The sequence below is a fragment of the Pseudonaja textilis genome, chromosome 11 (assembly GCF_049901715.1).
Source record: "Pseudonaja textilis isolate UNSWEBS1 chromosome 11, rPseTex1.2, whole genome shotgun sequence".
Lineage (NCBI taxonomy): Eukaryota > Metazoa > Chordata > Lepidosauria > Squamata > Elapidae > Pseudonaja > Pseudonaja textilis.
Window position 1 is genome coordinate 5,000,364 of NC_142000.1, and position 72,089 is coordinate 5,072,452.

General features: G+C 41.4%; 1 protein-coding gene across 4 annotated transcripts; it reads right to left on the reverse strand.

Annotated features, from left to right (window-relative positions):
* Positions 1–1,968: 1,968 nt before the first annotated feature.
* CBFB (core-binding factor subunit beta) lies at positions 1,969–37,762 on the reverse strand. 4 transcript variants are annotated; one of them, XM_026714357.2, is made up of 6 exons: positions 37,401–37,762; positions 33,082–33,168; positions 28,636–28,752; positions 14,939–15,055; positions 12,491–12,617; positions 1,969–4,979 (listed from the first exon to the last, which is right to left on the reverse strand). In XM_026714357.2, the coding sequence occupies exons 1-6, from the start codon at positions 37,476–37,478 to the stop codon at positions 4,957–4,959; spliced, it is 549 nt and encodes a 182-aa protein (XP_026570142.1). In that variant the 5' UTR covers positions 37,479–37,762; the 3' UTR covers positions 1,969–4,956. The 4 variants fall into 4 exon arrangements, with proteins under 4 accessions (XP_026570142.1, XP_026570140.1, XP_026570141.1 ...); XM_026714355.2 differs by having other exon boundaries at positions 12,522–12,617; positions 37,401–37,748; XM_026714356.2 differs by having other exon boundaries at positions 4,765–4,979; positions 12,522–12,614; positions 37,401–37,674.
* Positions 37,763–72,089: the final 34,327 nt, after the last annotated feature.

The window sequence follows — 72,089 nt, forward strand, 5'->3', positions numbered from 1 at the left end:
ATATACCATACTTACATCAGACTGAAGATGGCGTAGTTCTTGGTTTTCTAGGTCTAGAATTTCGAGTCTGGTGGCATAAGGTATTCTGCAACGAGTAGAGTGGAGAACTCTTCTTGTGAAATATTTCTGGACTTTCTCAACTGTGTTAATATCAGATACGTAATGTGGGTTCCAGACTGGTGAGCTGTATTCGAGTATTGGTCTAGCAAATGTTTTGTATGCTCTAGTTAGTAGCGTGTTATTACCAGAGAAAAAGCTACGTAGGATTAGGTTAACAACTCTTTTTTTGGCTATGTAGTTACAGTGGTCTCTAGCACTTAGATCATTAGAGATGAGTATTCCAAGGTCCTTTACAGAGCTTAGATCATCAACAAGATCTTGACTATTCAGCTTGTATTTTATTTCCTGATTTTTTTTGCCAATATGTAAGACAGAGCATTTATTTGTTGAGATTTGAAGTTGCCATTTGTTTGACCATTCTGATACATAGTCAAGTTCTTTTTGAAGGGAGAACTGTGGTATTGAACAGCTTTACATCATCAGCGAAGAGAACGCAGTTGCTCTTAATGTGATCACAGAGGTCATTTATGTAGAGTATGAAAAGAGTTGGTCCTAGAACACTGCCTTGGGGGACACCACTGTTGACAGGTACAGAATTTGATAGGACACTCCCAATTTTGACCATTTGTTGTCTGTTTGACAGGAATGCTTCTATCCAGTTATGCAATTTTCCAGAGATACCATAAGATTTTATTTTTAGTAGTTTGTCATGCACCACTGAATCAAAGGCTTTACAGAAGTCTATGTAGATTGCATCTATTGCTTTGCCCTGATCGAGTTGTGTAGTCCGTATGTTTTTGCAGTGTAAGAGTTGCACATTACAGGATAGTTTTTTTCTGAAACCAAATTGTTTATTAGAGAGTAGGTTTTTTTGTCTCTAAGTGGAGAATAATGGATTGGTTAAAAATTGATTCCATGACTTTACAGGTCTGTAATTTTCAACTAGGCTGGGGTCTCCCTTTTTGAAGATGGGGGTGATCGTGGCTTGTGACCATAGTTTTGGCAAGGAGCTGGTCCTGAAAGATTTTTCAAATATTATGCTTAGAGGTTCTGCTATGGCAGTGGATAGCTTTTTTAAGAAGTAGGCACATATTCTGTCCGGTCCAATAGATAGGGATGGTTTTAGATTGCACAGTGCTTTTTCAACATTGTCTTCTGTAAAATCGATATGTATTAGATCATTGTAGTTGTCTGTGGTTTGACTAGGAAGTACTGGGCTTGATCCATTGCTGTTTACAAATACTGAGCCAAAGAATGTGTTAAAGATGTTGGTTTTAATGGTGTCATCATTGCAGTCTTGTCCTTTCAGGGGAGGGATGGACCTTGAGTCTTTTGTTGTTTACAAAATTGTAAAAAGCATGGGTGGAATTGGTGCGTAGAAGGTTTTCCTCTTGTTTAATGTGATAATTGGTTGTCTAACAGCTCTGGAAAACACTCAAGTGTTTGTATTCTCTGGTCTGTTTTAACAATAGCTTTCTATTGAGCTTGCAAGAGAAGTATTTTAATTAAACCTTAAGAGACCATATAGTTTAAATTATATTACATTTTAAAAATTTAAACAGTAGGTATTGCAAACTTTTCTGGGAAAACATGCATTGGAAAAGTTTCATTGAACTGATGTTTAGTTTTGGAAATGAATTTCAGAACTAATTTCTCTATGTTCCAGAAACCAATGGGGGAAAAAAATAGTATGAGGTATTACGGATGACTTAAGCAAAAACTGACATTTCTAATTTTTCAACTTTATACTAAGAAATCTATCCAAAAAGAAACAAAATAACGATCACACTTCGGATATTGCTTAGAAATATTTCTTTTTTAAGAAGTCAGCCAGTCCTCTGTTGCCAGATCTTATGACTGCCTGCATTGCTTCAGAATATGGTTACAAAGAAATAAACAGCCACTTGGTTTCACTACACAGAAGTTTATTATGAACATGACAGAGAAAAAGACAGCAAAAGCAATGTTGATGCTTTAAGGCAACTCTTAAAAGATGTTCTATGAAGATGATGCAACTTCTGTTTAAATAGAAATTATGAAAATATCAAATTGCATCAATAACTTAATGTTTAAGTTCAATAGGCTTGCACAAAATAGCGAAGGAAAATACTTGTTGATCTTAATGCCAGCATTAAGATATAGAGGCCTCTTCTGACAATCATACCTTGGTTTAATAAACCTTTGCATCACAAGGCATTAAATCAGAAAATTCCTAATTAACCATAGCTTCATGTGTAATCCGAATTAAAAAATGAACTTCAGGTCAAGGAGAAATTAGACTGCAAAATTCTGATGTTTTTCATAATTTACTTTATTCTCTAAACAATTGGAAATTGAAAACTATGATCAATTTTAGGTGTCTTGATTTAATTGATTCTATCATGAACTGCCTGAAAGTATGGCAAATCCCCTTTATATATCCCACCTTATTAAACCAATGTGATCAATGGAACTGACCATAAGTAGCATGGTTCTAAGGAACAGGATAAAAATATTTACATACAAAGGTTAATATGCAATAATATAGTTTGCATACCTAAGGTTTTTTTTTCCTCCCTCAAACCATATTGGAAACAACCAGGTAACATCATGCTATTTGCAAATAAAAGGGAACAGAACATTATGGATGATAACAGCAGCTAGAAACTCTTTGAAGCCTTATTTCTTAAGGAAAATATAAAAAACACTGAAAAAAAGTATCAAAATTAATAAAAAGAAGTGTGACAATGATCTGCTTAGAGATCTATGTGGGAACAGTACCAACAATCAACCGTTAGAGTAAAGATAAAATCCAGGGTTGACACATATGGGGAATTTCACCAGCTATTAACATAAATTTGCAGTTGTTTCTAATTCAGCTCCCATTATTAAAAAAAAATAATGCATCTTATTCATTCTTCTGGGATCAGTAGAATATTTTGGAGAAGAGGATTATATACAAAACAGTAGAAATATAAATGCAAACAAAAAAAAAAATAACTGATAAGAAATAATTAGATGAGATGATTGCAGTTATATCATTATTAAAGTCAGTAAGTAGAACTTTAAAATCCTGAGGTTCAAATGATGTGTAGCCTTAACAGCCAGCTTGGAGAAATCTGTCAGGGGGTGGTTGTAGCTGCAAAGGCCATTTCTTTTGGGTCGATTCCTTTCCTTGCTGCAAAGGCCCCCAGCCTTTCTGACTTGGATCCTGCTGCCTCCCATCCTGTGGGTTTATTTGGGCTCTACCTCCCTAGCCACCAGCTCACCCTCCGAACCCTGTAAGAGATCTTAGAACGAGCACCAAGTTGTTGGGTTGTTGTTGTTTTTTTGACATAACTCTCCTTGACTTTCCCCAGGAAGAGTACCATTTGTATGCTGAGTTACTGATTGGACCCATAGCTGGTCACAGCATTCATCTGCCCAACCAACATACACAACTTGGAATGGTGCCATGTCAATTTTTAAAAAGCAGGAAGCCCTGAAGTCGGAAGACCTCAAATTCCCAGTTTGTGGCCAGTGGACATCTTGGCTAGCTTACCTTCTTGCCCGCTCATTCATGCTCTAAAGTCCTTGGAGGGTGTTTGATGGGCTTTCTGAGGAGTGGGACAGGGTTCCAAAATTAATGAGAAACACCAACTGCTGCATTACCCAATGATGAACAAAATAGGCCCTTTATTTGTTGGCTAAAAATGTCGAAAGACCAAGGAGGCACGTTAATGTTGCAAAACGTAAGCAGGCAAAATCCCGCCCTTGCATTTTGCCTTGGCTTTTATGTGGACGGCAGACTGGAAAAACTGAAAACCAGACAACCGTGATTCAACCTAGAAGGAGTATCCACTCTTCTGCCAATGACCACTATCTACTCCCTCTAAAAGTCTAAATGAATATTGCAAGCAGGTAGTTCAAGTGGATTGCTTAGATAAACAGAGCAAAACTACTAGATACAACATAAAGCAGAGAATACTTCTTGAGTAATAAATGGAAGAAGGGCAAAGTGAATATTGATTAATGTTACCCAAAAGCTTAATCCCATTGGAAAATATTGAATCAATGGAAAATAAACACACGCGTACACACACACACACACACACACACACACACACACACACACAAAGGAACCTTGAAACCAGCATGAGATTTTGTACACACTGAACCATTGCTTAAATGTCTTGATTTCAGAAGTACAATCTCAGAATTCAATTTACAGCAGATGGTGCTGACAGGTTAAGATTCCTTTAAACATTTTGCCACTGGAAATGTAAACTAAAATAATAGGATGCTAACGTACTTTTAAAAATAAAACCATGTAATTCAGTAAATCAACCAACACTTGTCTTACTTGGTTCAGGCTGCATCATGTAAAAGGGTAAAGTCTTTTGCAAGTTGATAAAAAAAGTGCAAAAAGAGACAACGACAAAGAGTGTGTGTCAAAAGCAAGAACACTATGACAAATTTCCAACATCTCATATAAAATTAGTTTAGAAAGTTTTGGTTTTTAAAGAACTCACAAAAATTTATTTGGACCCATCCTGAAATGAACAAGTGTCAGCTGAGGAACGTTTTTATGGCTGCGTAAAGTTCTCTCTTTGCTAAAATAGTGCCAAGAAATCATAAGCTTGCATAGAAAAAACAAGAATCTCAAATTCCCACTGGCGACATGCATAAAGAACAGGAACACAAGTAATGCAACACAAACATAGTGCAAACCATGGCAGGACATGATACTTTGGCTGCCGCAGATCAGGGAAAAGGTTAGATATCCATATATATATATATATATATATATATATATATATATATGCAATCATCACAGTTTCTGGTCTTTTTATTCCATAATTTGCCAAGTTTAAAAAGCGCAGCACTGCCTCTCAACGCAGTTTGAGATCATCACCACTTCCCAGGTTTGATCCAGGACTAGGGTCTTGTTGTCTTCTTGCCTAGATGAGACCAAGGGGACAAAAAGAAGGGATGGAACAGAAATTAGGGATAATAGAATGTTGAAAATCAATTCAAAATGTTTAAGATGACATTTGAAACCACCACCAGGACAACTAACAAACCAAAAACAGAATGATGGATGGTCTTGGGCTCACAATGCTGAGTCAGTGCCCAAAACGGAAGGTTTTAAAATACCCAATTCTAGATTTACATGTTTATCTAGGCATCTCTTCTCTTCTTTTGCAGAGACGGTTCCTATATTTTACAGAGTTAGATAGCCCGGGCAAGAAAACTTTTGTGCCAGAGATCTGCTTTTTCACTTTCACCCTGATTTAGTCTCCACTAACTCCAGACTTTCCTAACGTTGGAATTTTCCACTTCAAAGCTTCCATCTTTTTCTGTTACCATCATGAGACGCTATAATCATCTTGTTTTATTGCCACCTTTGAAAAGAGAATATTTAATGACAGCCTTACAGCCATTCATTGAGTGACCATTCGAAGTTACAATGGCACAGAAAAAAATCACTTATGACCATTTTTCAGACTTACGACTGGTGCAGCCATTCCTGTGGTCATGTGATCAAAATTTGGATGCTTGGCAACCGGATCATATTTATGACAGTTGCTGCATCCTGGGACCATGTGATCCTCTTTTGAGATTCTTCTGACAAGCAAATTTAATGGGGAAGCCAGATTCACTTAATAACCCTGTTACTGCAGTGATTCATTTAACGACTATCTATCTATCTATCTATCTATCTATCTATCTATCTATCTATCTATCTATCTTGAACCTAGGCAATCTAGGTATTACTATATCAGTTTTTATGGCAAAGAGAATTACAAGCCTGTATCTTAAAGCTTACTTTAAAAGTTACTGTATCATTATTATCATCATTGTTGTTATTAAACATCAACCTATATACAGCTCCTTGCTTACTCAAGAACACCCTGAAAAGTGCCAATAGTTCACCATTTTCAATTAACCAAGTTGATGGCTAAGGAGTCATCCCACAATAATCTTTCCAGACAATGATTCTCTTATGGTCTGGCTGGTTGAAATTCAGCTTAGAACTGAAAAGACCAGGAAATCCTTAAGGGGTTCTCTGGGTTCTAATCTTTTCTTGTACAAATTGCATTCTAAAGGGGGTTCTAAAATTTACTGCCACAACCCAGGAAAGGCAGAAATATTTTCTCAGTTTGCATATGAATATCTTTGATAGTATGTTAAAAATGGCCAAGCCTGTACTACAACATTAATAAATGGAAGATTGGTTGTCCCTTTCACATCTGGTGCGTATAATGCAAGCCAACAAGCAAATAATAGATATGATGTTAAATGTTAACATAATTTTTCCCCCCTTTTTAAAGAAAGACAAGGTGACCTAAATTAGATATACCCTCTGCACATCTATGCATACACAATATTGACTGTCGAAAGTGCCTTCTCCCTTATACTTCAGAATTAGGTTCTGATTTGTGAGTTTCAAAGAGAGAGAAAAAAACACAACAATCGGAAGAGTTATTTCAATGTCCACAGAAGTATTTATGGCCATTTTATTGAAGAAGACATTGGACTGCGATGTGAAAACACCAGCGAAACAAAACCAGTAGCAAGGCAGCTACAAGATTTAACTGCTAAGAAAACCGCTTTCTTTTTGCTTAGAATCTGTGTTGTATGTAGCAGAGAGCAAATAATATTTGCAAGTCAAGCAATCCTGTTATACAGTATATTGTTTTGTTCAGTCAATGCAGGTTAAAAGGGGCTGATCAACAGTGAATCCCTGACTGACAGGGATCAATAGTGATTATATATTTATAGCATCACTATTAACATGAACTGTCTTTTTCAAATAAAAGCATTTTTTTTCCTAATAGAAAAAAAATCCTGAAGAAGCTAAGACCTGCAATAGACTTTCAAAAGGCATATAAAGATTTGTCCAGCTGAGAAAAATGAATTAATGTGCCAAGGATTCAGTTTTCAGTTGAGAAATTGCCCATAGTTTGGAGTTTCATGTTACTTTTTCAAGGAAAAGCTTTTGGTTTTTACTGTAATTGTATTTTCTTATAATCTTACAAGCTTCTTTGGTAAGACTTGGTGTCCTGAAAAACAGGCTAAACGTCTCTTAAATAAACAAATGCTATCAGAGCCTCAATTAAATGTTGAGTTCAGTATTTCAAAACATGCAAAGCAATTTTTTCCATGACCATATAGCTTGATATTAAATGTCACTTCCCCTTCCCTGTTTTCTATAGAAACCCATCAACCAAAGAGTAAGACATAATATTTTTCTTATATTTATAGTCAAGGCAACATTTTTCTTGCCTCTAGACTACACAATTTAAAAGCTTACCACACAGAGGAGTCTTGCTTCAATACAGAACTGCTTGAACTAAGCAGAATTCTAATTTCTAGAGTGCTGTAAAAGGTTGATACATGCATTTTTTGGAAGCTTAATCCAAGTATATTTGTCTTCCCACAAGGCAAAACAGCATCTTTTGTAAAATCCCCATTATGTGGTAGGACTTGTGGTGAGACAAAGCTACTACAAGAATAGCAACAACAACAGCACAATAGCAATCTCTTGTTGGGGGTATTAAAATGTATCCAGCAAACAAAATCCTTGTGATGTTCTTATTTCAACTGATTTATATGTCTCGCTGGGTTGTACAAATGGGATAAGCGAAGCAGGCAGCTTTATCTATCTTAGCTTCTGCAGCTCACTGCCCAGGGGGAGATAAGAACAAATAGTACAAGGACCGGCATTAAGACGATATATGCTCAGATGCTGACGTTGGGAATGCTTGCTTTGCTTCTCTGGTCAATAAGGAAGAGTAATAAGCTAGGGAAAGTGTACTTTAAATTCTAATAAAAGCATTAGGTTCCCAGTTGCATGAAAATTAAGGTGATAATAACCCCTGTAAAAAGGCACTCATTAAATGTTACATTGCATGCATTTCTTTACTCTGAAACATCATTAAGACTTTAAAATAGTCAGACAGGAAAACACACTTTACTTTCCATACATAAAAAGACATTTTGTAGGTAATATTTTCCAGATGTTTCCACATGGTATGCCGCATCAATCCACATGAATCTTTTGTCTCCTGGCTGTGACTACAACTCTAGCTCCTGTCTTCCAACTGCCGCTGTTCCTTTTCATTTCAAAGCCTGCTACTGCGTGTGTAGTAAGCTTTTAGAACTTTCTCTTACTTGCTTTAAAGATCACTGCAATTCTGATTTATTAAGAGTTATTTCCAGAAGATGGCTTCTCTTAAAATCCAGTGGTATATTTAATGGCAGCGTCTTGTGCTAAAAATAGCATCCCCCCCCAAAATGTTATTGAGGTTTCCATAAGGTATAGATCATTTAACTGTCCAATAAAACTGTTTTAATTGCTGAGCCAAAATTAGAAAAGGTTTTCTTTTTCAAATTATGTTTAAATTGGCTAAATATTCTCTTTCTCTGTTTTATATCTTATTCTCAAACTTGACTTTGCTAAAACGACGCATTTGATGTGCATATAAATGTTGCTTATGGGAATATTAATGAAGTCTTTCATTTAAGCAAGTGTCACTCTGGGGTAGCTACGATGTGTCTAAGAACGAGATTCATTCCTAGCCTTCAAAACTGAAGACAGTTTTGGAGGCTAAAATAAGGACCCTGCGGATGTTTTAGGAAAGAAGAGTTCTTAAGTTTTTGCACATGCAGAAGAAGACTAAAGCAAATAAAAATCTTTTACAGGGAAGAAATTGTATAAATAAAGAATACAATCTGTGATCATTTTCATATGCTGCTAAGAGTTGGATGAAGACTTCCGAAGCGCTGGCGCCTCTTTTGAGGAGTGGCGGACCAAAGAGAGCAGGGATTTCCCTTTTTATTGAGCTCAAATGTGGTATCTATTAAAGTAATTTAAACTACACATGGGCTTTTTTTTTTTTAATATAAAAGAAACTTTTGTGCAGACTGTGCAGCAATCCTATATGTACATTTGTAACAATGAGACTTTTAATCTTTAAGTATTCTAATTGTACGTGCTCCAGTAACCTCGCAATCTGAAAAACAGACAGCTCAAACTTCAGTTTTAGACAACAGCCCTTATCTTCTGCATGATCCTTGAGAACAGAGCTAAAATTCAAGGCAGCCTTTTGAATCTTTTCAAATATTCTGTGATTATGGAATTTGAAATGCATAAACTGAGGAAAATGAAAATGGTAAAACTGCTTAACTGGTCTCTTACTTCTAAATGATGGCTTTTTATCCTGGAACTAACAAACGGCGTTTAGTGCAGGGCTTCCACTTGTGGTGTACAGATGGATTTTGGCAAGATGCCCCCTCTTTAAATTAGCATACCCCACCCCCCAAATCAAAAAGACAAGCAAAGCTTTCGCAGAAAAATAACTCAAGATATGTGGGCAATCCCTAAGACGGTGTCGTGGGCAGAGGGAATAATCTGGAGGGACAGGAGGAAGAGCTGCAACCAAAGATAACAGATAAAAGAAGTCTGAGTTCAGGACAAAAACGTAATTTGAGAAAGCATCTCAAGCGTGACTGTCTCTAGTAGATAAAGAGAGGGAGAGGGGGAAATACATTCAGATTTGCAAGATGACGTTATTGCTCTGGTAGTCCTTAGGTTATGACAGCAGTCACAACCAGAATTTCCATCGCTAAGTAATGCGGTCATAAAGAATGGCAGCAAGGGCTGCACGGGTTATTAATCAAGGATTGCACCCGACTGTGATTTGGGAAGAAGCAGGAATTCAGCAAGGGAGAGTTATGGGGTGCAGGTGGGAGGTAAAACAGGAGGGCACTACGGAAAACGCGGTGGGGCTGGGAGTGACTTGGGACTTCCTGCCAGCTTCCCCATTGACTTTGCTGGTGGGAGGCTGGCATGACCCTGGGATGCCGCAACTTTCGCAACTGCGCGCCAGTTGCCCAGCACCTGAATCAGGGTCATGTGACCACGGGGAAAAGGTCTTGGTCATATGACAGCTGCAACTCCAAGGCCTGGACATAAGACCCCCTCTTCAGTGTGATCGTAACTTTGAATGATCGCTGGCCAACCAGTCGTAACCTGATGACTATCTGTATCTTTAGGATGAAAGTAGTACAGCTAGACTTTGAGTTACAACCAGTTACTTAGCGACCCTTCAAAGTTACGATGGACCTCCCTGCATGTACTTAGCACATGACTACACTCTGTTGCTCAGCAATTAGGCCACTTATGACCATTTGCAGCGTCCCCGTCATACAACTGTCTGTCGATGTTTTTGTGGAAAACTGGCATTTAATTTCAGTTTTGGGCAAAAGTCTTAGCAAACTACTGGTTTGCTTGATGATAGCAGCGTTTGCTTAACAACCGTGGTGATTCACTTAGCGACAGCCACAAAAGAGGCTGTAAAATTAGTTCCCTTACGTGGGTGACCCAATTTCGCTGACAGGACAAGGTGGTGAGGCATATATGCATGTATATAAAAAATTAGTGAACTGAACTACTACTCGGAGGGATTTTTAAACGGTTTAGCAAAGACGATGGGGATGGTGAATTACGCACAGATCTTCCATACATTCTGCAAACATTTTCACCACTGCACTGACTCACTAAGCCCCTCATCAAAGCCAAGTGGGATTATTCCACTGTGTGTCTCCATCCTGTTCCCATCTTTCATTGCAGCAGGAAAGGAATGGTGTCTTATGGTTTCTGAAACCAAATTCTATATATAAACTTCAAGATTTAAGCTTTTTTGTTCTCAGTGGGAGAGAACAATCAGTTCTCTTTTACTTTTGGGGAGGGCATTTTTTTTTTTTTTTTGGAGAATGATCAGATCTACTTTTTGGAGAATGGTTACATCTTTTTTTCTTAAATATATTTGCAAGAACAAAATATCCTGGCGTTTATATTAACTATGAAAAAACTGCTGGGGTTCAGGAATCAAAACACCTGAGTTGGTTTTAGGAAAATGTTTCTCAACCTTAGAAACTCTACAACATGTGGACGTCAACTCCTAGAATTCCTCAGCCAACGTGCTGGCTGGGGAATTCTGGGAGCTGTTGTCCACATACCTTAAAATTGCCAGGGTTGAAAATGCTGCTTGAAAGTTACTTCTGTGCACGAATTGCTTTTAGCTCTTTTTGCAAGAGCTAGTTTCAGATAGTTTCATGCTCAAACGGAAACATGTACCCTTCAGATATCCTGATGTGTACGTGCAATGAAATGGGACTATTTGTGAGGAGGGGAAGAGGAGGAATAGTTGAGGACAGGGGAAGGCAGGCCTGCAGTGAGGGGAGTTGAAGGCGCGGGGAGTAATAGTCCTGAGAAAACGGGGTGGGCACACGGATGGAAGGAATCATGCTGGGAGCAAGAAGTGAGAACATAATATGCAGGAGTCTCTCTCTCTCTCTCTACTTCCCCATTTGGAAACCCAGAGGAACCAAAGCATTTGGGGCCTTAGTTCTGTCCTAAGTCCAGAGCAGGGGTCTCCAACCGGGGCAACTTTAAGCCTGGAGAACTTCAACTCCCAGAATTTGTGGAAGTTAAAGTCCTCCAGGCTTAAAGCTGCCACGGTTTGGACACCTCTGATCTAGAGCACAACAGTTTTATTCTGGGGTTGAAACAAAATTTCCCCCATTTTATACACATACCCCTATCTTATAGGATTCTCTTACACACATCCCATCTGCCCTTTTAAGTTGCTTGTGCCAGCAGAAAAACCAAGGAATTGTAAATACAGGTAGACCTTGACTTACAGTTTGTATAGTGACCGTTCAAAGTTACAGTGGCACTGAAAAAAAGTGAGATAGGACTGTTTTTCACCCTTACGACCACTGTAGCATCTCCAAGGGCTTGGCAACGGGTTCACATTTATGACTGCTGCACTGTCCTAGGGTCATGGGATCAACTTTTGAGAACTTCTTGCAAGCAAAGTCAATAGGGAAGTTGGATTCACTTAATAACCGTGTTACTAACTTAACAAATGCCGCGATTCACTTAACAATGGTGGTAAAAAAGACAGTAAAGTAGAGCAAAATTCACTTAAGAAATCTTTCAGTTAGTAACAGAAATTTTAGGTTCAACTGTGGTCATTATTCAAGGACTACCTGTACATCGTAATATTTGTTATTTGTTCAAATGTCACCAAAGATAGTTTTGTCATTAAATATGACAAAATTTAATGTCATAATTAAATTATGACATATAATTCAATGGAGAATTCTATAATTCAATGGAGAATTCTACAGTATGCTGTCCCTTGTGCGTCACAGAATATTATAGCAGACATCAGGAATTAACCATGCCACAAATAATTCAAAACAGAATTCAAACAATTAACTAACCTTGGGACTATGAGATCAGCAATATTCCATGTTAAAAACTTGTTTTAATAGATAAGCATTTTAAAATAAATTTATGCGCTAATCTTCACTTGAACAGTTCTCAAAATCACAACCCTGAAATATCAAACATTGTAAAAAAAAAAAAAATCGAGATGTTTGGTAGAGTACTAACCAGTAACTGACAGCAGCTGTGAGACTCTCACCTCCATTTCCTCCCGATGAGACCTATCTCTGTCTTCAAATTCTCGAGTTCTTCTCCGAGCTTCTTCAAAAGCCTGCTGTGCTAATGCATCTTCCTGCTACCAACCAGAAACCAGAGTCAGGAAGAAAAAAAGCAGTCTTACTCACATTGGAATCAAACACTTGTTTGACTGGAGCTGTCACCTGGCCGGATTCTATATTTTGTGGGAGAACCGAATGATGCATCGTGAAACAGAGCATACAACTGATAAGTGAGATACTGTTAATGCAGCCCTGTGGCTGTTTATATATCTCTTGTTTCAGACTCAGTGTTGCCTTGATAAACAAATGAAGCATTTTAAAATGGCACACCTGCCCCCTCGTTAAACACTTTATTTCTTCAAAATGGGTGTTTGTAAAACGGTATGGGTGTAGCTCAATTCAATCTGAGTTGGTCACTGGGACCAGAGGTTTGTTCTTCCGAGCTTCCAGACTTGTGCTGGAGCCCATTCTTAGAACTTCTCAACATAGAACCACAGGCCGGTGCACCCATCCTGCAGATTGAGACGTTCCCTGAGGATGGGCTCCAGCATTAGTCTGGGAGAACAAACCTCTGGTCCCAGTGACTGACTCACATTGGTTCCCGCAACATTATCCTGGGACATATACATTGGCTTTCATTCACGACAGCTTAATTCCTCTACTGTTATAATGGCCACGTGTAGATTCTTAAAGGGTGCCTGTCTAGTCATGCAGGCAATGAAACATAGGAAATAATTTACAGCCTGTATATGTGTGAGGAAATCACTCCTGATTTGCATCTTAGCAAAATTAAGAAATATGCCTGCTCTGAGTGTTGTTATGACATTTTAAAAAGGTGTTATCTTGGCATCATCTCTTTATAACCCTTGTGTATCGCACCAGATAATACCTGGCTGTTATCAGAAGAAAAATGTACTACAGCTGGGTAAAATTCTTGATATTATTCAATTGCCAGAGGCTTTATTGAATATCAGTGTCTATAATTTCAGCCTGACATTTTTAAATCAAACATGAGAATCTTCCTCCAAAAGTTTTATAATCTGGAAAGCTTTTTGTTGCATAAGTCTAGTATATTTTTTAAAAAATATTATGAGGTTTCTGCTAACATTTCTCAATTAACTATTCTGTGCTGAGGAACTACATGTCCAACCGCACACGGCAACATGTAATTCTGTTGCACTATTTCTAAAAAATATATTTATCTTTTCTTTTTAGCATGTTTTACCCTGCTAATAATCAAAAGCTGCATGTATAATTGTTAACATAAACACATAACATTTTCTCATATTCCATTAAGCAATCAGATTTTCCAACTGTTTACAGCTGATCATTGCTTTGGCTCCAGAGAATCCAGCTATATTTTAATATGCTCTGAGTACGTTAAAAATTAAATCTAAAAATCAAATGACGATACCAAAAAACATTAAATTGCCTTTTATGCCTAAGGCATTTTCTGAGCCCTTAAGCTATTTTGAGAAATGATGTAAAAGAACATCAGTGAGCCTTTGCCTAATTTAATACCAACTTCTATTAATCAATAAACATCAGTGAAGGCCTCAGCTAGCTGCACTGAAAAGCAACACCCATTGGATACTGGATTCTGCTTTCTTGTTGCAGACTGGGCCCTTTGGGTCAATTTTTATCTGGGTACAAAACAATTCCTTTTCAATGTGCCCAGATGGAATATAACACCAACCGCCATCTGGGAATCTTGTTCCTGGCCATTGTCTTAGCAGCTGCCATTTCATGATGTAAAAAGGATAGAGAGAGGACAATGTCAGTGCAGAGGCCGGAAAGCTCTCTGTAGCCATCCAAACCCTAGTATTCAGTTTTACAAATAAGGATTTTTTAGTTTTTTCTCCAAAGCATCACCTACCATAAGAAAAATATTTAACACCCAGTAAAGCATACACTGTCATAATCAAGCAATATTTACCAGCCTAAACCCAGATAAACTCAGTATCATCCAAAGAGATATGGGTAAATTTTTACTTTCCTTCTCTTGTAAATAGATGAATGACATTTGAGTCAGATCCTTTGGACATTTAAATTATGAGCAATGAATACGAAAGTAAAAAGTAAAAAGAATCAGGCAGATCCAAAGGTGCTGAACCTTTATTATGACTCTGCTGATGTTTTCAGTGTATTGTATCAGGGATCTCCCAACTTTGCCACTTTTAAAGACTTGTGGACTTCAGCTCTCACAATTCCCCAGCCAGCATGACTGGCTGAGGAATTCTGGAGCTGAAGTCCACAAGTCTTAAAGTGAGCAAGTTGGGAGACCCTCTTATATGATTCCTTCAACCTCAATTTATAAACGTATTATACAAATGCATGAAGTTTTGAAATCACGGAATGTGAAATCACAGAATGAGAAGCCTGTGGCCCTCTTCTTTACCTGTGCTCGCTCCTCATCAAATTCTAGGCAGCCCATGCCGTCCAGTCTTTGGAGATCTATCCAGCCTTTCCAAATAACACAAACCCCATTAAGGATCATGGGTGCTTTTAAGTAGACCTGGAAAGTGAGAAAACAAATACACCTAGTGAGGATGATGTCTAGGAACATGAATCCAGGCAGACATTTTACACATGTCACACTATTATCTCTCTCTGTATCTTTATTTTTAATGTGACCTACAATGGCCTTACAACATCATTTTTTAAAAATAAAAGGCAAGATTCCAACTTTTAATACCAAAATGTCATCGTGGTAAATCCTACAAAAATGGACCAAATAAAATATAAAACCACAGAGACACTTTCCCTACACAAGGGCTCTCCAATCTTGACAATTTTAAGACCCGTGGACTTCAACTCTCAGAATTCCTCAGCCAGCCATACTCGCTGGAGAATACTGAGAGTTGCAGTCCACAAGTCTTAAAGATGCCAAATTTGGAGAGCCCTCTCTACACAACCCACAAACATGAGGCTAGGATCACACACCATATAAGAAATTAAGAATGTGCAAAGCAGTATGATTTTTAAAAAAAAAACACAGTCCAGACTTGAAGGCAGCATTGTTCTAAGTGCTCAGATCATAGGACAACAAGAAACAAATCACCAGTATTCTGAATTTTGTTTTAAAGTTGGAACAAGGTGTTTTTGAACTGTTTTGAGCTGCCTCTCATTTTGTGCAGACCACCACAGCAATCAGACTGATAACACAGACAAAACTTCAGCTACTATGTTAATTAAGATTCTGTCAGGATTATAGCAGGACACTGGCAAAACAACAACCAACTTTTAAAATAAAGATTCAAGCTACAAGTTTACTATCGAATATCTACAATATGGTAACAAAAAAACCTGCAGATATTCAAATACGAAGAGTTTCATTTTGTGATTTGTATTTTTCTCAAATCTTAGGTTCTATGTAAAAAACAAAACATCCATATTATTTTGCCTAATATAGTACATTTAATAAAGCTCACCAAGAATGAAAAAAACCCCATGAAATAAGCATGGACTGCTTAGAGTTTTTAACAGTAACAGCTTTTACTTTTAAGTTATTACAAAGTGTTTAGATTATAACAATTGTGTTGAAAAAATGTATCCTTTTAAAAGTGCTGGCACAATAAACACTGACCCTGGAAACATCTGTGTAAAAAATGTGTTAGGGCTCTTCACAGACTAGAGGAGAGTCGAGACCACGCTGGAACGGAATTAAGTTATTCCAGGTTTCATTTGAGAAGAAAATTCTCAGTCATTGAATACAGGCGGTCCTTGTTTAATGATCACCAACCACTTCAATCGTGCTGTATGACTGGAAGTTACAACTGGTTGTCATGTGATCTGTGATGATTCTTGCCAGCTTCCCATGAGCAAAGTCAATGGGGAAGCCAGAAGGAAATCACAATCATGTGGGCTCCTCGCTTAAAGACAGTAGTTGGGGATTACTGGAACTGCTGTCACTAAGCAATATGGTCATGTGACGTTGCGCTTTAAAATTGCATTGCTTAGAGGCATAAATTCTGGTGCTATTTATACCAAGCAAAGTTACCCGTAAAATCTATCAGAATCATGAAAGGTTTTCTGGTCTTCAGTTTAGAGAATTCTAAAATATGAGGTTTTTTTTATTTTATAATTTATCGGATGTGGATACACGTCCTCAGGGCTTGGAGATGCCAGATTCCTTTTTACAAGTTGTATTTCATTTGGCTGATTCAGAATGAAAATAACCAGTATTATCTCTCTCTCCCCACCACCCAACTCATTTTATGGGGGTGGGTCAGCATTGAGGGAGAAACTTAGCAAAGAAGCTAGGCATCTGTTCAATTTTACCTAACCTCATTTAAGACACTTGTTTTTTCCCCTCAAAAACAGTCTAGGTGGCTTCTTTCTTTCTTTCTTTCTTTCTTTCTTTCTTCTTTTTTCTTTCTTTCTTTCTTTTTTTTTCTTTCTTTCTTTCTTTCCTTCCTTTCTTTTTCTTTCTTTCTTTCTTCTTTCTTTCTTTCTTTCTTTCTTTCTTTCTTTCTTTCTTTTTCTTCCTTTCTTCAGCAAAAAAAAAAAAATTCAAAAGTATCTTGTCTAGAGCGTAAGTGTGTGTCACATCAGATCTATCCGTGTGATAGCAAGGGCACTACCGGTAACTAGAATTTCATCACGGAAAAACATGATGAAAATCTAGAGGTCAAAAAGAGGTTATCTTAGGCACCAGGATGCAAGCCTCGAAACTCTGGTGCTCTATCAAAGACGCCTATCAAAATCAGGTCATGACGTGACATCCACAAATCTAAGTATAGCTGGTTTCTGAAGTCCTCCTTTAACTCATTAATGACTTTGAAACAGCGCAAGAATTATTGTACCAGTTTGAAATAAGAGCGGTATGGTGTTGCACTGATTACAGTTTATTTATTGTGGGTGGAAATAAAATCCCTGTTTCCTATTAAATTGTTTCCCAACAGTTGTGAACAACAATTTGCAAAAGGAGCTGTGCTTGTTTTTTTCTTTCTTTCAAGTTGAACCTACCAGTAGGAGCTTCTGTCTTCAATAGTGAGATTTCAATACAGATAATCTTCAATTTATGACCACAGCTGAGCACAAATTTCTGTTGCTAAGTGAAACATTTGTTAAGTGAATTTTGCCCCATTTTACAACCTTTTTTTGCTATCGCTGTTAAGTGAATCACTGCAGCTCTTTAGTTAGTAACACGGTTGTTAAATAAATCTGGATTCTCCAGCTTCTCTTTGCTTGTCGAAAGGTTGCAAAGGACCCCAGGACACAGCAACAGTTGTAAAAACGTATCAAGCTGCCAAGTGTCCAAATTTTGATCACGTGACCATGGGGATGTTGCAATGATTGTGTGGAAAAAAAAAGTCATAAGTCACTTTTTTCAGTGCTGTTGTAACCTTGTTCACTAAATGAACTGTTATAGTCTAGAACTACATGCACGGTTTTCCATTTCAAAAATGCCTCTCTCCAGATGGAGGTTTAATAACAAGAAAATTGAAGATGATGCTATGACTAACAAACTTTTACTAAATAAGACTTTTTTAAGGGGCTGGGGTGAAGGAAGGAAAAAAACAACAACAGGCCAGTAGCAAAATGATAATGCTTCCAGGGCCACAGTGTCTTTTTCAAGTAGGAGTATCAAAAACATCAATGTTTGGGCTCTGAAATGACTGCTTTAAGTGTCCGGAGCTTAGAACGAAACACTTGGTGTTCTGGAGTTTTGTCCCCGATACGAAATAAAATAAGGCCTTCGTCTTTTTCTTTTCTTTTCAAAATCTTTCAAGATGAAAAATCTTAAAGAGTGTATTAGCCTATAAAGTACCCTGTAGACACAGCTTTCACCCACTTCTTACTGTCAGAAACTGTTTGAGGAGAATTGGAGGTGAAGGAGAACAGTTAATAGTTTTAAGAGTTAGAACCATTTGAGATTTGGGGGGGGCGGGGAGAGACCACAGCTAACTTGGCAGGTAAGTTTATCCCGCTGGTTTAAATTGTTTACAATAGGAAAGTTATTCATGAGTAAGCAGTGCAGTGATGTCTCATGAATTGGGTTTTTTTTTTAAAGGGAGACTGCCAAACTCACTTATATTCTGAGTGTTTTGTTTCGACATCGGAGCAAAACATTGAATCTGTTAAAAGGGCTGCTCTAAGCTCAAACATGTCTTTCCTATTTCATACACACACCGTCAGAGAAGTCTATTTCTGCCATTATGTTTTTACAGGCTGTAGAATCTATCACATTTTTTTCCTTACTCAATTCAATGGATATTTGTACAATAAAGCTCTAAAAACCATGTTTTATCACTTTATGACTGCTTGACTCTTCTGCTATAAGACTTTTAAAAGCGTTTCTCTTGCTGTTTTTTCTAATGTTGGAGATGTACATTTACAGGGGGTTCTCACTTAAAAACAGGTTGATGAATGATTGTTGGAAGTTCCAACAGACAACCCCCCTCTAAAAGTTACTTTTGACTACTATAGCTTGAAAGTTACAATTATTCTACCTCTTGCAGTCACACAATCGCATTTCCGGTGCTTGGCAACTGGTTTGCACTTACATTGGATTGCAGGGTCTTGCCATCACGTGACAGTAATTTGCAATGGTTTTGCCCAATTTCTGGCACTTTTTCCTGGTTTCTGGCAAAAAAAAAGGTACCCATTCGGGAGAATGGATTTGCTTAACAATCACGTGTTCCATTTAACAACTCCAGTAACCACTTTATGATTAACGTAAAAATGGTTATAACGTTGTCAGGTCACATAGTGAGCTGTTCTCGCGACTGCAAGTCCAGGCTCAATTTTGTTCATTATTAAAATGAGGGCTTACCTGTAGTTTGGACTTCCACACAATTTTTGTGATTGCATGGTGAAAAATAATGCTGCAAAAGACTTTTCAGAAGTTGCTTTTGCTCAAAACAAATTTCCCCCTATTTCATGCACATTCCACTCATGTCTATAAGCCAAGACACTCGGTACAAATAACCATTACCTGTAGTACTTTTTACACATTTTTGTGAGATTTAAACTATTAAATGAGCGTTAGCTTGCTTTTCAACATATTCCAGGCTGGCAAGCTGAATTACAATTATAAAAAGCCCACAAGTATACCTGGTACTTCAGCAGTTGGGCATTATACATTATTTATTTACCAAATTCATATGTGACCAATTTCACTGAGCTCATGAAGTGTTAAAGCAATCAAAATATCTCTAGCATGTGCAGCACTCTAAACAATAAAGCATCCCACACAAATATTCGAACAATCATACCATCATGAAACACCTACAGAATAATGTAACAAGCACAGTAACACCTTACTATCATCACACACGAATCTCTATTACACAATTTGATGACAGTTACATTACATCCTGCAGTTCAGCTTACAAGATAGCAACAACAGACAATATCCAACTTCAAAATGCCTCTAAAATAATTATGTTTCCAATATTTTCCAGAAGCTACTATAGTAAGGGACTATTTGATACCCAAATGGAAGCTGTTCCATAATGCTGGTGATATTTGGCTTCCTCCCTGCAGTAATCCTGAATTTATTTTAGACTAGGCCTCCGAATCTTGGAAGTTTGCTGTTTTCTAAAAAATTCCCTTCCAACTGAAATGTGCAAGCAAGCCCTGTAGCTCCATGTTCTGACATTTTTCTTTAAACCACATAAATGAATATTCTTCCCTGTCAGCGAAAGAAGCCTAAGTCTACAGCTTGGAAGAAACTGCTACTATCACTGAAGCCGTTTGACCACATTTCCTTTTTAAAGATAAAACTGGTTTCCTCTTCATTTCTAGCTCTATTTGAGTTTTATAGCTGTCACGTCCTCTTTGCAGTCAGTCCTGACTTTTAAAACAAACTAGTAACCAAGTGGAGGCCAGTCTTTTGAATGATTTGGACACTTTAGCCAGGAGTCTTGATCAAGGAACATGCTATTGCTGCTTTTTACTCATGCCACCTGCAAGTGGCACCACGAAACAGATAAGATGCCTCTATTTACAGAGTTGCTACTTTACGCCCAAATAATGACATTTGTTTTCTTCTCTCCTAAATTGCTTGAAACCCGGGATCCTAGTGGAAGAGATGCTAAACATCCAAGGGCAAATTGCTCGTCCGATCGCTTAGAATTCCAAAGAACTCTGATTAAGGCAATATATAAACAATGCCCGCTATTTCACAACAAAGCAAAGTAGCAGCTGGAGTTTTATCTCATGAAAATTAATCTTGGGAACATTATTAACTCTACCCTGTATACAAAAATAACAATTATATTTCAAGCTGTATCTGTGTTAAAAGCCTATTATATACAATTAAAAAAAACATTTTCTAGTAAAATACAAAGAAACTTCAGATATGAAACTGCTTAAAATGAGTTCAGTATGTATATAAACTCTGAAATCCAATGTTCAGATGCAGACTACAGTTATACTTTTATCAACATTTATAAGGAAAGTTCTACTTGCCTTCCTTTATAGATCTGTGTAATATCAAATGCATGTGTACTGAAGAGCTAGGACAGAAATCTGGGAGAAGGGCTTACAGAAGCTTCTCTCTGTGTTTCTCCCCAGGTAAAAGGAACCTAGAATGGGCTACAGCATTTTCTTTTTTCTTGGAAGCCTGGCATTCAAATATGCAGTAGCTGAATCATTTTCTAGTATTCAAATTGTTAAGAGGGCAAGCTATTTTAGTTTTGAGATGACGTTTAAAAACCCTCTATCAAGTTGTTTTCCATCATTAATGCAAATTTACATATAATAGTACAGACACTAATTTTAGACGTACAAGGTTTGATACACAGATATAGACAACTATTCAGTGGTATAGAAATGGGACTCTTTACAAAAGTATCTTGAAAGAAATGCCATTACTCAATACCTGACAGTAAGCAGTCAACAGTGATGGTTAGAAGCTTATACATAAACAAGCAGCTGCTTTGAACAGAAGTGAAATCTTGCAAGGCAAGTCAGCCATTTGAAATTGTAGTAGCTTGGATTACACATCAATTTCACTATCTGCTGGAGCCTATTTTTGGTGCTTAAGGTAACATATAAAACCTAAAATGAAAACGTTACGAATTACAGAAGCTTTAACTCCAATAAAATCCAGAAATGTGAATTATATCTTTATTGATGCTCCTGATTTATGATGAAACAAACATATTTTTACATCTCAAAAGCAACCCAATGTTTCTCAGATGGCATCTATCTTTGAGCTGTCTACCGACAATGGACTCTCAATTCCATTAAACACATATCCTGTGATACTCTGTCAACTGCATTTTATGTTATGATGTTTACACACAAATGCACATAAAAAGAACACTGACATTCTGATATCCAATTTAGTACTTGCACCCAGTATTACTAAGCTACTATTAATAATGTAAGCTTCTATAGAAAGCCAGTTCAGAGGGTCTATGTTCTAAAGTTGTCCCAAATCTTTTTTTTTCCTTCTAAAAAGCCAACTGAATCATTCCTAACACAACTGAATGCATGTAATTCACCAATCACCAGCCATCAGTTAGTGAGTCAGCATAGTCAGTGTCACCACATGGAAACCGTAAAATAGTAAGAACATACCATCGCACTGGAATTCATTTTCAGTCATATTCCCAGCAACTAGGTCTAACATATGTTCTTACAGAATAAACTCAGGTGAGTCACTGCACAAATATATTCATATACAACTTCTCCTATTCACAGAACACAGTTAACAGCCTGCCTGCTTGTTAGCTAGGGTAATGAACCCTGAATGTTGAACTCAACTGATTCTGAATCATCTCACTAGACAAATGAAATGGCATTCTAATGTTGTAGTTTTACTAAGCACTATTCACAGAATAAAATAGTGTTGCATCGATAACAAAGAATGGCTTGTTTTTATCAGCTTTATTGAGAACTTTGCTGCAGTCTGACAAACAGACTTAGAGGAAATCTTACAAAGCCCTGACAAGTACTCTTTGTGATAATAAACAGCAACATTAGGAAAATAAATAATGTTCATCATTATAATTACAACAGCAGCAGTGTTAAGAATAATACATTCAATGTCTACCTAAAAGTCACACCCTGAAATCTTTGCCAAACAAGAGCACATTGGATCACTTTGATTTGTGACAGGCCAAACAGTGTTCTCTACTATTTACATCAGAAACATTCCAAAGCAAAACTCAACATCAATTATTCACAAGGGCAACTTGCCATCACTGTTTTAAAAGGGACAGACATAACCTTCCAAACTCTACCAGGTCTCTAATTACAAACACTCCTTTCTAAAGCTGTCTAGATTTTAAAATATAAAGGCTGCAATTGAGATGATAAAATACCTAAAAAGAATAGAGTATCAATTATTGAGGTCCTGTCCGTTGACTTACAAGCAGTAAAAAGCAGCTGAAATACACTTTTTAGAATACGTTGGTCTTCAAGCAGTTTAACATACAAGTAGTCCTCGACTTACAACAGTTCATTTAGTGGCCGTTTGAACTTACAATGGCACTGAAAAAAGTGACTTATGTCCATTTTTTGCACTTACGACCTTTGCAGCAACCCCACGGTCACAAAATTTACATTTGGATGCTTGACTATTAGTTCATATTTATGAGAGTTGCAGTGCCCCGGGATTATTTGATCATCTTTTGAGACCTTCTGACAAACAAAATCAGATTGTTACTAATTTAACCACTGCAGTGATTCCCTTAACAAATGTGGCAAGAAAAGTTGTAAAACGGGGCAAAACTCACATATTACTATGTATAACTTTTTAAAATGTGTATGTAAAACTGATGGAAGAAGGCTGAAAATTGAAGGTGTAGCATTCATTATGCTGATCTTCACAGCAAATTATTACAATATGGAAACCAGCAAAGAAACATCAGTTTCTATGAACGGTTTAACACAGAAATGTAATTAAACCCTATTAAAATTACTTCCTCTATCTGTAAATTAATGGGACTCTATAGCCCAATGAGATGCGGGGGGGATAGATGAATGAATAAAAGTCTACAAATGAATTGCAGTGTTTCCCCTTAAGCACTTATTCACGGTAAGACCACCATGATTGCCAGCTGGCATTCTGCCATACATCTGGACAACAAACCTCACAGGAATAACCAACATGCGTCTCAGCTTTGGAACAATGTCACTCAAGTGACAGCAATTTACAAGAAGTAAAAGACCAACTTTTATTCTACAGCCTGAAGAGGCAGCAGATGGGAATCCTGACTTGTCATTATTTTGAGAAGGATTGTTTACGAAGCCAGCAAGGTTTAAAAAAAAAACCAAAACTTAAGATGAAGTTGTTACGACGTGAGCCGGAGACCTTTTTCCTACCAGAAGAATGGAGACCCATAATGGCAACAAATGATGAAGCCGCTGACATTTTTCTCACACCTCTTTTCCTACATACCAAAGAGATGAAACAGACTGCGCTTGCTGAACTAATGCCTCTTCTCTTCCGCTGGGATGAAATTAGGAAAGACCAAGTACAGCTATTAGACTACAATTGCCGACTCATTTTGGATTATGTTACTCAATTTCCCTCTAAGCGCACAAGAGGCTTCCAACAATAGTATTAAATCTCAACAGAGCTGTGAAAAATTCCAGTTCAATGGAGAAGGGGAAGTGCTTCAGAATGTGTCGAGAATAAAAGCAGCACCTTCACTGCAGCGGCCACATCTGTTTCCAGATTTGCACAGTTGCTGCTGGGAGGCTTCCGCAGCAGCCACCCACTCATGGAAACGGGGCAGCTGCTTTAATGAGTCACATATAGATGCTACATCTGTGCTCCTACGCAGCCTGAAGTACTTACTCCAATCCGAGGCATACAGAAGCCTAATCATAAAAGAGCTCATCACGGAGTTTGGATGCAAACTTATGTAGACGTAAACTTGCCAAACTCTTGTTTATTTATCTGGATTTCCCAAACCCCCTACGGACTGAACAGAAGCTAGATACAACTCAGACCTTTCAAAACACTGGAAGATGATGACCATTCTTTGGGAAGAACGTCAAGCCCAGAAGAACCCTGCAAAGCAGAGAGGCTCTCTCTCTCTCTCTCCACGCCTCAGTCCTGACTGGAATTGCTGGAAGGAAAACTTGACCCAGCACCCGAAGTCCCAAATTTTAGAAATAGTCCTGAATCTCATGAGCGCTGGCAGTGAGAAGTTGGTGAGTTATTAAGGAGGATCAGGACTGATCCTATTGCAGTTGTAGGACTCAGCCCAGAATCTGACTCACTGCCCAGTCTAACCGTGCTCCCATTCTCCACTTTCCAAAAAGACAGGGGATCAATTGTCCTTTGCCAGCACTTCAAGTGTGCCAGTCTGGTCGCATGAACTGCCCCCATGAGTGAGCCACAGACGCCTCCTTCCACACAAATAGTTTCTACTGTCCAGAGAGGTTTATCACAGCTTCTGAGCAATCCTGCTTTCCAAATAAAGGTAGTTCTCGACTTACGCCCATTCGTTTAGTGAGGGTTCGAAATTACAGTGACACTGAAAAAAGGGACTTATGACCATTTTTCACACTTACAAACCACTGCGGCATCTCCATGGTCATGGGATCAAAATTCAGACGCTTGGCAACTGACTCATATTTATGACAGTTGCAGTGTCCTCTGATCCCCTTTTGCAACCTTCTGACAAGCAAAGTCCATGGGGAAGCCAGATTCATTTCACAACTGTGTAACTAACTTAACTGCCGTGACTCACTTAGTGACTGTGGCAAGAAAGGTTATAAAATGGGGTCAAACTCACTTCAAACTGTCTTGCTTAGCAACAGAAATTTGGGTCTCAATTGTGGTCATATGTTGGGACTACCTGTAGCAGGCAGTACCTGTATCACCAAACATCTTATATGCAGGCTGAGGAATTCTGGGAGTTGGAAGTCCACAAATCGTAAAGTTGTCAAGTGTCTATGGAGATTCTCAGTCATCCAGGTCGAAGTTGTCCCAACGGTGCTTTTTTTCAAGAGGCAACTGGACTTTCCATTTTTTTCTTTGAAGATGTTTCATCAAGAAGCTTCTTCAGCTCTGACTGGATGGTGGGAGAAGAGCCGAAGTAGCTTCCTAGCTGAAAAGCAAAACATCCTCAAAGGAAAACCAGAAAGTCCAGTTGCCTCTTGAAAAAAGCACCTTTGGAGTAACGTTATCAAGGTTGGAGAGCCCGATATAAACAGCAGAGCCCCAGGAGGTGAACATTTCTAACGTTCTTCTTACATGTTTTTATCCAATAGAATTGCTCTCATTCTCAGAGCTGTTATTTTCCCCAAATGTAACAAGCAGCTACATAAAAGATGGTAATTTTACAGGATAAACTGTAAAAAGTAAAAGGAAGTATTGATGTTTTAATAACGTTGCTGTCCTAGTCACCTTTCTCTCATCAGCTATTTCCCTTTTTTCACAGATAGCCTGCCACAGGAAGCCGATCAGTTAGTCTTGATGTTATCTTTGGTACCTGAACACTTAGCCAAACTATGCCTGGATCATATTACACAAAGTAAAGCTTCAGGCCATGATGAGTCAGAAGGAAAATAATTATTTCATGTTCTTGATTTTTTTTTTTTTAGGTAGCTTGTGGCAGGCCCAGCAGCAATTTTCGTGTATTGTCTTTATCAACAGAACTTTTTAATGAATCTACTCTGATTCACATCATCTAGACGTTTAGTAGTTTCACCACTGAAAATATCTCATGCAATAGTTCAGCCTCTGCAACTGTTTTCACCAAAAGTGGACGAGGAATTTCTGGATCCAAGGTTTCAATACAGAGACATATTGAAGAGTTTCCTGCATTATTATTTTATGATAAAGTACTTGGAATATATCAATTGTGCATTTACAATTGCACGCTAATTTCTAATTAAGGAATTCTATTCCGAGGCAGACAGGTGAACATTGTGAAGTTGTATACATAAATTCTACATACAGGACAAGGTTAATTTATTCAAGCACAAAGTGCTTTAATGTGCCACTTCTGTTAAAATGAACAATTCCATTCATTAGGCTACGTGTCAAGTTTAGAAAACCTGCTGCACATAACTAAATGATACAATATATAGGTAGTAAGCAGTTAGCCTTTACTGTTCTTCATGCTAGAATAATGCTTGCTGCTTGAGCCATAGTTAAGGGCACAGTGCACAGAAATGGGAAAATTGTATTCACTGAATTATTTCTCTTTCACACACACCATTAGGAACACCCTTTTAAGCCCTCACATATAACATTGGGCAAGATAACTTTTGAGTATTCCATTGTCAGATAGTAAAAAATATATATTATGAGAGAAACACAAAGGAACCAGCAGGAGACATACTTAATATTCTGAGATTACAGGTGCCATAATTACTATACTGTATTTATAAAACCTGCTGACATCCACTATTAATTCAAATAAGTAATATCTTAATGTCAATTGGAAATCACATAAACCAGAGAAAAATATCAAAAGGCCAATTATACTGCAATGCATGTTTTAGCTGCTTTCTTCTTCCACAAAGCCAATAATATTGTATAAATAACAACAGCAAAACCTTAATTAACAGATAAGGCACTATGATTGTCCCAATATATTTATGAAGAATAATAAAGCTTAATATTTCATTACAGGACTTTGTCAAACCCTAGAAGAAAAGTAATAATAACCAGAGCTGCTTCATAGTTTTTTCTCTTCTGTTCAGATTAAAACAAAGTAAAAAATCCCACAACAAATTAAGTGAACACACTGAAAATGAAAAAGGGCAATTGTAAAGTAGGTTTAATTACAGTATGTTTACAAGCAATGCATCCCCAAAGTTTAACATTGCCAATTTAAAAGCTTATTTCAAAAGTGGTAGTCTTAGCAGACTAGTTTTTAAAGAAAACTTTCATTTAACAAAATGTTCTCAAAGCTATTAATTACAATCACAAAGATGAGCATAGTCACTTACAAAAGTACACAAGGATTTCTCACCAATACAATCCATAATATGCACAGTTTAGCTCCAGAATCCTAAAAATGCAATCCATCACCAAACCAAAGCTTGCTAGTTGTGCAACCAAAAAAGAATTTGGGGCTAAAATATTAAGGGGTGGTTTTCCATGTAAAAATTCATTTCAAATTGAATATACCATTGAAAAATGATTGATTGTATTTTAGAGTTCTGCTATTAGCTCACAATTTCTACTTGTCACTAGTTTTTCTTCTGATTTTTGAAGGATTGGTAAAATAGAGAATATACAGGCATTAAAGAAGCACATATGTCTAGAGAATTATAAGCAAATTTATCTTTTACATTTTACATTACTCAATACTGAAGAACAATAATTTATTTTGTTCCTAAATTAGGTTGAAAGTAGCTCACTCTAGGTATAGTTAATCAAATACATTCTGTGCAGATTTTATCTACTGTAACCATGCTAAGCATTTTGATAGGCAAAACGTAGAAATGTTAGGCAAAAGCAGACCAATGCAATTCTGTGGTTCTAAAAACACACATATATTTTCAAATTCAGGGCGGGATTATTTTCAGTGATGTCTTTTGAAAGAAAAACTAATATCATTATTTGTGTTTTCCAATATGTACTCTTTTCTACAAGATTTTCCTATGTCTGTTGAGATGAGTTGCCATGTGTTAAGCTGACTATCAACTGAAATCTTTTGAATGCTGAATTGAAATCTGACCATTCTGAATGCTGTCAGAAATACCCTAACACATACCATTGCTATTTGTTGACATCCAACCAAAATCTTTGCATGCTATGTATATTTCACTCTTCAGCAAAAGGAGTATTACCCAGAGTTATAGAGGAAACCATTGTAGTTCTTAAGGATAATATTGTGTATACGGATTTTAAACAAGGTCCGATAATGAATATACCTATCTAAAGGCCACTGGAGATAACATGCTCCTGACAAGCAGAAAAAAAATATTCTTTATAAACAGATACAAATTCATCTACAGAACTGTTAATGTGGGGCTTCAGAACATTTTGTAGACAGCACGGACAATTTGCTGAGAAACAGCAGAGTTTCAGACAACCAGTCTCCATAAACATGGATATGTGTAAGACATAGCACATACATTCCACATAATGCTTTAAAGTTTTGGGGTTTTAAAACCTCTGGAAGACAGGCCTAGAGGGCTGCCATCTACCCCTTTTGTCCTTACCTTGCCTCCTTCTCTTTCAAAGTCAACGTATTCTCGGGTTGGTGTTTGCCGCTGCTCCCCCTGCCAGCTGGCCGGAAAAAACTGGAGAGACAGATTGGTTCCTGTGGCCACAAAAGCCTTTTAGAAAAATCAATACAAACAGGATCAGGGAGCAAGACATTACATAAATTATGCAAGCACTCATTTATTTTTACATCAGTTTATGTTTTAAAGCTGAACTGCATAGAGAATACTTGAAAGTCCAAAACATGCACTCATCATTTTTCTTAAGTACAAAGTTACAAACATCTGATTTCATTTTGACAATATTTGCTATAGATTGCTGGATACTTATAGGGAATCAATACTTTCATTATAAACTGTTCTTGGAGATGTTAAAATTCAAAGTACTGTCTGAAACTCCTGCATGACTTTTTAGCACTCAAATGTTCTCCTGCTCTTGGTAAGTTTATAAAAAAGCACTTTCAGTCTGCTTTACTACTCTGAATCTTGTGGGGAGCTGGTACAGAACAGCAAGCAGAAGGTTGAGCATTTTTTTACTGAAACCTCTGTCAATTTCAAATTCTTTCCATCACTCACACAAATAGAGGAACACAAGACTGATGCATATTGCACAAGCTGACTAGAGGAACTCCAACAGCAGGAAGGAAAATGAACGCAGATATTGAAAGTAACATTTTCATTAAAACATTGGTTCCAAATATGCTGCCAGAAATATTAATTAACCCCTTTCAATCGAAGTCAGTAATTTGTATATATGTAAATACAGCTGTATGTGTTTCTTCAAAAACTGAAAGCCAGGATCAAAGCAAACTATATGCCAGAGGAAACCAAGCAAACACAAATAGTCTCAAAATGCAGATAGTGGTGCTTTAAGGAATCAACTTGAGAATAAAACAGACTTTGTAAGTGAGCAAACCATTTGCCAGAATAATTCTTCTAACAGCAAAGTCGGGTGGCTGTGTATCTATCTTAAATCAATATGATTCCAAGAAATAAATCAGTAGCCTCCCTTGAGATTCAATACTTCCTTAAGGGGTTCTTTAGGTATTAATATCACAGATGGGATGAGAAGAAAATTAGAAATCCCATTCATATTTTTTTTTCAAAATATACAGAATATTTATTGCACGTGCAAAAAACAGAAAGCTAGAGAGAACTTTACATCATTTAAATTTACCATTAAGTCTGATCTCCTCCCCTCTGCATTTTTTTTTTTAAAAAAGATTTGTTTCCAATCTGAATTATATTTTTCATTTTTTTTTTTAATTTCTGGAAATGTGGGAGCAAGGGTGAAAAGAATCAGAAATAATCCAGTTTGTGTTAACTGCAGCAAAAGAAAATAGCTGAATATAGTTAAGCCAAACACTACAGAAATATGTTTATGCTCAGAAGACTATAGAAATGGATGCTTTAGGAAAAGGCAGCACTTTGATGGCCAGGAGCTACAAGTTAACGGGCTGGGAAAACTTATGGAGATTTAGGACAAAGAAACAGTGAATGAAATGAAATGAAATGAAATGTAATAGACGTTTTCATGAATGTGGAAAGTTTTGCAAGGGACTTTTAAAAAAGTTGGTAACTCTATTTTAGGGAATACATTCCAATTTTCATACATCTCTTGCCAAATTACAGCAGGAAATGTCAGGGGATCCAGGTATTGCCAAAAAAAAAAAAAAAAAAACCCAGAGCCTGCAGAGTGTATAATGTATTCCTTAGAGCTCATAAATTACACGTAATTCTTCTATGCTTTAAATTGTATGGTAATTAAGTGATAATGTCCAAAGCTAGTTTAAAGTTCCAAGCCTGAACTTTTGGCACTATGTAATATGGTACACGAAGGTTTTCAGTGGATGATAAGAAAAAGGATCACAGACAGTACAAGCCTCAAGGTTTAGGTGATAAAGCCTGAAATGGGAAATTCTTTTTTTTTTTCTTTTTTCCTGGAACTGGAACTTCCTACTTAGGGCTGAATTTATACCACATCCTTTTGTTATAGGTGCATAGTGACAGAATCAAAATACAGATTACAGAATCACACTGTGTTCAGAAAACTACGTTTGTAAGACATGTGGAATAAAGATGAATCTCTTATGATCTCTGTTAAAAATGGAGGAAGGGCACGAGTGAAATAATGCCTCAGAAATAATACATTCAAGTTTGTCTGCATTACAGTTGCGAAGTGAGACTCCCAAGTTACTTTCTTACAACTTACAAAGGTTGTCAGAGGATTCGTTGATGTTAATTTTTTAGACCCAAGGTTTACAATAAACAAACTATCTTTATTACCAATTTTGCATTAAAAACACATGAATGAGCTGCTAAATAAATATAAGTAACCACATGTGGTCTTGAGATTTGTCCATAAAATAAATTGAAATATTCAACAACCATTCAGCCGGATGGCATTCTTCCAGATTATCTTATCAAAACAGCTGTTGTCTTAGAACTCTGTAACAACTAAGAGGCTTAAAATTCGAGTGTGTGGTTGGTGGGAAAGATAGCATTTTCACAGGAAAAAATCAGTCCTTTCTATTAGTAACAAACAAAATAAAGTAACTGTTGGGAACTTGTCTTTTTGTGCTAATAAAGTTTGAAAAATTACTTGCATTCAAACACAGTTCAATTAAAAGAATTCAAACAGTGTATCATAAAACTTCCTTGACAATGGATACTGTTCTTAGGTACTTCATATGATACAATGTGTGCAATTAAACCAATTTTATTCTGATAGAATTGGACTAATTTTTACACTCTCATCAAATTCTAGGCATATTGTTTGCTTTAACATAATCATAACCATGTTTTAACAGTAATAGTTTTTATCTGTATTCAAAATCTAAACTACAATTAGATTAACTACAGTTTGTCAGGTTCTGATGAAACAGGATGAGTTAATAAAAAAACACAGCACTTCTTTAAGCTTGGATCTTGATAATTGTGAGAGTTTAGTGTATAAACATTAGGCTCTGTCATAATATGCCATGCTTTATTGTAATAAATAAAGTGTAGACAGCATGCAACTAATTCATTCAGGACAACTATTACTGTACAGAGCAGGTAAATCCATGATCTGCAGAAGATAACCTTATTGCTATATAAGACAGACCTTATGAAGAGGCCAATCTATAATGGGAAAATACTGTTAAACTGAACAAGTCCCATGCTACTTACTGAATAACATTTCAGCAAAAGTTAGTTTAATTATGACTCTCATGAAAGATAAAAACTTCCATAGGGAATATGCTGTCAGGATGTTCAAGAGTTTCACTTACAAGTATCTATGTCAGCCTTCAACATAAAATATACGATTATCCTCTTTGCTGTTTTAAAAGTACACCTGAAGATCACAATGGATAAAAAAATCCATGTAACTAAATATTACACATCATGTTACTATATAATAGATCACAATTAAGAAGCAGAAACTAAAATCAAGCAACGCATTCCACGCAGTCCTTTCAAACAATTAACATTATGTCCAATTACATGGCTGAATAATGCACTTTTTAGCATCCAATAGTCTTTAGCCTTGAGAAATCTCCTTTTCTGAAACCAAGCTCTTTGAAGTATTCTAAACTAAAAAAAAACCGTACACACACACACACACACACACACACCAGGTACAGAAGCTATGGTAGCATTCTGTTCTCACCCACATTTAGCTACATATTTTGTTAATGTAAATAAAGATAGATTTGGATTTATCTCTGTGAAAGCCCCTTTTCAGTTCTTCCTGCCTAGCGATAGTTAGTGATGAGGGTTTTTCCTCCTAGAAAGTTATCAGTCTTTTTGATAGCATATGAACTTTTACTTAGTTTAGACTTCTTCTACAATTTTTACTCTATTGTAATTGAATCTAAATGGAGATTCAAGTTTTTTTAATTGTTAAAAAGTGCCAATTAAGCATATGCTTTTTAAAACCACCTCAAATGTCCAGAGTTAGGCCATTTAAAGTATGAATAAACAGATAAACAGTAACACCATGCCTTGCTTAAATAAATGAATGACACAGAAGGGAAAAAATGCAAATAGCCATTTTTTCCCCTAGTTTATATGAATTGGAAGGAAAATTGAAGGGTATTTTTCTAGCTGTTTTATATGTAACAACTGTTACAAAAAGCTCTAAGAAGTAACATGTTGATTAACTTGGTACTATATAGTATGGATTGTAAATTTAAATTATAAATTTGGATTTAATTAGTTTGCATTCTATATTATTTCAAATAACATTTATTTATCTAATCTGTATCTTAATTCCCTCATACTGTGCAGCAAGCAGGTAAGGAAAGGTGTAGGGAGAGAGAAAGAACAATGCTAACAGCTCAGAACTAGCATAAGAAATGGGCTAGATTCCTAAAATTTGGGCAGTTTGTTCTCAGTCACCAAGCAGTTCAAATTGAAGACACAAGTACCTTAAATAAAAATATAAATACATAAACTTACTATCTCAGATCGTCCATCCCGGCATGCATTCTGAAACCTGGCCTGTCTTTCTTCATGTGGTCTGTCCCTGAAGCCAGTATATTTAATCTGCAAAGAGCAGGAGCTAAATCAAAAACTGAATCATGCCTGTTTTACAGTACCAACAAAGAGATAAGGGCAAGCCGGCAGAGATGATGATTAGAATGTGAATATTACTTTTGTGGAAGCCAAGTAAGGACAATACTCCGAAATATGGGTATGCCACTACCCATTCCCAAGTTTAAATTAACACAATTTTTTTTAACAGAATTCCCTATTTTTTACTTTACCACTTTTGTATTCAGGTGCTGCAGCAAACTATAAAAGGCAAAGAAAAATTATTGGAGTCGGGAGGAAAAAAAAAGAACACGGTTGCCCAAGAAGCAAAGAAATACATGAAGAGAGGCCTGCCCTTCTAAAATTACAGAATTTTTCAGGATGGGATTATGGCCATAAAAAACAAAATTCCAGCCATCTTCGTAGGAAAATCATGAGGCATAAACACAATGGGCAGCAGAACATGAAGAACTTTTTTTTCCAGTTAATCCGTCTATTTAAAATAAATATCCTTTGCAGTAACCTAAGAGATGATCGATTACTGATTTCATATTTTATATATAACGTTAGTGCAGATGCACATCCACATAAAGGTTTTATTGCAATAATAATCTGTGACTTGAACTGCACGTGGGTGTCTAAGGCAAAGGGAACATTCCATGTGTCTCCCATTCAACTGGGGAACAGCAAGGAAGAAAGTGAGAAGGGCCCTCATCTCCAGTAGTAGAAGTGAAGAGCATAAAGGAAACTGAACTTCTGTTTTAATTGTGTTGGTAGGATGTGAGGCAATAAATGCCAGAGATGAGTGGGATGCTAAGAATAGAAAATGAAAAAAGGAAACAGGGGCTGTATGGGTGCATAAAATAAGGAATATGCTAGAGAAAAATGTGTCCATATGGAAGTTGGGGTATATTCACAACATGGCACCTTAAGAAATACTGTAGGAAAGTTCCCACTATAATTTGTTGTTATAAATGTTAAAATAGCATCCAGCTCTCTTGTGCTAGAAAGTGATTTTTTTTTACTAATTCTAGATAATTTAAATTTGACAACTTCAGCATTTGATATTTTACTGTCACGTTGCATATTTAAGGTACAGAAATAAAAATTTGCCCCATTATATATAGGATCATCTTCAACTGAGTTTAATAAATATTAGTTGTTTGGATGATATGTACCAACACTACAAACAGAGTTTTGTCTTACTTAATATCAATAAACACTAAAGTAAAAAAAAAAAAGTGGTTAGATGTATACCAGGACATAACCAGTGGATCCCTTTTTATCTTTCTCCAGGAATCATTATCCACCCCTTGAATGAAACAAAAGGATGGCAAAAGCACAATTTGCTGTGCTAATATCAGAAATGCAATCAAAACATGGGCACTTAACTCTTAATCCTTCATTTAACCATAGCTCTAATACATAACATCAAGGCTGATTTTGCGCCACTCTTCCATTGTGCGTTGTTACAATCATATTCATTTAAATTCCACTTAGAATAGAATAAAATTCAATGAAAACAGCAGAACTTGCTTTCGAATTAACATTTGTAGAGGTATACTGTTACCATCTTATAAAATAGTCTCATCAATTATACTCGGAGTCATAACTAAGCTGATTGTAAAGCAGATCATCTTCTTTTCAACATCATTACCCGTAAAAAGTAATCAGTACAAAAGACGAAGGTAGCCATTCCTCAACTTTCCAACTAATCAACAGCGATGCAGATTTTTTTAATGGAATGGGGGGGGGGAGAAGTAATATTTTCTTTCTGAACAGAGGCCTGCTGATCAGTTGTGTGTACAAAACAGGAAAAAGCTTCACATCCCTAAATTCAGTAAGGATCCCCTTTAATTTTTTTACCCTTGAGGCTCATGCTATCATGTAACTGTAACTTTAAGAATTTTCCTGCATGGGGGCAGGGAGGTGAGTGGGGTTACTTCCAAGTAAAAATACTTGGAAATGGGGCTGAAATCTTATACATGATGGGTTTTATTTCAGTTTATAATTTAAACCTTCCCCAACTTCAGAACCTTCCATAGGGCACCAAATACCATCTATCTGCAGGCTGCACAGGATTGACTAGACAGGTTGGGGATGATGGGAATTTAAGCAGTACAACATCTGGAGGGCATCAGTTCCCTGGAGTACAAATGACTGAGACAGGCTGTAATGACTGAGACAGGCTGTAACTTTTAAAAGGTTTTTTTCCCCTGCACAGACACAGGATGGCAACCTGTTAATTCAAAAGCACCCAAAGCTTTCCCAGCCGAAGAAAAGTCGGATAAAAATACTTTTTTAAGAAATGAAGATAGGTAGATACCTGCACACAGCTTTTACCCGTACAAAGGAAGACCAAATGCTTCCTTCCTTTAGTTCATTTCCAGCAGGGTAGCCATGATTAGCTCTTTTCCAGCAACAGAAAAAAAGCATGCTGGTGCACTTCACCGACCAACTCTTTTATTATCTGACGGAGCGGACGGCGATCCACAAGGAACCGAAACTGATGACCGTGTCAGGACGGGGGTCTGACACTCAGTTCCAGCTTTCCATTGCAGGCGAGAACACAACTTCGGTTGCACAGCAGCCTGCCTGGGGAGCCAGGCTTGGGGGAAGAGAGGGGGCTTTCCAGTCTCTGGAACTGATGCAGTCAGAGGTGGGCGCCTCCAAAGGCACGACATTGCCCTGCCATTCCCTGCACATGGCTCATGCAGCTCTGCAAATCAGGAAGGCGCCAGTTTAGGGAAATACTAAGGCAAGGCAGGTGTCCGGGAGCAGAGCTTGTTGGCCACTTGTGGATGATGGGAGTTCAGTCCCAACAGCCCAAGAGCTTAAGGCTGGCTGGGTTACAGGGCTAAACGTTAAGGCAGGTTTGGGATGAAAGGGGAGGACGGGAGGAGGACTCATTAGGATCACAAAATGAAGGCTGGGCTGGGAACGATGGGAGCAGAAGCCCAACATGTCTGGAGGAGGGAGAAGACAAGAGGAAGACTGGCTGGGGATGATGAGGATCAACTTGTCTGCAAATCGTCAAGTGGGGGAAGATGAGGTGGCTGCAAAAAAATAACTGGATAATGGAAGTCTACCAGTTTGGGGGGGCGGGGGGAGAGAAAGGAGAAGTTGGTGGCCAGGAATAGGGCCAGAAACCTGGCTGGACACGATGAGAGTATGAAACACCAAAAACCTGCCGGGAAGGGGGTACAGGTAGTCCTCGACTTACAACAATTCATTTAGTGACCGTTCACTGAAAAAAAGTGGCTTAACACAGTTTCCCACATTTTACAGCGGCTGCAGCATCCCCACGGCCACCCGATCAAGATTCGGATGCTTGGCCAGCCAGTTCATATTTGTGACCGTTGCTGTGTCCCAAGGTCCCGTGTCCCCCTCTTGCGTCCTTTCGATAAGCCAAGTCCATGGGGGAAGCCACCGATTCACTTAACAACCGGGTTACCAACAGCAGTGATTGAACTTAACATGCATGGCAAGAAAAGGTGTAGAACGGCGCAAAACCCGCCTTAAACAGAAAGTTTGGTCTCGATTGTCGTCACAAATCGAGGACTACTTGCAGTCGCTGTGTCAAAGGAAAAACTGGCGAGAGAAGTGAAAAGCCAAGCAGGGATGGGGGGGGGGGGGGGCAAAGAAGGAAAGTTGGCTGGGGATGATGGGATTCCAAACCAGCGACTGAAGTGGAGGTGGGTGGAAATGAATGGCCACGGGGAAGGTTAGTTGGGGATGATGGGATACCAAACCCGGAAACTGGGAGAAGTGGGGCTAGAGAGAGAAAGCTGGCCAGGGATGATGGGAACAGAAACCCAACGACTGGGGGTGGGAGAGGTGGAACGAAGGACCACCGGAGGCTGGCTGGGGATGATGGGGAAGTGGGATCCGGCAACCTGGGGATGACGGCAATTCCAGGCAGAGAGCTAGAAACAAGGGCCACAGAAGGAAAGCTGGCTGGGGATGATGGGAATCCCGAACCCACCAACCGAGCGGGAGTCCCGCGGACCAGGCTGGGGATGATGGGACTCCCAAACCCCCAAAACTGGAGGGTAGCCTGGCTGGGGATGACGGCAATTCCACAGCTAGAAACACGGGCCACGGAAAGGAAAGCTTGGCTGGGGAGGATGGGAATCCCGAACCCACCAAGCGAGCGGGGATCCCGCAGACCCGGCTGGGGATGATGGGAGCGGGAACGCCAGCGCCGCCGCCGCCGCCGCCCGACTTCCGCCCCGCCGCCTCACCTCGCACTCCCGACTCAGCTTCCTGAAGAACTCCTCGTTCTCGAACTTGCTCCGCTGGTCCGGGACGACGCGCGGCATGGTGCGCGGGAGGAACCGCGGCCAGCCAGCCGGCCGGCCGGCGGAGCAGCAAAGGCGTCCCGCCGCCGCCTCTTCTTCCTTCTCTTCCTCCTCTTCCCCTGAGCGCCCGGGAAAAAGCCGGCTGGCGGCGAGACAAGGAGCCGGAAAGCGCGGGAGAAGGAGGAACCCTCCCGCTTGCCTGCTCGGCCAACGGTCGCCGCCGCCGCCGCCGCCGCCGCCGCCGCCGCCTCTGAGGCGTCTCGGAGCCTCTGAGGAGATCCGAGGGGGGCGGAGGCGCCGCGCGCCAGAGGAGCGAGAAAACCCGCCAGCGCTCCCCGCTGCGCGTGCGCGGCCCCGCCCACTCCCTCTCTCTTTCTCCCTCCCTCCTCCTCCTCCTCCTCCTCCGGCCGCCCATTCAAGGAAGGGGAAGGAAAAAAAAAAAAGGTACAGGACAGGGAGAGCCGCGCAGAAGGGCTGCCCGAGGGAGGACGGAGGGGGGGGAAAATGGCCGGGGAGCGCGCATGCGCGGCGGTGGAGGAGAGACGCGCGAACGCGCGTGTGTGTTCCGAGAGCTGAGAGCATCTCAGCGTGGTCTCCTTTCTCAATCCCTATCTTTTCTTTTCTTTTCTTTCTTTTTTTTTTCGGGGTCCCGTAGTTTGGGAAAGTGGAGTGGGTGACTTTCCAAGCTGGGGGAGTGGGAAGCCCACTTTTATTATTATTATTATTATTATTTTGGTGGAGTTCTCACCGTTTTCGTCCACCGGCCGAGTCAACCGGATCGGAGGAGAGGTAGCCTCGTGTGAAAGTTGTGCAACGTGGTAAAAAGTTATTTGGGGGGGTTGGTTCGTTCGAGGTGGCGTGGTGGGAATCGAGAACAAGGGGTTGTTTTGGAGGTTACGCGTGTTCGGCGAAACCCTAGCAGCGTCATCGCCCGGACGGGGCTTTTCAGCGGGTCGGACGCGGACGCGGCTTTTCAGCGGGTCAGCGAAAGCTGCCCGGAGGTTGGATACATTCACACGTGTTTGTGGAGAGTCTCTGTTATCTCCAGGTCATGGTTATCCCAAAAGTGCTTCCGACCCCCACCTCCAAGAGGCAACTGGACTTTCAGCTCCGAGCTGAAGAAGCTTCTTGGATGAGAAGCGAGACGTCTTCAAAGAAAAAAAAAACCAGAAAGTCCAGTTGTCTCTTGGAAAAAAAAAAAAAGAGGCAACTTTGGGATTCACACGTGCTGCGCTTGACTCGCGTTCACCTCGCTTTTTCGAGTGCAACTTGTAATTGCGTTGGTCTAGAAAAAGGAGCCTGGCTGCGGAGGATGGGGACGCAGAGATGGGGGGAGGGGCGGCCACTGGAGAAATGGGGCCGCTTCTTTGCAAACTCGCTTTGTGTTGTGTTGCGCACGTGCTTGGCACAGACTCACGACTCGAACTTAACTTTTTCTTCCCCGATGCAAAACTGGACGATTGTTCCCACGCTTGGCCCGATCCCCCGCCCCCCGAGTTGCCCCAGGTCAGCACAAATCCCTTCCCGTGTTTTGGACTCCAATTCCCATCGCCCGCAGCTCGGCACCAGCATCACACTATTGGGGGTGTGCGTGTGAAAGTAACTCTTTTCCTATCTCGGTTCTGGCCACTGCACAACTCATGCACTGGTGGGCTTTCCCACCCCCCCAACCTGTAACCTTGACTTACGACCCCAGTTGAGCTCTCAACATTTCTGTTGTTAAAAGTGACGCCTGGGTTACAAGTTGAGTTTCACTCCCGTTTTACCACTTTCCTGGCCTCGGTTGTTAAGTGAATCACTGCAATTGTGAAGTTAGTAACATATCTGTTAAGTGAATCTGGCTGCCAGAAGGTCGCAAAAGGGGGATCACAGCCACCATCGTAAGTACAAGTCAGTTGCCCAGGGACTGAGTTTTAATCACTGCAACAGTCATAAGTCGGAAAAAACGGTCAAGTCACTTTCAATCCGGTTGTAACTGAACGGTCACTAAGCAAACTGCCATAAGTCAAGGACTACCTGTACTTTTGGGGGGGAGGAAGTGGGAAGTGGATGGTTGCTATTGCGAGTCCCAACTCCAGTTGGGACTCCTCACTCGTGAGGAAGCACCATCTCCAAAACTTCCACCGGGCCCTTTTCCTCGCCGTTGAAAAAGCGAGACAGCCGCCGTAACCTGGAACACTGGAAGCTTTTAAGAAGAGATTGGATAGCCACTTGTCTGAAGTGGTGTAGGGTGTCCTGCCTAAGCAGGGGGTTGGACTAGAAGACCTCTAAGGTCCCTTCTAACTCTGTTCTATTCTATTCTATTCTATTCTATTCTATTCTATTCTAATCCTATCCTATCCTATCTCCTATCCCTTATCCCATCCTATCCCTATTCGGCATTCTGTTCTGTCCTATCCTATCCTATCCTATCCTATCCTATCCTATCCTATCCTAATGAACCTCAAAGTATCTCCAGCCCAGTGATGGGATTCAATTTTTTTACTACTGGTTCTGTGGGCGTGGCTTAGTGGGCATGGCTTGGTGGGCGTGGCAGGGGAAGGTTACTGCAAAATCCCTATTCTCTCCCCATCCCACTAGCCTGCTTTCCAGCTCCGTTCTCCTGTGCAGGGCAACCAAAGAAGACCCAGCCGATCAGCTGGGACTCGATGGGAGGCAGAGAAGAGATGGGGTTGGCGGGGCCAGTCAGAGGTGGGATTGGCTGGTTCTCCGAACGACTCGAAGTTTCCGCTACCGGTTCTCCAGAACTGGTCAGAACCTGAAGAATGCCACCTTTGCCCCAGATTCTGGCACTTGGCAACCAGTGTGTATTTATGACAGTTGCAACATCCTGGGGTGGTGGTCACATGGTCGGCATTTGGTACTTTCCCAACTGGGCTTCCAACATGTGAAGTCAATGGAGGGCTGGGCTTCGTTTAATGACCAGGTGATTCACTTAGCAACGGTGGCAAAAAAAAAGGTTCTAAAATCAGGTGCAACTCATTTAGCAACTTCCTTGCTTAGCAACAGAAATTCTGATCCTGTTGTGCCCGTAAGTCGAGGACTCCCTGAACCCTCTGCATTTCAACGATACCCCCTCCCCCTCCCCCCAAATCTTGGGGCTTAAGCCACAGGCCATGCTGAACACTCCCTAAAAGCCCCTTCGGCCTGACCCTGCGCAGCATTTCCACCCAGGTGAGAATCCCAGGTGCCTCTGCTCCTGCCCGCCTTTGCACGCTGCTCTTTTCTCACAACCAGGCAACCCCACGCAAAGCCCGGCCTTAGCAACCAGCAGAAGCAGGACGTGAGTCGCTGCAAAGCAGGAAACAGGAAATCCAGCAGACAAGGCGAGTGTGTGTGTGTGTGTGTGTTTGTGTGTGCGCGCGCGCAAGAGGCAGAAAGGGTGCCAACTCATACAGAAAAGCAGGACGTGCAGGGTTGCGCGCGGGATAGGGCGCAAGAGCGGCTGCTAAGATCCCGCTTTTCGCCTGGCTTTTCCCGGTTTTGCAACGGGCAGCAGCCTGGGACCCCCGACCTATTCTCCGCGCCCTCTGCAAACTCGGTCCTCCCCCGCCTCCTCCCCCGGTGGAGTTCGCGTCTTTCGTCGCGAGTACCGACCCGCCCCAGCGTGGATTTCCCCCACGCAAGCCAGCCCCACCGACCCGAACGAGGGGATCGACGCCGAACAGCCCGATCCTACGCGCCACGCAGCAAAGGGAATTAGAAGAATCGAATCGAATAAAATAGGAAAGAATAGAATAACGTTGAATAGAATAGGTGGGATGAAGGATAAGAATAGAATAGAACAGAATAGAATAAAATAGAAAAGAATAGAATAAAATAGGAAAGAATAGAATAGAAAAAAGAATAGAATAAAATAAAATAGGAAAGAATAGAATAGAGTAGAATAGAATAGAACAGACACACAAGGAATTTGTTTTGGTGCAAATGCTCTCAGTGTACATAAAAAGAAAAAAAATACCTTTGTCAAGAATCATAGATATATTAATAGTAGTCAAAGAGTACACATAATCAAATCATACTAGGAAACAATAAGTGATCGAATCAAATCAAATTAATACTAGTAAACAGTCAATTTAAAAAATCATAAGGATACAAGCAACAAAGTTACATTCATGCAGTCACCAGTGGGTGGAGATCGATGAAAGGAAGGACAGAAGGAGTAATAGTGATAGTAGTGCAGACTTAGTAAATAGTTTGACAGTTTTGAGGGAATTATTTGTTTAGCAGAGTGGTGGCGCTTGGGAAAAAACTATCCTTGTGTATGGTTTCTCTGGTGTGCAATGCCCTATAGCAGTGATGGCTAACCTTTTCCACATTGCGTGCCCAAAGTGCGCTCATGTGCCTGCACCCATGATGCAATGCATGCGCAACTCCCCCGCCCTCCCGCACATGTGAACCCCCCACATTGCACTGCTGTGCACATGTGCACACAACTCCCCGCAGCCGCATGCCTCTGCGCATACACACACGTCGCCCACAAACGCATCTCCCATCGCGCATGCGTGGCAGATCCCCAACAATCAGCTGGCTGGCGTGTGTGTGTGTGTGTGTGTGCGTGGTCAGTGGGGCTCTTCCGGGCGACCTCTCGCATTGTCGGCAGAAATGGCTCTGTGTTCCACTTCTAGCATGCGTGCCATAGGTTCGCCATCACGGCTCTATAGTGTGAGGAGTCCTGCTGTAAGTTCTTCTTTTTTATTTTTTTAATGCCATTGTAACTTTGGTTGCTAAGCAAACCAACGGTTATAAGCTGCCGAGTACCCGTATTTGCAGAAAACCAAGGTTAGGCTTGTCCAGATGTTGCAAGCTGGGTCCTGCAAAGCGAACAACCTGCCCTGCAGCCTCGTGAGTTGTGCGAACCCAAGCTCTGAACATTTACTTGAGTGTCATTCAATATCCCCCCCCGCCAAGTTGGCCGATTTGATCAAACCGCAGTTTGGCTCTCCCCTCAATAATTATCTTGTGTGAACAAAGCCTCCACTGTCTATTGTGTTTGCCTCAACAGACCACAGTTATCCCTCTGGAAATTGGCAGCCGTGGATGTGTTCCTACAACATGCTTGATTGCTGAATTAGCCCATTGTCTGGCTACGTACAAGCCACTGTAGCCTAAGCCAACTAAATGCCTGGAGTTCACTGGTTAAACTAACTCAGGTTAATGTGCAGATGCTACTGGGTTTTTAAGAGACCTGGTTGACCCCTTTGAGGAAGGCAGGGATTCTAAATTTTACAGATAAAAAGAGAGTTCAATTCGTGATTTCACTTTTTACCAACCCAGATGGGCTCTCGGGAGAATATGGGCATTGACCCTTCATTTTTAAAAGTTCTGAACGCTTTGCGGGAAGTGAGAAAGTATTAAACCGTACGTAAATAAATCTTAAAAACTTCTTGGTTCTCAGGAATGGATGAAGGGATAGCCTGCTTCTAAACAAAGAAGCCCCACTTTTTCCTAGCTTGGCCATGGCTATCCTGAACATGAATGTAATATCCTGACTTGAGCGTCACCACAGCTCAGTTGCTCTTGTGTCTTGTGAAATCGCATCTAGGAGAAAAAAAAAGGAATTGGGAATGCTGGCATGAGATTTCCTAGGCAAGAATCTGCTTGCTTAATTGAAAAGATCAGAGAAATGATGGATAATTAGGAGAATATTATTGGTATTTTACTCTTTATTTTCAGAAGTTCTGAAGGCTTTGCGGGAAGTGAGAAAAGGTTCAATTGCAGCCTCACAAAATCTCAATAATTACTGTTCAAACTCATTTGCTTAGTTGACTAAGCTGATTTTAACTGGCCCGGAAGAAAATTGAAAATATAATAGAAAATCTAATTAGGATAATTAAGTATGCTAAAGACGAATCTGAAAAGAGTTGCAACAATTAGGGAGGGATGTGCATTTGAAGATTGCAGCTTTAGTATCTATGAAGATTCTCAGTCATCCAGTTGTATCAAAAATGGTTTTTATTTTTGAAAAAAAGGCAACTGGACTATTTTTCTGGGGAAGAAGAAAAAATTGCAGTTTAGACATATAAATTCCACCCAATTGAGTGCAAAAAGATCAGGAGAGGTTGAACTCCAACCATCCTTGCTACGGACAAATCCTGTATTCTTAGCTCTTTCTTTGGGAGCGTGCGGGGAAGAAATAATATATTTCTACCCTGTCTGTCAGGAAAAATCAGGTCTGTTTTTTGGAATTAAATTTGAAATGGAGATCTAATGCATTTTGACTTCAGAATGCTAGTATCCCACTGCTTTCTGATTCATCTCTTTTTTTTTTAACTGTCTGCTCCGATTGTAAACGTTCCTGAATGTGTTTGAGTGGAGGTTATTCTATACTAAACACAACCAGATTTTGTCAAAAGAAAAAAACTGGCAACATTGGTTTGAAGCCAATGTTTTATGAACCCTTCTGTCTGGAGAGATAAATTGGGCCTGCTTTCTCCTTCCTCTTCCATCTCCGCATCTCTCCCTTTTATGTAAGGTGACATTACTTTCTTGTAGAAAAACGAACAATAAAATTCTCACACATCCCTAGCCTTCGGCATATCCAGTTCAAAGATTCAGTAGGAGCAATTGGGAAAGATCCTCTGCCAAAGAGTCACTACCAAAGGCTAATTCATTTTTTTTTAAAATTAAAATGTGTACATTTTTCATTTAACAAGCATACACACCAAAGTCGTTTGCAGGAAAGATGATCTTATTCTAACAGTGCTGGTAGTTGAACAAATAGCCTAAAATGCAGCCATTTCCTGTATTCTTATAATTCAGCTACGCAGCCCGATAAACCTTCTGCCTCTGTACTATTTTTAATTTTTGCACTCCTATTTATAATAGTGGCTTCAGAGTCAGATTTGGGTGGAAAGTCAGAGACTTTCCAAAGCAAATCAAACATGGCTTCCGTGAAGATTTTTAAAGGGTAAAAAGTTGAAGCTTTTTTTTAATTTAAAGTTAAAATGTTTTAAATTGAAGTTTAAAAAATTAAAACTCTAAATGTTTTTGAAGTTTAAAAGTGACCCTATCCCTGGTTTTCTGGTATAATGCCTCCACGTTGCCAGAAAATACAACATCCAGACCTGGGTTGAACTCCAGGGAAAACATTATCTTTTGCTTATCATCCATAAAGATTTTGAATAAGCTGAAATAAAATGGGAGAGATGAACAAGGCTGTCGGGCATGATGAAGGGAAAACAAACCGAGATAAACAAGGTAAAGGCCATGCTGGCTTTCCTCAAGGTCCCTTCCAGCTCTATTCTGATCGTCCATGGAGATTCTCAGTCATCCAGGTCGTGGTTGTCCCAAGAGGCACCTGGACTTCCTGGTTTTTTCTTGGAGGACGTTTCGCTTCTCACCCAAGAAGCTTCTTCAGTTCTGACTGGATGGTGGGGAGTGGAAGGATTTATGCTCCTTGCAGACAGCTGGTCATTTGCATCCTTTTAGAGGGTCACTGAGGCCACTTGGAGGTTTTATTTTTGTCACTTGAGTAGTGCAAATGGCTGTGGAGCCTTCTTGGCTGCAGGATGATTTCTGCCCTGTGTCCCTTCTCTGTTGAAGTCAGTCGGAGGCTGTTCGGGATGAGTCTCTGTTGTCTGCATCTCAGACTGAAGCACAAATGGTTCTTGTGGCTTGCAGTTTTTCAGGAAATCCATTCGTTCTCCCACACCATCCGAAGAGTGTTCATCCCAAATTGCATAGCTAAAAGTTTGTAGAGATCCCCAGTCCTCCAGCTCATGGTTGTCCAGCTCATGGATTTTCTTGTTTTTTTCTTTGAAGATGTTTCGCTTCTCACCCAAGAAGCTTCCTCAGCTCTAGCTGGATGGAGGGGAACGGAAGGATTTATAGTCCTTACAGTCCTTTGCATCCTTTTAGAGAGCCGTTGAGGCCACTTGTAGGTTTATCTGTGTCCTCAAGATCACCAGAGTGATACAAATAAGCGCAAAGCCTTTTGGGAACTGTTGAAAGAATTGTGTATATGGTGCTTTTTTTCAAGAAGCAACTTTGGACTTTGTTGTTTTTATTTGAAGACATTTTGCTTCTTATCCAAGAAGCTTCTTCAGCTCTGACTGGATGGTGGGGAATGGAATCTGATTGATTGATTGATTGATCTGTCTCCATCTGTCTGGGAGACACTTGGTGGTGGGGGGGGGGAGGAAACTCCAGGTGGGAGAAATATGAGTGCTTCCTTCCACCTGTTGGTTCTCAGGGGGAATATCTCCTTCCACGCTCCTTGCATCATTATCCGGCATGCGTAAATCCCCTTCTGCAATGTCTCGAGTCTCCAATCAGGGGCTCCTTGCCTTACAGTCACAGAGGCCATTTGGCAGTTCTCTTTCCAGCCTCCAGTTCCATCTCCACAGTCGAGATTTGGACCCGTTTAGTGGGAGCAATTAGGTTATTTTAAACAACGAATACAGACACGTTGAACTTTGATCTGCAAAGAGCGTTTACCGGAGAGCTGCCAAGTCATCCATCATCCTGGCAATGCAGCCAAGTTCTTTATTGCCAATCATCCTTCATCAGCCTGTGTGATTCCAGTCGGTTTACAGCATCTATTAAACATAACATCATTTCTCCATCGGGTCTGATGCCAGTACAGGTGGATTCTCGACTTACGACCGCAATCGAAGCCAAAATTGTTTGTTAAGTGAGTTTCCGTCCCCCCACTTTTAAGACTTTTCTTGCTGTGGCTCTTAAGTGAACCACTGCAGTTGTGATTAAGGTAGGGACACGGTAGTTAAAGTGAACCCGGCTGCCCTATTAGCTTTGCTTGTCAGAAGGTTGCAAAAGGAGGTCACATGACCCTTGCGCATTGCACCCATCGTAAATATGAGTTGCCTTGTGTCTGAATTTCGATCATTAGGACCATGAGGATGCTGTGGCGCTCTTAAATGTGGGGGGAAAAGATCATAAGTCATTTTTTTCAGTGCCGTTCTAATTTGGAACAGTTTGAAGTTGAGGACTGTATCAAAAAGATACAGTAGATGTTTCTACTCCGTACCTGGTAATCCCTTCTCTTTGACCATTTAGCTCTGAAGGCTGGCAGCTTACAAGCCACCATCCCTGGTTTCATCGTTATAATAGCCATTTCTCTCTCTTTTTTAATTTTAAAAAATTCTTCATTGAAATTCAAAATATTAAAGAATTTACAAAACTTCAAAATATTAAAACATTTACAAAAATTTCAATAATAGAAGATGTGTCAATACCTTTGCAACATCATTTTCTTGACAGTACAATAAACACAATACCTACAATTAATACTTGACAGTTGTTTATAAAATCAGTAATACTAATTTACAGTGCCTTGATAATATTAATAAAAAGCAATTCATATATATAGGTTGATGGTTCAAACAAGAAGAAAAAACATATTAACATTAAGTACACATATATATATCTAAAAAAGATTAGAAATACATTTATATAACTATAGTTATGTACTGTGCTCTATAATCAATAGCCTTAAGAGGAGATAAATTATACATTTTTAAGCATACAATGCAATATAAGTATAGCTACATAAATATTACAAATTAAATATTAATATTTATATAAATCTCCATTTTCTGGCAGTATCTGAATTTCAACGGCTTCTCGTTAGTCCTACCTATATACCAATATGCCAATTTAATTTCCTTTTTTGACCTATATTTATCATGTTTTACTGTCTACCCATTGATACTAAATGTTCCAGATTGAGTACATACTAGCCATTTCTCAAGTCTTTGTAGAGCTGGCAGAAAGGAAGTTGTTGCTTCCTCTCTTGTTTCCGTTTTCTTTGTTGTTGCTAGAGTAAAAAAGTAAAGAACAAAATATTCAGGATAGCGACTTCAACAATCGTCCATCCCCGCCTGTTTCTGCTCTGGTTTTTAGGGCAGGTGGGAAACTCAAAAAGGCGATAGAGACGATCTTTCTAGATTGTTTGATTAATGATGTGTATCACCAAGCTGTTGACTGAAGAGTTTTCCAGAAAAAATTGTGCCCTCCGGGAGGAATTTCACTTGCGAAGTCATTGTTGCTCTACACAGATACTCCTGCAATTACAGCCATGCATTTAGCATCTGTTCCAAGTTACAAGAGCACTGAAAAAGGTGACTTATGGCCAGTCCTTGCACTTACGATGGTTGCAGCATCCGCCATGGTCACATGATCAAAATTTGGGTGCTTGGCAGGCAGCTTGTATTTACAATGGTTGCAGCCTCCCAAAATCACGTGATCCACCATTTATTGAATTTAATTGAATTCTTTATTGTCATTGTACGTGTATATACACAGTATACACATACAACGAAATTCACACAACACCCAGAGACCAGACTAAACATGCACACATACATGACATTCCCCAAACACCTCCCTACCCACCAAAATTCCCTGCCTCCTAAAACACACACAAGCATCCACACAACAGACCAAGTAATACTGTCCAACAGCAGTGGTCCTTAAGTTCATTGTTAAGTGCAATTATAGCTCTGGGATAAAAACTGTTCAGGAAACGTGTGGTCTGAGTTTTAATTGTTCTGCATCTTCTGCCAGAAGGCAACAGTTCACAAAGATTGTGAGCAGGATGGGAAGAGTCGCTAAGAATGTTGTGCGACTTCCAGCGAGATGCGAAGATGTCGTCCAGGGCTGGTAGCTGGAGACCAATGATATTCTAGGCAGTTTGAATGCTTTTTTGTCTGCTCCAGAGCTGCTCCCATCCCATGCAAGGATGCCGTATGTCAGGACACTCTCGATGGTGCAGCGATAGTAGGAGAGAAGTAGATGCTGAGATAGATTTGTCTTCCTGGGCATTCTCAGGAAGTACAGCCTCTTCCTCTGTGCCTTCTTCACAAGCATGTTAGCATTCATAGTCCATGAGAGGTCCTCCAAGATAGAAGTGCCCAGAAATTTAAAACTACCACCCCTCTCCACTTCCTCGCCATTTATGTACAATGGTAAATGTACATCTCTCTTCCTCCTGAAGTCAATTATGACCTTCCTACTAACGGTGGGGATTCAATTTTTTTTACTACCAGTTCTGTGGGCGTGGCTTGGTGGGCATGGCAGGGGAAGAATACTGCAAAATCTCCAGTCAGAGGTGGAATTTGCTGGTTCTCCGAACTACTCAAAATTTCCACTACTGGTTCTCCAGAACTGGTCGGAACCTGCCGAATAACCACCTCTGCTTCTTAAGACAGTTTCCAACAAGCACTGTCAATGGAGGAAGCCAGATCTGCCTAACTACCACCTGATTCACTTAAAGGACAGCAAGATTCGTTTAACTCTGGGGAAAAGGTTTTAAAATTGGATGCAACTCACTAAACAAATCCCCTTGCTCTGCAATGTGTGTTCCTAAGTCAAGGGCAATCTGTAATTGAGGCCATCCATCTTGTTGCTGGTCATTATTTTCCTTTCCACCCTTCGCAGCGGTACAGGGATCTCTACAATACTGGGCCTTGCATTCATAGGCGGGTAGAGTGTTTACATGCTTTTCAATTCAATATCAGCTCTTAGCAACTACGTAGAAAGAATTTGCACGACAGCAGTGTTTCAATATTTGAAGGATTGTCACTGAGAAGAGGTGTGTGTGTGTGTGTGTGTGTGTGTGAAGCTATTCTCCAAAGCACCAGAAGGCAGGACAAGAAGCAACGGATGGAAACTAACCAAGGAGAGAAGCAACCTGGAATGAAGGAGAAATATTCTTACAGTGAGGAGAATTAACCAGTGGAACAACTTTGCCTTCAGACGTTGTGGGTGCTTCATCACTGGAAGGTTTTCAAAAAGACACCGGGCAGCCACTTGTACAGAATAATGGAGCTGGAAGGGACCTTGGAGGTCTTCTAGTCCAACCCCTCCTGCTCAATGGGGAGACATTGAGCAGGTGGGGTTGGACTAGAAGACCTCCAAGGCCCCTTCCAGCTCCGTTATTCTGCAATTCTCCATGACAGTCTGTCCATAACTCGGTCTTCCAACAATGAGCCCATCACTGCTGTAACTGAATCCATTGATTTTCTTGCTCCTCATCCTCTTCTTCTTTGGGTAGCATTACAGTGTTTTTTTTTCTCAAAGGGGCAGATCAACCGATCCATCTGAATAAGAGCTGGAAGGGACCCTTCGAGGTCTTCTAGTCCACCCCCCCACCTCAAGCAGGAGACCAGATCTTCACAGAACGCCTGCAAAGTAAAATAAATTTAAGCCTGACCGTTTGGTTCTGGAGTGAGAACATTGGCTTGATTCCTCCGCCCTTCCCCACGATTCCTTGGTTTATTTTCTCTCCTCCTTGTGCAGTTCTCAGGTCTGCCTTCTCCAGCATCAGACTTTTAAAACCATTTCCTATCCTTGCTTCCTCAAAGTGCAGGTTCTCCAGGAACAGCTCCGTTTTCTTAGCATTTCTCTTATCTCAGTCTCGGAAATAAGTCACTTCAACCTCCGGCTATCAGTTTCAGTGCATAAGTTGCATGCGGATAGCTAATTTCATCTGAGGGATCTCTCTTAACCAAGTTTAACTTTCAACTAGAACTGAGTTAGAGAGAACCCTGTTCCGGGAAGCTCCGTCTTCGCAGTTGTGTAAAACCCCAGACCATCACAGGAAGGCACCCCAACGTGCCGTTTTGCTGAAGCAGAGCAGGCTAAACGAGTGCAGGCTTTCTTGTTTGTTAACCCTGGTGTCAAATTAAGCATGTCTGAACTCATGCACAGGACATCCCTAGAGAGAGGCGAGTCGTCTTGCAGGAATTGCCACTAGGTGGCAATGTTTTATGATTTCCCTATTTCTGTTTTGGAATTTCTTGATTTTTTTTGATTATTTTGAAACAGAAAACTTACACAAATCGTACAATAGTGCAAGGCCTCTCCTACCATTAGACAGAGTAACACAATTACCTCCCCTAGTGGATTTTGATCTTTGGGAACGGGGGCCACATTTTTTTTTTGCTATTTCGTCTTCAGTTGCCTTTTTTTCTTTCCAGTTGGGCAAAAGCTTTTATAGCAATCTTTCCAAACGAAAGAAACTGCATTCCTTCGCTGACGCCGATGATGTCCTGATTTCAGGCATCAAATCGAATCAAGGTCTTGATTTGACCTATCATAGGCATTGGTTAGCGTCTCTGAGGCTTTGACTGTGGGTCCACAATACAGGTAGTCCTCAACTTATGACCAAACTAAAGCCCATAATTTCTGTTGCTAAGCGAGACAGATGTTAAGTTAGTCTTGCTCCATTTTATCACCTTTCTTGCCACAGTTGTTAAGTGAATCAGTGCAGTTGTTAAATTAGCAGCACGGTTGTAAAGTAAAACTGATTTCTCCGTTGACTTTGCTTATCAGAAGATGGTAAAAGCTGTTCACACATCCCTGGGACACTGCAACCGTCATATAAATAGGAATCAATTGCCAAGCGTTTGAATTTTGATCCTGTGACCATGATGATGATGATGCAATGGTCGTAAGTGTAAAAAAACAGTCACAAGTCACTTCTTCAATCCTTTGTAATTTCAGTCACTAAACGAAGTTATAAATCAAGGACTACCTGTGGTGTTAGGGTGAAAAAAAAAATTCTCTTGGATTCGTAAAAGCCACGGGTCTAATCAACTAAGAACGTGGTGGCACAGTGGTTAAAATGCAGTATTGAAAGTTGACTTTGCCCACAATCTGGAGTTCGATTCTGACTCATCCCTCTATCCTTCTGAGGCCGGTAAAATACGGGGGCAATAGGCTGACTCTGTAAACTACTTACAGGGGGCTGTAAAGTACTGTGAAGTGGTATATAAGTCTAAATGCTACTGCCTTCCCTCCCTCCCTCCCTCCCTCCCTCCATTCATCTATCCATGGTTTGCAGTGGTTAGAATGCAGTATTGCAGGCAAACTCTGCATTCCCACTGCCAGCAGTTCGATTCTGACCGGCTCAAGGTTGACTGAGCTTTCTGTCCTTCCGAGGTGGGTAAAATGAGGAGCCAGATTGTTGGGGGTCAATATGCTGACTTGGTAAAACGCTGAGAGAAGGTTGTAAAGCACTGTGAAGTGGTATATAAGTCTTAAGTGCTTCTGCTATCGGCCATCCATCCACCCATCCATCCAGCATTGCAGGCTGACTCTGCCCACTGCCAACAGTTTGATCCTGACTGGCTCCAGGTTGACTCAGCCTTCCATCCTTCTGAGGTGGGTAAAATGAGGACCCAGATTGTTGGGGGCAAGAGGCTGACTCTGTAAAGCACTTAGAGAGGGCTGTAAAAGCACCGTGAAGAGGTATATACTAAGCCTGAGTGCTGTTGCTATTCCCTGGGGCACTCTACGGAAGTGAAAGTTGGACTTTGAACAATCAGGAGAAGAAGAGTATGGACATTTCTGGTGTTGGAGAAGACCCCTGAGGATACTACAGACAGCCAAGGAAAGAAATCAATGGATTGTCAAACAAATCAATCCAGAGTTCTCATCTGAGGCACAAATTATCCTATTTTGCAGAATGCTTCCTTTGCATCCCGGAAACCTCAATTTCCATCATTAAGAGTCCTTGGTATTCATTTATGAGACTTTCGTCCTGCTTTTTCTTAATTCAGGCGCAAAGAATCGGGATCGCATCAAAGTTCCAGTTAAGGTGATTTATTGCTTATTTATCCTGGTCATGGTTGTCCCAAAGGTGCTTTTTCCAAAAAGGCAACTGGACTTCCTTGGTTTTTCTTCTTCGAAAATGTTTCGAACTAAAGAAGCTTCTTGGATGAGAAGCGAAACATTTTCAAAGAAAAAGACGAAGAAAGTCCAGTTGCCTTTTGGAAAAAGCACCGTTGGGATCCTCATGCCTTTACAGGACCCGAGAATCTAATCGACTCATGGTCAGCACTAAATGGGTGCTAGAATACAAGAGGGGCTGAACATGGACCGTTGGAGGGAGCTCAAGAACTCTAGGCTGATTCCTTCCTTCCCTCCCTCCCACCTTTTCCCCCTCCATCCTTCCTTTCTTCCTCCTTTCTTCTTTTCAGCTCTCTGTCCTTCCTTCTTCCCATCTCCCTCTCCTTCCTTCCTTCCCTCCCCCACCTTTTCCCCTCCATCCTTCCTTTCTTCCTCCTTTCTTCTTTTCAGCTCTCTGTCCTTCCTTCTTCCCATCTCCTCTCCTTCCTTCCTTCCCTCCCCCCACCCTTTCCCCTCCCTCCTTTCTTCCTCCTTCCCATCTCTGTCCTTCCTTCTTCCCTTCTCCCTCTTCTTCCTTCCTTCCCTCCCTCCCACCTTTTCCCTCCATCCTTCCTTTCTTCCTCCTTTCTTCTTTTCAGCTCTCTGTCCTTCCTTCTTCCCATCTCCCTCTCCTTCCTTCCTTCCCTCCCTCCCACCTTTTTCCCTCCATCCTTCCTTTCTTCCTCCTTTCTTCTTTTCAGCTCTCTGTCCTTCCTTCTTCCCATCTCCCTCTCCTTCCTTCCTTTCCCCTCCCTCCTTTCTTCCTCCTTCCTCCTTCCCATCTCTGTCCTTCCTTCTTCCCTTCTCCCTCTTCTTCCTTCCTTCCCTCTCCCTCTCTTCCCTCCCTCCCTTCCTCCCTGCTTTGTCCTTCCTTCTTCCCATCTCCCTCTCCTCCCTCCTTCCCTCCTTCCCTGCCTTGTCCTCCCTCCCTCCCTTCTTCTTCCCTCCCTCCCTCCGGCTTCATTTCCGCAAACTCTGTGAACCCCAAGAGAAGCCAATGGTTCCCTTGCAGCAATTTCCAGTGACGTTATTCGAACTACCTGCTACAGGTAGAGTCATGTCTTATTTACCTACCAGGGATCACACAGATTAAAAGCGAAAGCAAAGCAGGGGAAACTGCTGCGAATCCCAGGCCCCTGATGTGATTGGGGAGCCAGGGGCAAGTCCCCACAGGTAACTCCCCGATCAAGTCAAATAACAATGGCTGCTTAAAAGCTATTTGGCGCAGGAGGCATGAAATCGGTTCCTCCCGTTGAAAACTTGCCCCTGTCGACTCGCACAAAAGGTGAATTGCTGACTTTGTTTTAACCCATCAGGGACAGAAAAAGAGCCCATTTTTCTCCCTTCTTGCTTTATATCACCAGTATGTCAACCTTACAAGCCTGGGTGTGGCTTGGCTTCCCTCCTGTTTTCAGAGCATTGAGGGCTGGGGGGTAAACTCAGTGCTCCCTGGAGGGAAAAGCTAATAAAGAACATTTTTTTCCACCTTCTTATCTGCCACCGTAGCTTTTACGAGAATAAAGAGACCCTCTTTAGAAAAACAGAAGGAGACTTGAAGCTCCCAGGGGAAGTGTTGATGTGCACCTATCACCAATGCAGTTGTGAGGACCCAAAGGGGCGTGGCACAAAGGCAACACAGACAGATAATCAGTTGGAGTCCCTTTATTAGCTCCAACTTTGTCCCCCAATGTCCCGGTTACCTTCTGGCTGGAGAAAAAACTCTCCCAGGAACAGCCTTGGGCTGCAGAGAATCAAGTCCAAAACATGGTCAACAAAAACTGTAACTATAAGTCCAATCAAGGCAAAATGAGATAATTAGTCCGGCAGGCAGGAGCAAGAATTCCAGACATGAAGGCATGGCAATAACTCAACATGGTTGAGAAGATGCCAGGAACACAAATAACCAAAGTACACACGAGATAAACTCATGTTTGTTCCCAGCAGACATAGCACTCAGCTTGCATCTCTTTTAAACTCCCTTCCCAGGTGTGGCTAATGAAGGGAATCAGGGCCCTTTCCTCCCCCATAAGCCATGCAACCTATGTTGCTCCCTTCTCCGTTCCTCCCTGTGTGCCCTAGAATGAAGAGGGCGTGGGCCTGGGTCTTCCTCTGAATTCCCTCTCCCTTGCTCTACCTCTTCCCTGCTCTACCCAGCTGGACTTTGCCCTTCCCCAGTTTCCTCCACAGCCAAGAGAGCCACATTCCGACTCCCTGTCAGATGTTCATCTTCCTCCTCGGATTCAGACTCTGACGGGCACGACAGCAGTTATGCACCCGGTTCTAACATTTTGGGGGGCAATGAAAAAGTCCTTAGGAGAAAACCTAGAAGATGCATTTTGCACTGCGATCGTGAATTTGGGGATGGGGTAGGGTTGTTAAGCAAACATGGCCATTGCAAAATAAATGCTTTGGTCGTAAAATGAATCCAGGGCTTCACGAACTTAACACTACAGGTAGTTCTTAACTTGGAAAGCCATTTATTTAGCGATGGGTTCAAAGTTAATCGCACAACACTAGGGAAAAAAAATAAGACTTAAAACAGGTTCTCGCCCTTAAGGACTGTTGCAACCTCCCCATGATCGCAGAATCAAAATTCGGGCACTTGGCAACTGCCATGTATTAACAATTATTAAGAAGACATTTTCTAACAGAATAATCAACCGATGGAACAGAAGTTGCCTTCAGAAGTTGTGGGAGCTTCATCACTGGAGGCTTTCAAGAAGAGACTGGGCTGCCATCTGTCAGAAATGGTGTAGGGTCTCTTGCTTTGGATGGGGGTTGGACTGGATGGCCTACCAGGTCCCTTCCAACTCTGTTAATCTGAATCTATGACATTCATGTACAATATGAAAGGCCAGTGCTCACCAATACCCAAGAACAATAATTCTCCAAAGCCTGTTCTTATGTCATTTGCAGAGGCTGTGCGACAGAGGTGGGATTCAGCCGGTTCTGACCGGTTCTACAGAACCGGTAGTGGAAATTTTGAGTAGTTCAGAGAACCGGCCAATCCCACCTCTGACTGGCCCCACCAACCCCATCTATTCTCTGCCTTCCATTGAGTCCCAGCTGATCAGCTGGGTCTCCTTTGGTTGCCTTGCACAGGAGAAAGGAGCTGGAAAGCAGGTTAGTGGGGTGGGGAGGGAATGGGGATTTTGCAGTATCCTTCCCCTGCCACGCCCACCAAGCCAAGCAAAACATCAAAATCACCGAACCGGTAGTTTCACCAGTCGGATCCCACCCCTGTGTGGCGCCCTGTTGGGTGATCTTACCACTAGTTGGCCTGAGAAGGTAAAACACACAAGAACAGAAATGAGAGGGAGGGAGTCCCATTTTCCACAGAAAACACCAGGAGCCACAAAACCTGGGTAGGCGTGGCGGGGTGTGTGTGTGTCATGTAATTGGGTGGGAGTGGCGTTGATTTGGCCACACCCAGCCAGGTTTTGTGGCTTCCGTTGTTTTCTTCTCTATGGAAAACGGGTCGAAATGGCTCTCTTGAGTGTTTAAGGTTGCAGACCCCTGATCTAGCTTGATGACTTCCTTCATGTAAATAAATAAACAAGTCGGGAGCGTGATTCAGTGCTAACGGTGTGTATGTTGGCAAGGCAGCAGCACAGCCGTGTGTTTTTTCCCCTATTTCCAGCAAATGCCTTTTTTTAAAAAAAAATAATTACACTGAAAACACACACAAACAACGGATACGCAGAATGGTGCCATCTGCATATCCCATTTGGCTCTATTTCTGCAGAAAGAATTGCGTCTTTACAAAGGGGTTATTGAATGGATGGCATTTGGATGTGGGGTTCCCGATTGTTAGTAGAGAACCAGCTTGTAGAAGATAGAATTTTAGAGCTGGAAGGGATTGTAGAGGTCTTCTAGCCCAACCCTCCTGCTCAGGGCAAGAGTCCTTGTACCATCCTGGCCAAATGGTTGTCTAATCTCTTCTTGGAAACCTCCAGTGATGGAGCACCTGGAAACTCAGGTCACCAGCAGGGAGACCCAAACTCCTGCGATTCTTGTATCCACCTTGTAGCTAGCTTGAGCCAGATACAACGTCTGCACTGGGGATGAGGGGCGCAGCTTCAGACCAGCACTTAGTCCCTTAGTAGGGGGTTGAATTCCAGGGAACATGATGGAGTACCCCTTGGCTGCCTGGAGGACTGGCATTAATGTCAAACAGGAGAAATAAAGGTGCCCTAGAATCCTTAATAACTGTGGTGAAATGCAGAATTTCCTTTTCTCTTTCCCTTCCCTTCCCTTTTCTTTTTTTCTTTTCCTTTTTGTCTATTTCCTTCCTATGTTTTTCTCTTCCTTCCGTTCCCTTCCCTCCATTCATTTTCCTTTCATTCCCTTCCCTCATTTTCCTTCCCTTCCCTCATTTTCCTTTCCCTTCCCTTTCTCCTTTTATCTCCCTTCCCTTCCCTTCCCTTCCTTCCCTTCCCCCATTCATTTTCCTTCCTTCCCTCATTTTCCTTCCCTTCCTCATTTTCTTTCCCTTCTCTTTCTTCATTTTCCTTTCCATTCCCTTCCCTTCCTTTCCCTTCTGATGCTTTGAATAATCTCTACTCAATAGTTCTACTTCATGTATTTGGTTCTTGTTCCTCTACCGTTCACTCTCTTGTGGAAAATTCAGGGCCCAAGTCCCATCTGTTGTATGCTTGCAGCCAAAGACTACACATTTGTCTCATTTTCATGATTTGGTGTGCCCATTTGCATTTCAAAAAGCAAGGGCCAGGGCTTAGAAATATGCAAACAAATTTGTTCTGGCTTTAGCTGCAGTTTTCTGTGACCATGTTATAAATGGGTTTAAAAAAAAAAAACCTTAACATTTTCTCGTTTAAAATAAGTGATTGTCTGGGTTACAGCATTTATTTTTAAGCTTATTTTTTAGATTTATATCCACTTTTTAGTTTGGAACTGGAACCAATGAACCCAGCATTCCTTTCTTTGAATTTTCTCTATAACAGCAGCCCCTTTTATTGTGCAGATGTGGGTAAAAGAATGGCTGTATGCTAACAGGATCCCAGATAGACCAGCTTATTTTAGAATCATAAAGCTGGAAGAGACCTTGGGGGGTCTTCTAGTCCAACCCCTTTGCTCAAGACAGGAGACTTTATACCTATCAAATGGTTGTCCAGTCTATTCTTGAAAACCTCCAGTGATGAACCACCCACAATTCAGAGAGACAAGCTATTCCATTGATTAATTGCAATGCAATGCAATTCTAAATTGCATTAACAGAGGGATACAATCAAGAACAAGGGAAGTACTAATACCACTCTATAAAGCCTTAGTAAAACCACACCTAGAATACTGCATCCAGTTTTGGTCCCCACACTATAAAAAAGACACTGAGACTCCAGAAAGAGTGCAGAGAAGAGAAACCAGGATGATGAGGGGACTGGAGGCTCAAACATATGATGAACGATTGCAGGAACTGGGCCTGGCTAGTCTAGGGAAGAGAAGGACCAGGGGAGACAGGATAGCACTGTTCCAATATTTTAAGGGCTGCCACAGAGAAGAGGGAGTCAAGCTATTTTCCAAGGCACCCGAAGGCCAGACAAGGAATAATGGGTGGAAACTGAACAAGGAGAGATTCAACCTGGAAATAAGGAGGAATTTTCTGACGGGGAGAACAATCAACCCCTGGAACAAGAAGTTGCCTTTGGAAGTTATGGGAGCTTCATCACTGGAGGCTTTCAAGAAGAGATTTGGACTGCCATTTGTCAGAAATGGTGTAGGGGTCTCCTGCTTGGCCGGGGGTTGGACTAGATGACTACAAGGTCCCTTCCAGCTCTGTTAATCCGTTAAATCTGTTAAACTTCTCTTTGCTGGAAGGTCACATTCCAGTAGAGAGAAGTTCCCTGAGGAAGCTTGGAAGGCAAAACCTCTGGTCCCCGTGAATGACCCAGGTTAACAACAACACCCCCACACTGCCCCCTTTCCTGCACTGCTCATGCCTGCGCCTCCCAGCTGATGTTGGCCCATTTGAGGCCATTTCTGCCCTCCCAGAGGCTCGAGGGAAGCCTCTGCAGCCTCGGGAGGCTGAAAACGGGCCCATTTCAGCACTTCTGGTATTTCCGCAAGGCCTGTTTTTCGGCCTCCCGAGGCTGCAGAGGCTTCCTCGAGCCTCCCGGAGGGTGAAAACGGCCTCAAATGGGACAGAAATCATCTGAGAGGCACACGCATGAGCAGCGCAGGTAAGTTTGGCTGGGCCTCGCATGCCTGCAGAAATGGCTCTGCGTGCCACCTGTGTCACACATGCCATAGGTTCGCCATCATGGCCTAACCCATGTAACCCCAATGGTTTTCTTTCCCAACTCTTATATTTGGAAATCTACCCAATGCAACAAAGGGAAGAAACGATCGTTTTCCCTCCCCAGAAGCACCAAGAAAGAGCTGGTCACCAGTCTACCGTGAGTTTGGAGAGCTTCCAATCAATGCAGAAGGTCTATACTTTTCATTGGGATGAGGAGCTTGCCAGTCTGATAGAGCCACTGTGAGCAACGGTTCTGCTTTCTCTAAATATAGCGCTCTATAATCTGGGCTGCTTGTTCACCGTTATTTACCTAAATGGTTTGGAAAACAAGGAAGTCTTGTCTGTTTTTCTATGGGTGCCTCTTTTCTTTCTTTCTTTCGTTTTCTTTTTTTAAACCTAGCTTTGCTTTTGCAAATATCTGCAGATCATTAATGTCTAAAAATACTCCCTGGTTTGAGATCCTGGATCCAAACTAAACGTGTGGGCAGAAGCCGAGAGGTAGAGGTGAGAGAAAGAATTTGTGTTTCAGGAAATTGCAAGCTTCTGTGGGTTTCCCCCATTCCAGGACACACAGAGAAGGGCAGGGGTGCGCAACCATGGGATTCTGGGAGTTGAAGTCCACAGGTCATAAAGGAGCCATAGTTGCCCACCTGGCTCAGGAATTCTGGGGGTTGAAGTCCACCAGTCATAAAGCAATAGCACTTAGACTGATATACCACTTCACAGTGCTTTACCGCTTTCTCCAAGCAGTTTACAGAGTCAGTTTATTGTCCCCAGAAATCTGGGTCCTCATTTTACCCACCTGGAAGGATGGAAGGCTGAGCCTGCTGAGAGTCGAACTGCCAAATTGCACTCAGCTGGCAGTCAGCAGAAGCAGCCTACAGTACCCCACTCCAACCACTGCACCACCTCAGCTCTTCAAGGTACCATTGTTGTCCACCCTTGGAATAGAATGTATTATAGATATCTGAGGGTTGCTATACAAGGCGTTCCTTTTATTACGGACGTGACATTTTTGGGTAGCCCCCAAAACATTATTTTTCTTATCCAAATAGGCAAGATGGAGTAGATGTGATGGAACCACACCCTTCCAATTTAAGCTCCCTGTAGAAGTCACCCTAGACTATGTTCATACAAAGCATGGCATCACGGTTTCATTAAAGCGTGGTTTGTTAAACACGCTGCCATTGCTCATTCTTATATAACATTAAGCCATGATGAAATGAGTTTATCCCACTGAATCCAAAACACAAAAGCACATTTATTAAATGTATAGATCACTGGCACTATCAGTTCAACTCTCGGGGTTTCACAACACATAAGTACGTTTGAGACCAACGTATAAACCAAGTGGTTCATTATTCTACCTGTCCTGGTATTGCAGTAAAAAAAAAAAAAACTGGATTCAGTAATGTAAGATACAGACATGAGTTGTGGTAGGGCAAATTCTTTGCAAAGATTGTGCAATGTTGGGCTGAGTCATTTGGAGCAGTTTTAATGTCTCCTTGTAAACTGTCAAGACAAAAACAGCTCCATACTGCATACCTTTCTGAATTAAATATGTCATCATCATCTTATCACAACATAATTGTTTTATTTTTTTGGTCTCTCTTGTTTGAGATGGTGTGTGGGTATGCATAAATATATGTGTGTGTGTGTGTGTGTGTGTGTGTATGTTTATGTATACTTGTTTTCTTTACTGAAGATTGATGCAAATTGGGCTTAGCGTATGCACTGTGGAATAACTGATTTATTATTGTACAATTTTGGAAAGCATATCTGAGTTGTCTTTTTGCTCTTAAGGAGGGTTGAAATCCTCCGGAAGTCCTCAGATTTCAGCACTCAAGAAGGGATAGTAAAGCATTTGTGCGCTAATATGGACAGGAACAAAATGTAGCCCTTGACTTAACTGCCTTAAGCAACCTGGAATCAAGGATAAATTTAATTGTCTTAATTGTTAGGAAGGTTCTCCTTAATTCCAAGTTGCTTCTCTCCTTGATTTGTTTCCATCCATCGTTTCTTGTCTTTCTTTCCTGGTGCTTTGGAGGATAATTTGAGCCCCCCACTTCCTTCTGGTAGCTCCTCAAATATTGGAATACCGCTATCATGTCACTCCTAGTCCTTCTTTTCTCTACCCAACTCCTGAAACCATTCTTCATATGTTTTTATCTCCAGGTCTTTTAATCATCTTAGTTGCACTTCTTTGCATTTTTTTCCCCCAAGGTCTCAACATCTTTTTTCTAATGTGGAGAGCAAAACTGGACGCAGTATCCCAGGTGTGGCCTTACTAAGGTTTGATAACAGCTTTGCCTTCAGAAATTGTGGGTGCTTCATCACAGGAGGCTTTCAAGAAGAGACTGGACAGTCACTTCTCTGAAATGGTAGCGAAGGTCTCCTGACTGTGCAAGGGGCTGGACTTGAAGACCTCTAAGGTCCCTTCCAGCTCTACTCCGATTGCATTTCAGATACACTCTTCATAAACTCTGGGTTCAAGGAGGCCCCTCTTCTACAGGGCACCGACTCACAGCTCCCTTAACCTGGTTTCCCAGAATAAAAGACAACACACTGGGTTGAGAGAACACATTACATAATTTCTAAAAGCAAACTGAGCAGCTAAGATGACTAAAGGCCTGGAGACTAACACTAAGAACGGTTGCAGGATTTGGATATGGCCAGTCTAGAGAAAAGAACTAGGGGTGACATGATAGCAGCAGTCCAGTATTTGAGGGGCTGCCACTAAGAAGAGGGGGTCAAATATTCGCCAGAGCACCTGAAGGCAGGACAGTGGGCGGAAACTAATCAAGGAGAGAAGCAACCTAGAATTGAGGAACTTCCTAACAGGAAGGACAGCCAACCAGTGGTACTGCTTGCCACCAGAAGTTGTAGTGCTCCATCACTGGAGGCTTTTAAGGAAGACGCTGGACAGCCATCTGTCTGAAATCATGTAGGGATTCCTGCTTGAGGAGGGGGGTGGGCTAGAAGACCTCCAAGATCCCTTCTAACTCTGTTCTGATTAATTGCCTGCATTCACACAGAATAATACACCAGCAACCAAACACATTTAGGCTCAGCGAGGCCTGCTGAATTCAGCTAAACTTGCGCTTCGTTCCCACTGAGATTCATGGATCTAAGCAAAGTTCTGTAATTAAATTACCTTGCTAGCCAAGCCAACGAGATGCAAGTACAATTTTTCTGCCTTAGAATGGTGGTTTTCCAAAGTCGGAGCTCTCTTGGAAAGTGAACGATTAAGAATACGTGCATTTGAAAATATGCAAAGTGGCTCTCTTATTTTAATTGCCTCCTCATTCAGGTAGTTGAGCTTTAGAACCCTACTGTCTCTTGCAGTGCAATTAATTTGATGCCCTGTCTGCATTTTTCTCCCCAAGTCTGCCTTGAGACAAGCTTTGTACTTTTAAAGACTTCTTTGCTAACAGGGTTGGCTCTTAGCCTGCCTGCATTTGGATTTTACCTGACTGACAGTGTTTCTCTCCAGTACTTAGAAAATCCTCACCACTTCTTTTTTTCCCTACCCTTTTTCTAAGAGGGCTTAGAATCTTAGAATGGAATAGAGCTAGAAGAGACGTTATAGGTCATCTAATCCAAAGGGGTCGCCAACCTTTTGGACTTCAAGCACCACCAAACTCATAATTTTAAATCCCGCGAACCACTAATGTGAAAGTTGACTGACAGGTGGCTTGCTGACGTTGGTGGGAAAGGCAGTCCCATATCCCAGAGCTGCAGGAGTCACAAAACTGCCCCTTTGGTCATCTCAGAGCAGTTCCACCAGTCCATGGCAGGCTTGTGCACCCAGGTGGAGGAGCAGCTGCTCCGGGATGACCCAAGGGCCAGTCCTGTGACTACTGCAGCTCTGGAATAGGGGACCGACTTTCCCACCAGTCAGCAAACCACCCTGGGATGGGATTCCCTCCCCCGCCGCTGGTCTTACCTTCCAGTTCCAGCCCGTGTGGCTCTACTCCATGTAAGGTTTGTGCTCGGCCGAAGGGTGGGAGGCCATGTGGGCGGTGCAGCCTTGTGTTCCCACACAGCCTGGATTAATTGCTTGGGGGGGTGGGACATTTCTCTGCAGACCTCCAAAATTATCTCACGAACCAGCAGTGATCCTCGGCCCACCGGTTGGTGACCACTGCTCTAGTCCAGCCCCGTGCTCAATCAGGAGAGCCTATACTATTTCAGATAAGTGACCGTCCAAATTCTTTTTAAACGCCTCCAGTGATGGAGTGCCCATGATTTCAGAAGGCCAGCTGTTCCACTGGTTAATTGTCTTCATTTTTGGGAAGTTTCTCCTTAATTCCAGGTTGCTTCTCTCTTTGATTAGTTTCCATCCATTGTTTCTTGTTCTGCCCTCTTATTATTGGAGAATAATTTGACCCCTCTCTTCTTTGTGGCAGCCCCTTAAATACTGGAATACTGATATCCTGTCTCCCTTAATTCTTCTTTTCTTTAGACTAAACAAACCCAAACCCTGCAGCCGTTCTTCATATGCTTTAGTCTCCGGGCCTTTGATCGATGCTGTTCTCTGCACTTTTTCCAAAGTCTGGACGTCTTTTTTGTAGTAGAGTGAGCAAAATTGGTTGCAGTATTCCAGGTGTGGTTATCATTACTAGGGTTATCATTCTCTCTTTTGTTCCCAAGAAGTATTTTTATACCGTACTAGCTCTATACTCGTGCTTTGTTATGAAACCATGTGACGCTTAGTTTTTGGGGAGGAAAATAAGGAGGGAAAATTGTGCCTCTGCTTACCAGCATCCATCGGTATTCATCTGGCTAGCCTCCTGTCAGTGTGTGTGAGAGTTGAGGGCTGTTTGGAAATTGAAACATGGAAACTGAAGCAGTATTTGCTGTGTGACCAAGAAGGAGACAGCAAGGAGCCTTGGTGTGGCTTAGCTCAACTGTCCTGTACTAAAGCTGCTTGGTGCTGTGAAACTAAAACTGAAACTCCTCTGTGTTTTGCATTTGGATTTCTTTTCAGGTGGGGAGGGGGAATAGAACTCCTTAGCATCAGATAATAATAATAATAATAATAATAATAATAATAATAATAATAATATATGAAATACTTATGCTCTGATGGTCATTTGGAAAAATCCTTTCTTAATGAGCACCTAGAAGCCAAGAGGAACACATGTGCCAAATTTCAAGTTTGTAGTTCTTTATTGTTCTGGAGATTTTGTGAAGATGCGTGAGGGGTATTTCACTTATATATATATAGATATATACATTGGAGCCCTTTTCTTCTCTCCGGGAAAGCTCCTTTGCCCATAAACTTACTCACTGAGCTCCGTCTGTCTTGGCACCGTGTCTTGCTTGACAAGGAAAGCCTTGGGATGGAATGGCTAGCTTTTCCAAAACAAAAACAGGATGTTTTCAAAATACGTTTCAAAAAAAGCAAATAATAAGAAAGAGACTGTGCAGATGTCGCTGTATTGCAAATTGCAGACTGTCCAGTTTAAAGAAAAAAACACCGTATATTGAGGCATCTGGTAGGGAGTGTAATAATGCATATTTGCACGATTGTTTCTGCAGTTTACATTTGCATCAACCCACCACACAGAAGGCCCTTTACAGGACTCACAAACCTGGAATGTCCTGGGTGGGGGGTGTTTTTGAAACCTGTTTCAATATAGATCAAATCAAATCATTTTATTTAGACCTTTGTTTACAATACAAAAAAAGAGCACAGAGAAAAAGAAAAAGTTTAATGGAACCGTTTGTTATTGAGAAAAAGGACAAAATAATAGGGCAGGAAAACAGAAAGTCTTATTAAAAGTTTTGTGGGTTGCATAACTTGGTGACTGTATTTGATCACTTGATATACAAGTGAGCTTAGCATTCCTTAAAACATTATGCAGGTAGACTTCAACTTACAGCTATTTGTTTAGTGACTGTTCAGTTACTTATGACCATTTCTCACACTTATGACCGTTGCAGCATCCCCATGGTCAGGTGATCAAAATGTGGACGCTTTTTTTGTTGGGCATGATTGCAGGAAATTACAATAAAGGTAACACGTATTTGGTTCTACGCATCCTAATAGCAGCTAGGATTGCCTATGCACAGTTGGAAAAACCCAGAAATCTCCGCAGATGATATCATAATCCAAAAAATTCTGGAATGTGTAGGAATGGATAGGTTAACCCTAAAAATTGAAGGAAAAGAAGATTCAGACTATTTTATATCATGGAAACTATTCTATAAATGGTTAAATGACAGATATTGAGGTTAGAGAGTGGAATTAGGTGAAATATGGTTTACAGGAGAAAGAAAAAACAGATGAGGAAATATTTAGGACGGTTATACTGTATATTCGAAGCTCTAATGCAGTGGTGGCTAATCTTTTTGGCTCCTGTGCCGATAATTGTGCATGTACTTGCCTGCTTGTGCTCGTGTGCCATCATCCAGAAGGCAATGAGTGCGCCCCCCCCTTGCCTCCTGTGCATGTGCACACAACCAACATGACTTACACATGCATGTGCGAACCAAGTGACCCATGCTGCACAGTTCTGTGAATGCATGCGCGACGCCCCCATCCGCCGCATGCTTCTGAGCATGCGCGAGTGTGTCCTGTGCGCTGCCCTGGACCCCCCATGCACGCCAGATACCTGACAATCAGCTGTCAGGCAGGCGGTGCGCATGCATGCGCAGTAGACCTTTTCTGGGCGAATGCTCACATGCCGGCAGTAATGGCTCTGCGTGCCACTTCTGGCATGTGTGCCATAGGTTCACCACCACGGCTCTAATGGAAGATAATATAGGTTATAATATGATTGATGTTGTCATATTTGTTTATATATTACTGCATATTTATTTATTTATATGAACTATGCACCCTGACTAAAGTACTGACAGCCAACGGCTTCCACAAAGCAAAATCGCAGGCCTGATCCATAAAAACACACTGAGACATAATGGAGACCTAGAAGATGAACAGACCTATGGAACAGCTGTCCTGCCCTACATAAGAGGTACTACAGACAAAATCAGTAAAATACTACAGAGGCATCACATCAAGATTGCCTTCAAAATAGATAGAAAAATAGCAGCCATCCTAAGAAACCCCAAAGATAAAATTGACTTGGAAAACCAAGGCATATATGAAGTCCCCTGCGCATCATGGTCTGCCACATACGTCGGACAGACCAATAGAAGAATAAGTACCCGCCTGGATGAACACAAAAATGCAGTAAAAAAAGCTGGAACACACTTCCTCACTAGTCCAACACATGAAAGCCACAGGTCATAGCATCGACTTCAATGGCACCAAAACCCTAGCCACTATAGAAAACCCCAGCCACAGAATTATCAGATAAGCCATAAAGATTGAAAAAAGACACGAAAGCATGAATAGAAGAGATGACTCCACCAGACTGTCAATTATCTGGAAGCCTGCACTCTTAAACAAAAAACAATCTCCACACCGCAAGCCAAGAAAACACCTGGGCACAAACAGACTCCCCCTGATACCTCCAGCTCAAACACACCCCAACCAGGCACCCAGACGAAACCTAGCTTCCTAATAAATGATAGCCGTTCGTTTACTCGGAGCCAAGCCGCACTAAAAGCCTCCAATACAGGAAACACAATGTTGCCAGCCAATCAAGACAAAAAAAACTACAAAACATATTAGAAACACCAATCAAGCAGAACACAGCAAACTCCAAGACCAATAAACACAGACCAAGACTCCCAACCAATCAGGATGAAGAAAAAAACCATTCTGGCACAGCAGTAGGCTAGCACCAAATTTAAAACAGAAACGGCTGTGAAAGTCTGACTCACAGACGAACACAATACACAAGCCTGATGATGGCAGATGAGATTTGTATGTTAATACCTTGGACACCTAGAGAGGACACTGCTCAACATAGGAAGGAAATGTATGATATAAAGTAATAAAAAAATATTTCATTTTTTGGGGGGGCGGGATGCTTGGCAACTGACTCGCATTTATGACAGTTGCAGTGTCCCGGGGTCGTCAATGGGAAAGAAGATTCGCTTAAGAACCATGTTACTAACTTAACAATGGTGTGATTCACTTAACAACTGTGGCCAGAGAGGTCATAAAATGGAGCTTGCATTTTCACCTACTCTTTCTCTCTTGCCTTTTTTTTTTTTTGGCATAGACCTAGATGGAAAATGGGTCAATTTAATTGGGTTTAATTATTCCCAGGACATGATTCACTCCCAGGGTGGAGTTAGCTTAATCCTATGCATGACTGGGTTTGTTTTGGCCTCAACTCAACTTCCTTTGGGGGAGACGACTAAGGTTGCCTTCGTTACAGCTGAGTTACTCTTGACCAGGAATCTAAAATATAATGACATAAAATGTATTACTTTCATTGTGTAATCTGCTCCTGCCACAATAATGAAACTCTAGAATACTGCTATCCCGTCGTTCCTTCCTTCCTTCCTTCCTTCCTTCCTTCCTTCCTTCCTTCCTTCCTTCCTTCCTTCCTTCCTTCCTTCCTTCCTTCCTTCCTTCCTTCCCTGTATTCCTTCCTTCCTTTTTCCTCCTTCTTTCTCTGTATTCCCCTTCTTTCTTTCCCTGTATTCCTTCCTTTCTTGGTGGGATTCAAAAAATTTTTTACTACCAGTTCTGTGGATGTGGCTTGGTGGGCATGGCTTGGTGTGGCAGGGGTAAGATACTGTAAAATCTCCACTCAGAGGTGGTATTTGCCGGTTCTCTGAACTACTTAAAATTTCTGCTACTGGGTCTCCAGAACTGATCAGAACCTGCTGAATACCACCTCTGTGTAGTTCCTTCCCTCCTTCATTCTCTGTATTCCCTTTCCTTCCCTTCCTCCCTCCTTCCTTCCTTCCACCCTTCTTTCCCTGTATTCTCTTTCCTCCCTCCCTTTTTTCTTTCCCTCTTTCCCTGTATTCCCCTTCCTTCCTTCCTTCCTTCCTTCCTTCCTTCCTTCCTTCCTTCCTTCCTTCCTTCCTTCCTTCCCTTTTCCTCCCTTTGTCAGGTAGACAGATAGATAACTTTTATTGTCATTTTTTTAACTGTGGGCACACTGCCACACATTAAAAATGAAATTCTGTTGCCTGCTCTCAAAAGTGTACACATATATAAGACATATATATATATGCCACACACCAAAGGTGGTATTCAGCAGGTTCTGACCAGTTCTGGAGAACCGGTAGCGGAAATTTTGAGTAGTTCAGAGAACTGGCAAATACCACCTCTGATTGGAGATTCTACAGTATCGTTCCCCTGCCACGCCCACCAAGCCACGCCCACACAACCGGTAGTAAAAAAAAAATTGAATCTCACCACTGCTACACACACACACACACAGACAGACACACAGACACACACGGCATCTAGCACCTCCATCTGGGTACTAAGGCATTCTGGATAAGGCATCTGCTAGGAAGTATTTCCCCCCCGCCAGGCGTGGGATACGACAAGGTTAACTACCGGTTTGGGATTTATGAGCTTCCCTGCCGGCTGTGAGCCGCATGCCTGTAAATCGTCAACAGCAGCTGCGTGCAGAGAAGCAGACTTTGAAACAGCCCTCTTTTCCTGCTTTTTTAACTGCCTCGTTCGGCAGCTGAAGTTGAAAAATCAGGAAATAAAGATGAGGTGGGTGGGTTGGCAAAAACATCAGCAGACATAGAACACGTCAGACATCAGCTGACACGCTCAGCAGTGATGGCGCCACTTGGAGCTACATCTTCAAGTCCTATGGCATCCCATTCTTGCTTTGGGTCCTTCCCGAGGGTTGTTCAGCAGGATGCCTCTCTTGTTGACATACCATGTGTGTATGTCTCTGGTGAGTGGTGGACCCTGATGGTTTGTGATGTCACCTGCTGCTGTAGAAACCAGGAGCTCCTGCCTGAGGACAAGACTTCTGCTCTCAAGTAGCAGAAAGAAGTAGAGAGAAGGAGCATCTTGAAGCTGGCAGAGTCATCCAGGCCAGCCAACTGAAAACCGAACCCTTCGAAGACCTCAGACCTCTACAGTTCCTTTTTCCAAAGTCACGGAAGATGGCTCAGGAAATCGATTGGTTAAATAGTCAGGCAGGGCTCTGTCCAGTAGACTTGTACAGACACGACTTCCCCAGGGATGAAACCTGCGAGATGGTTTGTTTCATCGACGTGGCCACCTTGAGCCTAAAGGACAAGGACCAGTTCAAAGCCAAGAAGGCCACCAGTGAATCCAGCATCGTGTCGATGTCCTCCAACGACTTTGACCTGGCCTTGGAGAACTTGGAAGAAACGAACGTCATTGTGATCAAGGATAACGAACGGAACAACGCTATCAACACCGTTTGCCTTTTCAAGCAGGGCTCCTCGGAAGAAGCCAACATCGTGAATTGGCTCAGCAATGACCTTCAGAAATATGCCGCTGGCTTCCAGCAGGCCCTGTCCAATTTCAACCTGGCCTCCAAGTCTAAGCCACCTTTCCATGCCTCCGTAGCCGAGAAGATCTTCCAGAGCACCAACAGTTCTTTCCAGGATTCGGAGACAAATCTGGTCATGCTGCCTGAGTTTGGACGTGGTGGCCTAACTCATTCCTAACTTCTAGTGTCCATCTGTCCACCCGGAAGAGCTCAGGTGTGACCTCTTTTGGGGGAACATCACCACAGCTCCATCACTTCTGAGCTGTTCACTGGACCTCACAATAATACAGCCACTCTCATATGAGTTTCGCTATTGGATATCTAAAATCAGGAGTTGGAGATTCCTAAATCATAATAATTACAAAAAAGAAGTTCTTGACCTTAGTTTTTCTGAGGTGTTTATTTTGTTTGTCTGTCTTGGTAAAACCTCTTCGAGGGAGTAACAGCAATTGGATGGCCTGGATCTAAAACAAGGGTCTTCAAACTTAACAGCTTTAAGACTTGTGGACTTCAACTCCCAGAATTCCTCCTCCAGTCATGTTAAGTCAGGAATTCTGGGAGTTGAAGTCCACAAGTCTTAAACTTGCCAAGTTTGAAGATCCTTGATCTATTCTATCTATCTATCTTATCTCTTTCTTTTTATCTATCTGTTCTACCTCTCTTTATCTATTCCATCTATCTATCTATTCTATCTTTCTCTCCTTCTATCTATTCAATCTTTCTTTCTTTCTATCTCTCTATTCTACCTCTCTTTCTCCATCTCTTTCAGGGTCTTCAAACTCGACAGCTTTAAGACTTGGGGACTTCAACTCCCAGAATTCTTCTTCCAGTCATGTTACCTTAGGAATTCTGGGAGTTGGAAATCCACAAGTCTTAACCTTGGCCAAGTTTGAAGGGTTAGGGTTGAAGGCTCTTGATCTAAAAAGGTCAGATTGAAAATGATCAGGCTGGAAGGAGAGACTGCAAAAAGATGTTGGGTTCCGTCCAGCCTGTGTCTCTTCTTAGTACAGCTAGTCCTCCATGTATAGCTATTCATTTAGTGACCCTTTAAAGCAGGGGTGTCAAACTGAACTTCACTGAGGGACGCATCAGGGCTGTGGTTGATCTTGGGGGGAGGGGTATGGCCAACTGGGGGGCGTGGCCAACTTGACGCCTCTCCCCAAACTACTCGCATGTTTCCTCTTCGCGCTGGGTAGACCGGGCCAAAGTGACACTGGCCGGCCCCTCACATTTTCCAGGACAGCCGCACCGGGCAGATCCGACATCACAGGCTGGATCCAGCCCACAGGCCTTATGTTGGACACCCCTGATTTAAAGTTAACAAGAGCAGTAGAAAAAAGTGACTTATTACCGTTCTTGATGCTTACAACCAGGGGTGGGATTCTATCAGTTCGCACCTATTCACTAGAACCGGTTGGTTAACATTCTAAGCAGTTCAGAGAACCGGTTGTTAGAAGAAATTACTGGGCTAATCCTGTAAGGAAGGCAGGAAGGAAACATTCTGGTGTTGCTTATAGAAACTGCCTCTCCATTAACCCTTATTACATTCTTGGCAGGACTAGACTTCCTGTCTCAGGAACGTCTCTGGAGTTTTTTTCCCTCCTTTTCCTGGTACTTTGCTTGTGTGGAGTGACCATTCAAAGTTACAATGGCACTGGAAAAAGTTACTTATGACCATTTTTCACACTTACGACTATTGCAGCATCCCCACAGTCATGAGAGGCCAGGCGAGGAGATGCATGCCTTGATGTGAGGGACGTTGAGTTGGCCACACCCAGCCAATAACATGACCACCAAGCCATGTCCACCCAGTCACATGACCACCAAGCCATGCCCAGCAACTAAGCCACACCCACAGAACCGATTTTTTAAAAATTTGAATCCCACCCCTTCTTACGACTGTTGCAGCATCCCCCGTGGTCAGGTAATCAACATTCGGATGCTTGGCAACTGGGTTATATTTATGACGGTTTCAGTGTCTCAGGATCACCTGATCCCCTTTTGGGACCTCCTGCCAATCAAAGTCATTGGGGAAGCCAGGTTTACTTTTCAAACCACGCTACTAATTCAACAACTGGAGCAGAACTGGTCGTAAAATGGGGCCGAACTCACTTTTAGCAACTTTCTGGGTTAGCAATAGAAATTTTGTTCAAATCAAAAAATTTTTTAATGAAGTTATAGAGTATTATAAAACACAAAATGCAAAAGTAAATAGGACAGTGAGAGGGAGGAGGGGAAAGGGGGAAGTAAAGTGAGGAGAGATAGGGTAAAAGAAAGAAAAAGAACAATTGACCTCCAACTCTGTTGCAGTAGAACGAGGCATTCACGTCAGCTTTTTGCTTTTCCATAATAGTATGAACGAGTCATTTCTATCAGTCTAATCTGTATTAATAGTATGAATATCTATATATAATAGTATGAACTATCTATCAGTCTAATCTGTAAAACCCAGTAGTAATAAAAAAAATAATAATCTGTAAAACCCAGTGGTAATAATAATAAAAAAGCGGTAATTAATAGTATGAATATCTATACCTAATAGTTTGAACTATCTATCAGTCTAATCTGCAAAACCCAGTGGTGGGATTCAAATTCTTTTACTACCAGTTCTATGGGCGTGGCTTGGAGAGCGTGACTTGGTGGGTGTGGCCGGGGAAGGACACTGCAAAATCCCCATTCTCTCCCCACCCCACCAACCTGCTTTCCAGCTCCGTTCTCCTGTGCAGGGCAACAAAAGGAGACCCAGCCGATCAGCTGGGACTCAATGGGAGGCAGAGAGGAGATGGGGGCGGGGCCAGTACAGAGGCGGTATTGGCTGGTTCTCTGAACTACTCAAAAGTTTTCACCACCAGTTCTCCAGAACGGATCAGAATCTGCTGAACACCACCTCTGGCGTGGTATCTCAGAATTCCACAGCCAACAAGGCTTTCTCAAGTAGATCAGACAGAAAATATGACGAGATAATCTACTTTATGGTAAAGCTATACCATCAGAATCTCGCAAGTTGATAAGTTTTGAAAGTATAATCTCTCCCCGTCTCCTTTAAGACCCAACAAATTAGGGAAGGTCCTTTTTTGATCCCTCCATGATGCAGCTCTAGGCTATGTCCTCTGTTATCTGACCATTCCCTAAGCAGCATCTCTTCGTCCGTCTGCCAAGGTGCTTCTCACATACCATAATACTCAGTTTTACCCAGCTGGCATGCATCCCTGCAGAGCAGCAAGTGATACACAGTTCGGCCAATATTTCACCTTCTTAGGTGTTTATACCAAGCCGTAGAATAGAATGGAATGACAAGTTGGAAGAGACCCTGGAGGTCTTCTAGTCCAACCCCTTGCTCCAGCAGGAAACGCTATACCATTTTAGACAAATGGT

Bases quoted from the DNA above. Each gene is read 5' to 3' on its own strand.
- CBFB (XM_026714355.2), bottom strand. From the start codon at position 37,478: ATGCCGCGCGTCGTCCCGGACCAGCGGAGCAAGTTCGAGAACGAGGAG. The intron at 33,169-37,400 runs GTGAGGCGGCGG...TGCTCTTTGCAG, and splicing joins AGCTGAGTCGGGAGTGCGAG to ATTAAATATACTGGCTTCAG. The intron at 12,618-14,938 runs GTAAAGAAGAGG...TCTGGTTGGTAG, and splicing joins TTGATGAGGAGCGAGCACAG to CAGGAAGATGCATTAGCACA.